The sequence below is a fragment of the Protomyctophum parallelum genome, assembly GCF_964188405.1.
Source record: "Protomyctophum parallelum genome assembly, chromosome: 4".
NCBI lineage: Eukaryota > Metazoa > Chordata > Actinopteri > Myctophiformes > Myctophidae > Protomyctophum > Protomyctophum parallelum.
The window spans coordinates 658,121-711,848 of NC_139700.1; the positions used below are offsets into that span (position 1 = coordinate 658,121).

Consider the following 53,728-nt stretch of genomic DNA (forward strand, 5'->3'; position numbering starts at 1 on the left):
TTCCCCATACGTTTGTGCTTCCCAAACAATCAACTGTTCCCAAAGGACGTTTTCATATTTTCAGTCCAGGTTTTATCCAGATATTTTACTTAAAACACGTTTTCTGCCAGAACTTTCAAATGGATATGAAACTAGAGCACAATATCTGACTCCAAGTCTTAGGAATTAATTACTGGGTGGGTACGAATGCAGTAGTACTGTACAAACGCAGTGCTACAAATTTAAATACCTACATGGTCAGTCTGCTAACCATGCGTGGATAGGACCAATCTATTGCTGTGTATTTGGAATACATGAAATGCATGCAAGACCATTCTAGGGCTATTACCAATATTGCAAAGGTGATTATTTGGAAAGCCAGACAATAATGCCAGACAATATTTTTGGCTGCTAGGAGCGTCACAGAAAAAGTGAAACCAAGAGTCACTTGTCCAACGCAAAAGTAAGATTTTAATGCAAAGGAATGGAAAGATGTATTACTTGTTACTTGTCTTAATTTCAAGCCATGGGTCAATGATATAACATTATGTTGTTATATAATAATATAGCAGCGGGTAGCAACTCCATGTGGGGATCCCCGGGGGGTCCCGGAAGTTCCAGACCCACAGGAATGCGCGAGCCGCCCGGCGTCCGAAACGGTAGAGAAATGAGAGAGTTACCATGTGGGGGTCCCCGGGGGACCCAGGAATGCGCCCAGGGGGCTGGGCCGATTGAAACGGTTGAGAAATGACAGAGTTACTGAGTGGGGTCCCTAGGGTACTGTACTGTCAGTGTCACACCCGAAAACATATACAGTTAATATGTGTGTGTGTGTGTGTGTGTGTGTGTGTGTGTTAGGCTGTTCGCAACAGTGACAAGCGCAATTTGCTCGGACAGACCCAGCCAGCCAGCCAGCCAGGGACAGACTCAGGAACCCACACAGCTCCTTAATAGAATGGTTGCACCACTCAAAAATGACATCAACCCTGCAGAATGCATCATCACATAGCCGAAGTGAGGCGTAGTTTACGGACAGCGCTGTTGTGTGCGGTGGTGATCCCCATCCTGCTTAGACGTGTGAAGACTGCCTTTCTGGCGCCGCCCCTGTGCAGCAGGCGGTTGATGTAGTACGCGAATGCCGAAAGACGGCTTTCCCTCCCTCGAAGGGCGATGGCGGCGGCCGCACACGCGTGGCTGTGCTGCCTCCCAGAGATGGTGCTCATCACGGAGAACATAAACGGCGCCATTTGCTCCAAGTCCTCCCTGAGGTCGTCCATGGAGAAATGCTTCAGGTCTTCCGGAGAGGTCTTCCACAGCATGAAACCATGAGTCGGATTGCAGAGATGCTGGCATTCCTTGTCGATAACCGCCGCCATCACCGGCCTGAGTGCCGCCATCAGACGCTCGTGGTGCGCCACCCGTTTGGCTGCCGTGGTGTAGTTGCCCTGTGCCAAGTTGTTGATCAATCCACTGATGTCGGAGTCACACCTGTACCTGACCTGCTTACTGGGGTACTTGATGTGCACCTGAAAGAATAGAATAAAATAAAGAGATCATGTTCAGCAGGATCTGGGACATATTAACCCATTCTGATCGGGCACCCATTTTGGTGTTGGCATCATGTTATGCTTTAGCTATTGAAAAATAGCAGATCTACAAGCTCATATCGCGCCACCGAGTGGCGCGATACGAGCTTGTAGGTCTGCTATTTTTGAAAAATCGAAGAGCGACTGACATTTCTAGAATCTGATCTCAGGTCAGAATGGGTTCATCAGACCAGTGTGTGTCCGGCGGAAACCTCGTATGAATCTGATCTCAGGTCAGAATGGGTTAAACCATTCAGGACGGGAACCCCTTTTGGTGTTTTAAGCATTATGTTATACTTTAGCTATTGGAAACTAGCAGATCTACAAGCTCATAGCGTGGTACAGAGTGCCACGCTACGAACTTGTAGATCTGCTATTTTTGGAAAATCTTGAAAATGTGGCGCTAATCTTTGAATATATACTCTTTCAGAGAGAACGTTTTGAACTCAAATCTTTGCTTTTGGGTTGGGGGTCCCCTGGATTTTCGGCTTATGATGCGAGGGTTCAAGTGGTTAAAGATGTGGCGCCGTATAGTGTGTGTGTGTGTGTAATACATAGTTAAGTTCAATAAAGTATAACTGAGCATTAAGCATTCGTTTTCAGTAACATTCTGTCATACCTCTGTTGCGCTGCTATGATCCGACATCTTTTTCAGTGGAATCAGTATTGGCATGTCGTCATCACGTTCCTTCCGCTTCTCTCCTCCTCTTCTCGCGCCTTCATCACCCGAGTCTTCTTCAAGTTCAAGTTCTATCTCAATGCTTGTTGCACCTTGTTGCATTAAAAAAAAACACACCCGTGTGAAATGAGGGGCACTCTTCTTGTCATCGTACATCAATTTATGTTAGCGGACATTTGACATTGCTACATACGGGTGGTCCCTTATTGGCCAAGCACTCCCACCAACATGTGATTGGTTTAAATTAGGACGGTTTAAATTAGGACAGGATTAAATTAGGACCGGTTTAAATTAAACATCAAAACATTAAACGCCATTGCCAATGAAGGGAAAATGTACGTCATATGTAGACGAGTAAATCGCTAACCAACCAGATAAATTCAGTCCATCTTACATGGTCATTGTGAAAAACAATCAAACATTGTTATAATATGTTGTCATTATTGCATCATAGCCTACATACATCATCATATCAATTGCAATACATACAAATATTTATATTTAGGGAGAGTTGTAAACAAGTCTTAGTGCTTTTTTTGGTTTTATCCTCTTAGCAGATTTTGTATTGACCTGTACTTACGTTGAACTGTACTCATTCTTCAAACTGTGAATACAATCAACCCCTTCAAGGACCCCCAAATTGACACTAATTAGCCCACGGACCCCCATTTGAAAAGATATGCCAAGGATCCTCATAAGAGTTTGATTGATTGATTGAAATATTTATTAACAGTTTGTAGAATTTACAGTACATTTTAAGCACAAACTCAATACAAAGACTGTTAACTGTGAGTGGACGACCCAATTAAGCATGCATTACACTTGTTTACAACAGGGTCCACATTGTTCAATTCATCAAAACATTTAGAGACATACAAACATTTAGACTCTAAATGTTTATGTCTATTTGTATGTCTCTAAATTTTAGAGACATACAAATAGACATTTCTATGTAGCTAAAGAACAGAACAGGAATTCATCATATAGGAAGCAAAAAAGGGAAAAGATACATTATACAGTGAGGGGAAATGGGGGGGGGGGGGGGCGGGGTGGGGGGGATTCAGATTTTACAGAGGCCAGTTTGAGTTTTTTAGAGAAGATTTTTATGGCTCTAGCAGTGATTTTCAACCATTTTAATTTCAAGGACCCCCACAGTTTGAAATGCATTAGTCTACGGACCCCCATTTAATGGCATTTCTATCTCTGGACCCCCAATTTATATTGTAAAATCAATGTTCATTTAACGTAACAATGTCCATTTGGTTACAAATGTAACCAAATGGACACTTTAACGGGTCCATTTGGTTACATTTGTACACTCTCAGTTACAGACCAATAGGGTTCATTTTGGTACCTAACTATCATTTAGCTGGGGACCCCCTGGAACTGCCTCAATGACTCCTGGGGGTCCCTGGACCCCACGTTTGGAACCACTGGTCTGTACGTACGTGTGGATAGTGTCGGTAATGGTAGAGCCGAGGCGGCCGATGCTGCTGGATCCGAACCACGGATAGATGCTGCTTCTGACGTAGCCGACGCTGCAGCTAGAGGTCTTTTTTCGTTCTCTACCCATTTTCGGAATACCAGCAATGCACCTTCTAACCTCCTTATTAAGTTGTCGCACTTAATGCAGGACCGAAAGGATTTGTCCCGAGACTTTGTCAAAGGCAAGCCTAAATCGCGAAGTCTCTCGAAGATATTCTTCTCCCCTGACGCAAGCCTCTTTAGCTGAAAGATTAATTTAGAGTGAGAAACTCTTCCCTGGGGTTCGCTTCTTAAAACAACAGCGCAAAAACGACAATAATCATTAACATCGACCATTTTTGTCTCTCTCTCTCTGTTGTTCTTTACGAGGAATACGGGCAGTATCGTCTGGCTATAGCAGGCTAGTGGTGGCCATGCGTGGTCCTGGTCCGGGGAGTGACTTTATGATATATTTGAGTGGAATGGAGCATAGATATATGGAATGGAGCATAGATATATGGAATGGAGTGCCAGACAAAGTTTTGTTTACAATTCACAGTGAGTGCCGGCGCATGTGTGTGACGTAGCGGGTTCTTCTTCTTATTATGTTGGTTTCCGGCAGGCTTGCAAACTAGACTAGTAGTGCAATGCTGCCCTCCACAGTTCGGGAATATAGCTCATTTATAATATCCGTATTTATGCATACAGTCCACCCGTGTTGATTGATTGATTGATTGATTGATTGATTGATTGATTGATTGATTGACAGTTTGCAGAATTACAGTACATTTCAAGTACAACTCAATACAAAAACGGTTAACTGTGAGCATTACACTTGTTTACAATAGGGCCCACCATTTTCAATTCATCAAAACATTTGGAGACGTACGAATATACACTTCTATGTAGCCAAAAACAGGAAATGATTTTACGGGGGCCAGTTTCAAATTGCAGCCGTCCGTAGGTGCCCTTTGAGAGCATTTTTGAGTCGAGGGATTTGCATGTCTTAATGACTGTTGGTAGGGCGTTCCACATTTTGGTGGCAAATACTGTAGGAGCGAAATTAATTTAGTCCCTTGTTTGTGCCGAATCTGGTTTGCACATGGTTTGTTGAACTCCCTCTGGTGTTGTGGATGTGGACTTTGTTGACATTATATAGTATTTAGACAGGTCTTACATGGGTATCTTGGTGGTGTAGTGAATCTTGTGGACCAGACCCATTGCAGGATGCTGTACTCTGTCGCCAACCCTAAGCCATTACATCCTGTCAAAATGGGCAGGGGTGAGGTGGGTTCGGGGAGTGAGGCCAAGTATAGTAGCCTGACCACTTTGTGTTGTGGTACCAAGAGGTGCATGCATAGTCGAAGAAACCTTTACGAGGGCTCCTGTTAGGGTCTTCAAGGTGTTCTTGTTGACCAGTGAGGAGAGCCTGTATAAGAATCTTGTTCTTTGTTGACTTTTTTGATTACGTTGGTAGCCATTTTATCACCGTAAAGATTTGCCTTTAGGATGGAACCTAGGTATAAGTAATTTCATCTTTTCGATCTGCCTTGCTGAGATTACATTTTGATCCAAATAGAATGGATTCAGTTTTTCCCTGGTGTAAAGATAGTTTGTTATCAGCGAGTTCAGAGCTGCAGGCCTGCAGGCTAAGTGTATCTGCCTGGGGGCCTTCACACGGAGGTCCTTGCCCAGAAAGGGGCGCTCTCGGCCGGCCAGGGGACCAAGGGGGAGGCCCCTGGTCCATGCCTGGCTAAGTGTCTTTGCCTGGGGCCTTTACACCCCCAGGGCGCAGCTCCCCCCCCCCCCCGCGGCGCTCTTCCCCGGGCAGGGGACTCAGGGGGAGTCCCCTGGTCCATGCCTGGGGCCTTGGTTCCAGAGGACAAGTTTCCCCTGAAAACAGCAGATCTAGAAGGCGGATCTGGGGGGGCCGCAGTAGCCCCCCGCGGCCACCAGGCGGCGCTCTTCCCTGGGCAGGGGGAGGCCCCTGGTCCATGTCTGGCCCTGGGGCCTTGGTCCCAGAGGACAAGTTTCCCCGAAAACAGCAGATCTATGAGGGTGGATCTGTGGGGGGTGGGGGCGCAGTTGCCCCTTGTGGCCACCAGGCGGCACTCTTGCCCAGGGGGAGGCCCCTGGTCCATGCCCGGAGCCGGATCCGAAGACGAAGTTTCCCGGGGCATAGATACGGTCCCGCAGTAATGGTCGGACTAACGGGAGGTCGAACCAATGTCATGAGCTGTCTTTTTCCAACAACAAAAAAATCCTGTTTGACCCAATTGTAGCCCATTCACTGAATTAAACTGTGCCACCACTCAGACTTATCAAAGATCTCCGACTCTGATCATCTGACTACGTGAAACTCGTTTTTAGCGGTGTAATCACGGTATAAATCACAATTGTTGTTTCAGATTAAAAAACTCGAAATTGCTGAAAATAGCCATTTATTAAAATAGAATCCCACAAAGAACAAGACTACAGATACACCAGTGACAAAAAAGCACAAGGTCAAATATGTACACTTCAAGACTACTGTATTTTACAGCATTCATCATACTGCTGATCATAACCACTGGTTCCATTCAGACAGACACAGACAATGCAACATTCATATCTATAATTATCTGGCAGCAGGATTAGAGCTGCTTGAACTAAGAGTAGGACAGACTGATGGGGCTGCAATAATAACCAAACTATCTACAAACATAACAAAAATAACAAAAAAATAACCACATGAACTATAGCATCCTTTTTCTGGGATGAACATTCGGCAAAAATAGATGATATATTCTGTAATAAAAAACAGTTACTTTTCAGGATTCAAATAAAAAAAGAAAAACGGCAAAAGCACCAGATAGACAAGCTCAAAATGTGTCACTTCACTCCGCATTTCGAGCTTGTAGATCTGCTACTTTTTATGCTTTTGTGTGACATGTTGGCCTATGGATGATGTTTTCAACCATTTCGATAAAGGGCCACTATTTATTGTAGTGTGTACATAGAGAAACATTAGGGGGCCTACTGTAAAGCCTGGGGGACTCTGGACAGTACAAGTAGTTAAAACCTTCACATAAGAATACTTTTCTTTTTTTATAATAATTAACATTTTCTGCATTTCAGCAACATTGCTGCATTTTACATTTACATGATATATATATATATTTTATTTTAAAGAAAATAAAAAAGAAAATGTCATTAGGTTAAACATAAAAAACCCCAAATATATTTACATTATTATACAAATCATACCAAACATAAAACATCATGAACATAAAAGTATGCAAAGTCCTGTGTACTTACATGTTCCTATAGTTCCTATAGTCTTCATTCTATAGCTTTAACCAGAGCCATAGACTAAGTTACGACAACTCTGTTCACTTCATGGGGCCAGGCTCTTCTACATAGACTAGAAGTTTATGGAATGCATTGGAGTCTATGGGCTCGCGCGAGTACATGAACCACTGTTTTCTTCCCCCCCAATGTCGTAACTCTGTCTTACTCTATGGCTCTGGCTTTAACCAGCTATAGTCATGATAAGAATCTGAACGCCAATAGCTTCAGGTGGAACCATTTTGAAAATAGAAACTGTAGCCTACTCATCACAGTTCAAGCTACAGTACATACATTTACTGACAAAACACTTAAGGCAAAATGTAGCTTCAAGTTTACAAAGAAACTGTAAACATATAGTAATGAACAACAACAACAACAAAAGCATGTGACCTTGTGAAACCTTTAGACATTCAAAGCTGAAATTGTTTATTATATGGGGTAGCTATGTAGCTATGCCACGAAAGGTATACTCTTCACCAGGCGACACTGAATTCAATTTGAGCTGTACATTTAAAGTACAGTAACTGCACTGAAAACAAGTTTTACATTTATGAAGGGGGTGACAGGTTTGCTCCCAGGTAAACATTATGTATTGAAAACAAATATATTGGCTTGGGGTGAAAGCATGCACATGCACACACACACACCGTGATCCTACAGTATGTGATAAGCATCAATGTCTGAATTTGGACTATCTCTCTGAAATGGACGGCCATAGATGAAGGGTTAGAGAGCCTGCAAAGCCTCCAAAGGTTTGATTCCAGGTTTCAGTAATGTGTCAAGGTGTCCCTGAGCAAGACACTTTACCCCTAACTGCCCCCCCCCCCCTCTCTGAGGCACAGCCCCCGTAGTGCCCACTGTTCCAGTAACCTATGGGTTAAATGCAGATAATGCATTTCACTGTATATACAAATATATAGTGACAAATACCACAAAGAGAGTGCAGATTATATTATGAATATAAACACATAAGCACAATGTTTACTTTTCTTTGCAGATTAAACTTGTAGATGATGTAGATTACACCTAAAAGTACAGCAGAGCGTAAAATAGAGAGACAGGATGGGTAGGGAGCGTGAAAACGTTAGAATATAATCATGGTTTGATAATCATGTCTCTCTCTCCCTCTCTCTCTCTCTCTGTCTGTCTCTCAGCACAGAGGTTCTCAAAGTGTGACCCGGGGACCTCTAGGAGTCTTTGAGGGAGTTCCAGGGCGGTCCGCAGCAATGCTATACTCAAAGTCCGCTGCCAATCACATTTCAGTGGACAACTGCTCTCGTGTTCACAACTTCTTTTTCCCTTTCCTCTTCCCTCCCTCTTTCTCCTCTTCCTCCTTGACGGGGGGCGTGTCCTCGTCGGAGGCGCTCATGCCGTGGCAACCGGACGCAGAGCGAATCACGGGAGGGCTGCGCGAAGCGGCTGAGGGGTGAGAGTCAGGTGCCGGGCTGGTGACTGGCGACGAGATGGAGGGCTGCAGGGATTGATTAGTCAATCACACAATCAATAAACATAAACACTACAAGATATATAAAAAGCTAAAAATCACACCGTGTGAAGTGAGGGGCGCCGCTCTTATCATTATACATCATCTCATGAACAACTGAATTAATGTGATGGGTTATAGCCGATTTGCTCGTCTACATATGACGTACATTTTCCCTTCATTGTCAATGGCATTTAATGTTCGTGTTGCCACACATTCACGTCATATTTGGTGGACATTCGGTGGACGTCTCAATATTTTCATTGCAAATGGCAAATATTGAGACGAGGGACAACATTTTCGTTATATTTGGCGGACATTTGACCTAATTTCTCCTTTCATTGTCAATGGCAAATATTGAGACGTGTGGGGACAAAAGCTGTATATAGGAGGGGATAGCGCCCCTCAAAAAACAAAAAATCACACCGTGTGAAGCGAGGGGCGCTCTTATCATCTTACATCATACATCATCACGCCAACCAATCACAATTTGCGTCATCACTTTTTCCGTCTTCACTTTTCTGCCCTCGGTTTTATCTTCAATGTATTTTGCTCAGCCAATCAAATCATCACTACGGGGTGATCCGCCAATCACAAGACAATGTTTGCGTTCACACAAACGCGGGAAGCTGGGCATAGGAGGGGCTAGCCGTCAGAGTTACAGAAACATAAGGTTCCATTTGGTTCCTAACTATCCTGTAGCTGGGGGACCCCCTGGAACTCCCTCAAGGACCCCTGGGGGTCCCCCGGACCCCAATTTGGGAACTACTGGCTTAAAGCAAACACTAAAAGTCCATAGAATTGGCTACCAGGCTGAAGTTCAAGTATAGTGCCTGAGAGACCTCCCTTTCTGTCTCCCCAGAACTTAAATGATGCCTACTCCAAACCTAGAAGCTTTTTGAGTGGTGCAACCACTCCAAGGAACAGCAATGTCCGTGTTCACCTATGTGACATTAATGAGCCAGTATAATGAGTACCAGTAGGGGGCGCTGTTGCCAGAAACAGAGAGAGAGAGATAGTATTAGTGCTGCACGTACTGTTGCCTGCTAATGAGAGATAGAGAGAGAGAGAGAGAGAGGGGGGGGGAGAGAGGGGAGTTGCACCACTCAGTTCACACGGGTGTGATTTCTTTTAACCCATTCTGACCTGAGATCAGATTCATACAAGGTTTCCACTGGACACACACTGGTCTGATGAACCCATTCTGACCTGAGATCAGATTCTAAAAAATGTCAGTCGTTCTTCGATTTTTCAAAAAATAGCAGACCTACAAGCTCGTATCGCGCCACTCGGTGGCGCGATATGAGCTTGTAGATCTGCTATTTTTCAATAGCTAAAGCATAACATGATGCCAACACCAAAATGGGTGCCCGGTCAGAATGGGTTAAGTGAATCCGTTTATTCCTTAGGTTGTACAGTGTGTAGACGTTTACCTGTAGTGAGATGCTGGACCTGCTGGTTCTCTCCCTGACTTTGGCCATGGCTCCTTTCAGTCCAGAGGACCTCTGGCTGAGCTCCAGGGCCGCTCGGAGCAGCCTGGGGGTCTCAGGCCGCGCAGGGAGCGCCTGGGCCTGCTCGGGGGGCTCGTCAGCCTCTGGTTTTGGCTCAGGTTTCTTTCCCTTGTTTAGCATCTTCCTGTAGAATCACGAAGGGCTTTATCTGTCACTTACATACACGTGCGTGCGTGCGTGCGTGCGTGCGTGCGTGCGTGCGTGCGTGAGTGCGTGCGTGCGTGCGTGAGTGCGTGCGTGCGTTTCTCACCTAGCCCTCTTGCGGAGCACTTTCTGGGACTCGGGGTAGTGCACCAGGATCTCATTCAGGTCTGTCTTGTCCAGGATGAAGAGGTTCGCGAAGCCATGAGCGATCACATTAGCTGTACGCCTGTTACCCCCGCCCACTGCCAGCAAACTGCCAATCACAGATGATCAACATTAACAACATGCGCAATGGTCAGCCCAGACCCGTAGAGAGAGTGGGGGTTCCAAATTGTACACTGTCAGCGTTATGGGGGTCTAGACTCGAGAGTGTGTAAAACCTGCTCACCTGATTTCTCCGAAGACAGAGCCCGCTCTGAGAGTGACAAACACTGTCTTCCCGTCCGGACCACCGACCACCTGGACCTCCCCCGCTTTGATGATGTACATCTCCCTACCCACCTCCCCCTGGAGAGAGAGAGAGAGAGAGAGATTTAATTGAGACAAACAGAAATACATAAACTGACAGGTTCAATCACCTACACTATTCTACAACTGGCAACACATACTGTACAGCGACACTACACAATGTAAGACATCATCTCTCATGTCTTTATTGAACTTCCATCCACATACAGTAGCAGTAAAAGCAGCCATTCATATACTGTATATTCGGCAGGCAAAATCCAACAGCACAGCACAGCATGTACACAGCTCATAGATGCACCATTGATCTAATCATGCACAATGATTATACAAAACATATAAGAGTGCCGAATAGCGAAAAATCTATATTTCCGCTATTCTTTCAAATAAACACAATGGGATTGTGGTCACAGTATCGATATAGAGGAATTCGGTCAAATATATCGTGATATTAGATTTTGTCTATATTGGCCAGCCCTAGTTAACCCATTCTGAACGGGCACCCATTTTGGTGTCAGCATCATGTTATGCTTTAGCTATTGAAAAATAGCAGATCTACAAGCTCATACGAGCTTGTAGGTCTGCTATTTTTGAAAAAAATCGAAGAACGACTGACATTTTTAGAATCTGATCTCAGGTCAGAATGGGTTCATCAGACCAGTGTGTGTCCGGCGGAAACCTTGTATGAATCTGATCTCAGGTCAGAATGGGTTAAAATACATAATGTTATCCTCACACTGGAAAATGTGCTGTAAATCAGTGGTTCCCAAACCGAACCCAAATTGACACGAATTAGCCCGCGGACTCCCATTTGAAAATATATGCCAGGGACCCCCATAAGAGAAGAGTTTTACGGCTCTAGCAGAGATTCTCCACCCGTGTCATTTGTACACTCTCAGAGTTACAGACCCATAAGGGTCCACTTGGTTCCAAACTATCATTTAGCTGGGGACCCCCTGGAACTCCCTCAAGGACCCCTGGGGGTCCCCGAACCCCACATTGGGAACCACTGATGTAAATCATTGTGTAATCACTACCTTTTTGCAGACATAGTCCCCTGGCAGGTAGACGACAGAGCGCAGGCTCTTCAGCATGTCAAAGATCATCTGTCTGTCACAGCCCTGGAGGTCAACCAAACACCACACGTATGAATGAAAAGGATCTACTGCAGTCAGAAGAACTGCCTTCTTAAGCATGTTTCATATCAGCATGATGTTTTCTTTAAAGATATTCTTTGGCTTTTCATGCCTTTATTGATAGGATGAAAGTAGGAAATGGGGTGAGAGATGCGCGTCTTGCTCAAGGTCAAGGACACTTTGGACACTAAGCCGGGGGTGGGCAACTTTGACGATGGAGTGGGCCACTATATTTTCACACTCACTCCAGAGGGCCACTACATTTTCACACTCACTCCAGAGGGCCACTACATTTTCACACTCACTCCAGAGGGCCACTATATTTTCACACTCACTCCAGAGGGCCACATTGCATATTGCATGAGCTCAGGAGGGTAACTACCTGTCAATGGGGAGTGTTGGCTGGGAGTAGGACTAAGGCCCTGGGCCTATACGTCCTCTCTGAGTGGGGTTGGCTGATGAATGAATATCAACATCCTAACCTTAATCCAGTTTAATAATGAACTAAATACAAATACATTGGACATAAATAGACCTACTATTAAGCTACTATTATCATTTAGCTACAAATGTAAACGGAAGTAATTAAAGCGGGTCATGTTTGCATGTTTGGAATGGTAACAGCTGAAATCAATAATGTATCAGTATTCCAAAATTAACCTGCGGGCCGCATTAAGTGAAGGTGGGGGCCTCCGGGCCGCCAGTTGCCAACTTGCCCATGTATGCGAATAAGCCAATTCAAATACCTGAAACAGAGGAACTTTGCTGACGATGGAGTAGTTGACGTCTATAGCGATGTCCAGACGCATCTTATCCGGTAGCTGAGTCAGCAACTCCTGCTCGTCTGGAGGACAGAGACAGACAGACAGACCATTTATTTATGTCCATGCACACAAAGGAGATGCATACAAAGACACAAATATTAAATATTAAATCATGGCATGTGTTTTCATGGTACAATAGTCAATAGGCATGTCACTAGGCCAGGGCCCTGAGGTCAGCTGACCAGCTGCTCCTGACTGTGCCCAACACCAATTACAGATCCAGAGGCGACCATGCTTTTTCAGTGGCCGGCCCCAACCACTAGAACTGTCTGCCCCATCTGTACAGATAAAGTCTGCCCACTCCTTAAGTAAGTAAGTAGCCATGCCGAGCCATGAGGCCCATAGGGCAGGAGCCTATCTCCTGTTTCTGTAGCGTGAGGCAGCTTGATGTACAAGTACACCCCCTGGACATGACGCTAGTATGTCGCAGGGACTTACCCCCAACCCACCCCTTGATGCTGAGTGTCAAGCAGGGAGGCATTGGGTCCCATTTTTAGAGTCTTTTGTATGGTTGTTTTTATGATCAACACTTCGGTTGACCTTTTGGTCTTTGTAAATGTGCTCTAGAAATAAAGTTTGATTTGATTTAATTAGCCCAGCTCTGAGATGGTATTTAGAAGTGGTTGGTATTTAATGACCTTGGTCATAAAGGCTTCCTCTCTAGGCTATGGTCAAAGGTGCAGGCCATCTCTAATACAGACACTTCATAAACCACAACAACATCCGGTGTATTAGCTGTCAAATATGTAAATATAATAATAATAATAATAATAGCTTGAATTTATATAGCGCCTTTCATGAACCCAAGGACGCTTTACAAAATGTACCGACAACAATCAAAAACTATATGCCATAAGCCTGAGAGAATACATGTATTTTCAAGGCAGCCTTATAAGAGTCCAGTGTTGGAGCATGGCGAATCTCTATTGGAAGAGATTTCCACAGGGTGGGGGCTGCCACACTGAACGCTCTGTCCCCAAAGGTTCTCCTGACTGCCTTGGGGACAGAGAGGAGGTCCAAGTTTGTGGACCGCATGTTCCGTGTCACGGGAGGTTTATGGAGGAGGCCTGAGAGGTACTGAGGAGCCAGGGCTTTTTGACATTTGTAGGTGAGAAGGAGGAGTTTATAATTGATACGGAACTTGACAGGAAGCCAGTGCAGTTGTTTGTGGGTGGGGGTGATGTGCTGCCAAGGCTTGGTGCAGGTTAGAACTCTGGCAGCTGAGTTTTGGACATACTGCAGCCTGTACTTTTTACAGATAAATATGTCTGGGTTATCACAGACACACACACACACACACACACACACACACACACACACACACACACACACACACACACACACACACACACTTGTCCATACCCAGCATGCCTTGCGACTGCCAGGTGTAGTTGTACCAGGTCTTGACGCGGTTCTGGACGTCTTTGGGGATGTTATAGGAGGCCATGTATTTGATGGTGTTGTCCACACAGGTGCGGTAGTAGGTCTGGGCTGACGTGGCCGCACCCACAACGTCACGCATCTGAAATCAACAGGCTAATAATTAGTAAAAACATCACGGTTGACGCGGGTCAAACTGACAGGTAGACCTGTATAACCCATTTTTCACCCCTGTGTCAATTATCGAATGTGATCCTGGGCTCTACACACCCTCCGCCAACCTAGTCCCCATATATGGGGGACATGGGGAGAGCAATGGACTTGAACACATGCTTCCTTCATGCCTGAGTGTCCAAGTCTCTCCTTTAGACCTGACAGGGGGGAGTTTCCAACATTACTGCATGTTTTTTGTGAGGGTACCTACCCCTAGGGGACACGGGGAGAACATGCAAACTCCACACAGAAAGGCCCTTTCGCCAACCCCACCTCGGGTATGGGCACTGATGACGCGGAGGAGGAAACACGCCGCCAGCACCCACAGTGTCCCGAGCGGGATTCGAACCCAGGACCTTCTAGCTGCGAGGCGACAGCACTACCAACTGTGCCACCGTGCCCCTTAGAAGTTGTCTTTCGAAATGATTCGGCAATGACCAGGACCTGACTGTGAGTAACACATTCGCATGGAATGGCAATACATTGATAATGTCAACCTCACCTGACCAATCATGATGGAGAAGGCAAATACTCCAACAAAGTAGTTGATGAGCTGAAAGACGATCTCAAACAGGGTGGTGGGGTCCGGCAGGCCTCCAATGGTGATCAGGGTCTTCACCGCAAAGTAGTAGCAGCGAATGTAGCTGCCGGTTACAGTACAGACAATGAGCACACCAGATACATAAATACAGTAATGAACTGCTTCTCAAGACTTCTCTAGGAGCAAAGATTTTAGTTAAAAATGTTCGCTTTAAAAATATAGCATATTTTTATAGTTTATTTTTCTAAGTTTAAGTTCAGTCAGGACAACTCAAGAATGGATGGAATATATATTTATTGAATACGAATGAGCAATATACGTTGAATTGGATCTGCTTTTAGGTACTGGGATCAGTCCCAACCATAGGTACTCCGAATCCCCCGTACCTAACAGCAGATCCAAAACGACAGATAGTAGCTGGGGTGGAGGAGGTTGAGCAGCAAAAGTTTAAGCAGGCAGCAGCGCAGCAGAATCAGTGTGTGCAGCAGCGAACAAGCAAGCAGATTGAGCAGTGCAAACTTCCAGTTTAAATAGCCGGTATGAAAATGGGATGAGTGTATGATTGGATGAAGTGAATCATGGGAACGTGATGCTGAGGCGGACCAATCAAAGGGCCAGCAGCAACTGCACTGAGTTTCCTGGCAGAATTTGCTCTGCGCCTGTCCGTGACAGGCGCTTATGCTCATTTTCGTGATTTTTCAATAACAATAACAGATCAATACAAGCTCATCTACAAACTCATCTAAAATAGCAGATCTACAATCTCATCTACAAACTCATCTAAAATAGCAGATCTACAAGCTCATCTACAAGCTAGATCTGGTATCTTTGAATAGCCAAAGTATAACCCATTCTGACCGGGCACCCATTTTGGTGCAGCATCATGCTATGCTTTAGCTATTTAAAAATAGCAGATCTACAAGCTCATATCGCGCCACCGAGTGGCGCGATACGAGCTTGTAGGTCTGCTATTTTTTGAAAAATCAAAGAGCGACTGACATTTTTAGAATCTGATCTCAGGTCAGAATGGGTTAATCAGACCAGTGTGTGTCCGGCGGAAACCTTGTATGAATCTGATCTCAGGTCAGAATGGGATAAAATACCGCACCGGAGCACACTCGCCTATTATTTTGCATTGCACAGTGCGCTCAGTGCGCTATTTCCGAACGCGGCCCAAAGGATGGGTGGACAGACCCGCCCCCTGCTATTCATTTCAATGGAAGTTGCTCAGTGGCGTTTTGAAGCACCCGGAAGAACGCTCTACTAACGCATTTTTTTCCGATTTGGTGCCCAAAAGTGCTCAATGTTAAAGCCAGGTGCACGGGGTTTCCTTGTGCTAGATGCACGGGCCCGCCTGCAGTCCCTGCTCTGAACAGTAGGTTTTAGTGCGTCAATGCTGCTCAGCCTTTCTGGGGGCTTGGGTCTACCCCCTGGTCAGCCTTTCTGGGGGCTTGGGTCTACCCCCTGGAAAAATATATCATTACTTTGTTTCACCAATTATTTGGGGCCCACTGTACAATACTCTCGCAGCCCCGACCCACATGGGTTGGGAATGGCAAGCTTAAAAGGACACTTCACCCCTTTTGAAATCAGAACTTATTTTAATGATGTTTGGGAGACAAGAAAAACATGATGTCACTGTACTGGGCTCACTTCCTTCCTGGACTATAATTCCCATAGTCTCGCGTATAGCCAGACAAGCTATTCCACAATCTCCGAATGCTATATAGAGTCTGGAACTACAACTCCCAAAATCTGAGTAAGGAAGCTGCCATTTCTGTTCACCAAAATATATTTTTAAATATTTTTTAGAGCTTATTTTTTCATTTCCATTTCTGCTTTGCAGAAAGCTATATATGCTTAGATGTTCTTTATTTATATTAGGATAAATTTGACTGTAAAGACAAAAGGCGAAACGGAAGTGGGGAGGAGGCTCCACTTCCAGAAATTGCGACTGTCTGGCAACAGTCTGGCAATGGGAGACCATAATTCCCATAATGCTTTGGTGCACTGCTCTTCCTTGTGGATAGGGGAGGGCTGTCTTACCGAGACAACATAGTCCAAGGACTGTCTAAAGAGGACGGGACGCGGAGACCGTAAGGGCGCCGCCATGTTGCTCACATGGTGCTCCATGGAAGGAAAGAAACATGCGCAATGGGCTTTATGCAGCCATCACTTCCTCGTTCAGCTTGGTTCAGCTTCCTTGGTCTCAACTGCGCATGTTCCTTTCCTTCCATGGAGCACCATGTGAGCAACATGGCGGCGCCCTTACGGTCTTCGCTTCTTGTCCTCTTTAGACAGTCCTTGACATAGTCCAGGAAGTAAGTGAGCCCAGACATGACATCATGGACACTTTGAAATACTAAAATATCTAAAAAAAAACACATATTACCCACATAAAGACCCCCAGGAAAGTGTTCTAAATCTTCTAAACGACATTAAAATATATATTTTTAGAAAAAAGGGTGAAGTGTCCCTTGAAATGACTGTGTGTGTGTTCTACCAACCTGTTGCCCTTCCCATCATAGACCCACTTGGTAGAGCCCAGTCCTTCATAGGCGGAGCCCCAGTAAAACAGACAGGCATTAATATGGAGACAATACAGAAGGTAGGTGGTGGTGCGGATCACTCTGGGGGAAGAGGAATGGGATATACACACAGTACAGTAGGACAGTGGCTCTTAAAAGGAACCCCATAACTCTGGGAGGATACAAATGGAGCCATTTGGTTCTGTTTGTACACTCAGAGTTACAGACCTGTAAAGGGTCCGAACCCTGCAGGTCCGTGGACGACACTTTGAGAACCATTTACACAGTATGGGACAGTTGTTGGAGCCTCTGTTCAGACTCGCAGCCTAAATCACATTTTCAATCCAGATTGATGTTATGCACTCCGGAGGCTGATTCCAAATCTGATTAGCAAAAATCTGCTTTCGTGTTTATTTGTTTTTTTTGCTGTTCAGAATGCACAAAAACAATGTGAATGGCCACAAATCAGATTAGGTCAAAACAGGGCTTTAGTCTGCAGCACAGCCTACTTATTGTGGAACAGCAGTTTGGCTAAAGCTTATGAGAACAAACTCCAACAAGAAGGATGTGCATCATAAAAGGATAACATGGTGCTCATGCTAGTATACAGGAAGCTAGTATGACAAGCAGCATCTCACCTATAGACGTAGGCTTTGGTCAGGATGGCTTCTAGGCGCTCATTGAACTCAAAGAAGGAATTGATCTGAAGACGCATTAATGACAGCAGAGATAAACATTTGTCTAAGAGCTATAGCAAATTATAGTTGATATTGTCGTAAAAGCAGATTGTTGCTGATAACTAGCAAGAATCCTCCATCAACCTATCACATCTCATCATACTCTTCTCTAACAACATTGCCAAATGTCAGGGGACAGTACTAGTGGCTCACCTTTAGCAGTCTTGGGAAACGAAGAAGAGGATTGATGCCAGTTTTGAAGTAGAATAACTCCAATGGAACCAGGCTGGCCACATCCATCTGAAACCCAGATCCATCAGATCCATTAGACCAACCAGACAGACAGACGGACAAGACAGACAGACAGACAGACAGACAGACAGACAGACAGACAGACAGACAGACAGACAGACAGACAGACAGACAGACAGACAGACAGACAGACAGACAGACAGACAGACAGACAGACAGACAGACAGACAGACAGACAGACAGACAGACAGACAGACAGACTGACTGACTGACTGACTGACTGACTGACTGACTAGACTAGACTAATTTCCTTTACCTTAAAACGTGTCGTTTTCATGTAATTCTTTCTCATGTCCTTTTTGTCACACTGTAACAAAAACAAAACATTGTGTTAAAATCAGCTGTGTGGGGAAAAGGCCCACTGGAATCTTATACAATACTTCTTTAAGCCTACTTTTAAAAGATGACATTGTAGCAGATCTCAGGTCAAGTTCATTCCATTGCAATGCCACTTCAATAATATTTTCTGATTGTATAAAGTCAGGCATTTCTGAGCTTGTAGAACGGCTATGTTCGAATAAACATAGTCTAAAACAGCGTTAATAATCATAATAAAAATCGAAATCTGCAAAGTAAGCTACAAAATCTGTTGAATAATTGTAGTGGAAAAGTACAAGATTTGCCTCTGATATGTAAAGGAGTAGAAGTATATAGAATATTGAAAAAAGGAAATAGTCGAGTAAAGTGAAATCACCCCAGAATTGTACTGTAGTTCTTGAGTAAAATGTACTCCGGTTACCTTCCACCATTGGTGGCCATGCATGCACTCACCACGATGTCTCCGCCTCGTACAAACTGCAGGCGCGGTTGGAAGACGGTGATGTCCAGGATGTAGACCAGGTCACAGAGGTAGTCGGTCAGCAGCCAATAGTAGATGTTGTCTGGGGTCTGGTAGGGGAAGGCCCAGCGCACCGGGATGAACCACACGTTCCAGTTCCACGCCAGAGTCACCAGCAGCAGCCACAGCACATAGCTTAGATCTGCAAGGGACAGAAATACAGCCTTATCTGATCTGCAAGGGACAGAAATACAGCCTTATCTGATCCGCAAGGGACAGAAATACAGCCTTATCTGATCCGCAAGGGACAGAAATACAGCCTTATCTGATCTGCAAGGGACAGAAATACAGCCTTATCTGATCTGCAAGGGACAGAAATACAGCCTTATCTGATCCGCAAGGGACAGAAATACAGCCTTATCTGATCCGCAAGGGACAGAAATACAGCCTTATCTGATCTGCAAGGGACAGAAATACAGCCTTATCTGATCCGCAAGGGACAGAAATACAGCCTTATCTGATCCGCAAGGGACAGAAATACAGCCTTATCTGATCCGCAAGGGACAGAAATACAGCCTTATCTGATCTGCAAGGGACAGAAATACAGCCAACAGCACATAGCTTAGATCTGTAAGGGACAGAGATGCAGCCATATTATCTGATCTGTAAGGGACAGAAATGCAGCCTTATTATCTGATCTGTAAGGGACAGAAATGCAGCCATATTATCTGATCTGCAAGGGACAGAAATAAAGCCTTATTATCTGATCTGCAAGGGACAGAAATAAAGCCTTATAATCTGATCTGCAAGGGACAGAAATACAGCCAACAGCACATACTGTAGCTTAGATCTGTAAGGGACAGAAATACAGCCAACAGCACATAGCTTAGATCTGCAGGGAGATACTGTACATGGAGGGATGTATGAGAAAACATACGTTTTTTCCGCATTTCTGGATATGCGAAATGATGAGCCCAGAAAACATGCATATCATGGTGGAAACCTATGTCCTGTACTTTTCAGGAAATGGTCAAATGAACAGATCCCATGCGGTGATTTTTTTTGCCAAGCGTGTTAATGAATCAATAGCGCGTTAATGATTAAAACATGCCTACATTGTAAATTGTAATGTTAGAAAACCCACAGACAGACTCAATCACTTAAACTTTCCCTTTTACATTTTTCTTTTTTAGATTCAACATACAGTAGCTGTTGGTTTGCCCCAAATGGTTCTCTGGCAATGGAGGTGAAAGATAGGAATGGAAAGATAGGAATGGAGATGGGGAGAGAAAGAGAGATGCCAGCAAAGGATGGACGAACGGATGGATGGCAGATGTCTAGGATAACTCCTCAAAGCACAGTAGATTTGTCCTCTGCCACAAAACAGAAAAGTCTTCATTTGATTTGATTGGCAAATCTGCTGCTGAGTCAGTCAAATAAAGGCAAGCTATACAGGAAAGTCAACCGGGACAGGAAACAGGGTATGCCACCTTATGGACAACTTAAAGGGACACTTCACCCTTTTTGCAAAAACATATATGTTAATGACGTTTAGAAGCTTTAGAACACTTTCCTGGGGGTCTTTATGTGTGTAATATGTGGTTTTAGATATTTTAGATTGTAGCAGTGAGCCTGTTGTCTCTGATGTCATGGACACTGGGCTCACTTCCTTCCTGGACTACATGTTGTCTCAGTAAGACAGCTCTCCCCCTATCCACAAGGAGGAGCAGTGCACCAAAGAATTATGGGAATTGTAGTCCAGGAAGGTAGTGAGACCAGTGTCCATGACATCAGAGACAACAGGCTCACTGCTACAATCTAAAATAACTAAAACCACATATTACACACATAAATACCCCCAGGAAAGTGATCTAAAGCTTCTAAACGTCATTAACATATATTTCTTTGCAAAAAGGGTGAAGTGTCCCTTTAAGCAAAGAGATTATTACAATACATTTCCGCATGGTTTGGATAAACAACGTTCCACTCTGCGGTGTTAATAGACTATCAGGCTTTAAACGGGAGCATGCAGGCAGGCAGGGCTCTCACTGGTAAAAGGGTCGATGCTGGCAGGGAAGCGGTAGTGCATAAGGGCTCGTATGCACCGAGGAGGTTTCACCTTGCGGGAGCACCGAGACTGCTCCTCCTCATCCTCCTCCTCATCCGGTACCCCTCCTCTTCCTCCTCTCGACGCACCTGCCTGGGCCTCCTTGTGGTCCCCGGGACCAGGGGGCGGTGCCTGAGGAGGAGCTGAAGGTCACAGAAAAGGTGAGAGGTCAAAACAGGGCAATGGTCGGTCACCGAATACAAGGCCCAATCTAGTGTGTCCACTTTGGAAGAAGTACTTTTTACTTAGGTAGAAGTAGCAGTGGCGCAATATACGGTACAACTACTCTATTGTGAGCATTGTGAGCTTGTAAATCGGCTACTTTTCAATAGCAAAAGTATACTGAAAAATGAAAAACTCCCGCACACATTCAGTCGAAAAATATTATTAAGGGAACAGCAACGTTTTCGGTCTTATTCGACCTTCATCAGGCTATCTTTAACCCATTCTGACCTGAGATCAGATTCTAAAAATGTCTATTACATCCTGACAGTTTCATTATTAACCCATTCTGACCTGAGATCAGATTCTAAAAATGTCTATTACATCCTGACAGTTTCATTATTAACCCATTCTGACCTGAGATCAGATTCTAAAAGTGTCTTCGATTTTTCAAAAATAGCAGACCTACAAGCTCGTATCGCGCCACTCTGTGGCGCGATATGAGCTTGTAGATCTGCTATTTTTCAATAGCTAAAGCATGACATGATGCTGACACCAAAATGGGTGCCCGTTCAGAATGGGTTAACTCTGCGTGTACAAATGGAACCAAATGGACACTTACGATGGGTCCTTCTGGTTACATTCGTACACTCTCAGAGTTACAGTACCGACCTGTTATAATGGTTATTCAGGTCTAGCTCTTTGTGAATTTCTGGTAACATTGTTGTCCACTTATTTTGTACGTTTTGTATGTCAGAAATGTCCACCACAAGCCCGGCATGGTGATGACCACTCCTGACAATAATGTGTCCAGTGTCGGCCTTATATATGTTTCAATCGTTTCAATTGAAACGGGCCTCGAGTCTCCAGGGGCCTCCCTGAAAAAAAGAAATAGTAGTAGTAGTAATAAGTATAAGTGTGTTGTTTGGTTGTAATTGTTCCCACTTCCCAGTGTGTGCACTCACTGCACTAGCAGCGCTGACAGTTGCGATTGCATCATTGTGTATAGCCAATGCTGCCTTCCAGTTATACCTTAAAGTAAAAAAATAATTTATCAAGCAAGCTGCTTTTGTGTATTTTCTACTTGGCTGTGTATGCTGTTCATGCTTTGAAGTCCGATAATACACACTGACAATTTTTTTTAAATTATGAATGATTAAAATTATGACGTCATGAACGGGGCCTCCCGATCCTTAACCCATTCTGACCTGAGATCAGATTCATACGAGGTTTCCGCCGGACACACACTGGTCCTGATGAACCCATTCTGACCTGAGATCAGATTCTAAAAATATCAGTCGTTCTTCGATTTTTCAAAAAATAGCAGACCTACAAGCTCGTATCGCGCCACTCGGTGGCGCGATACGAGCTTGTAGATCTGCTATTTTTCAATAGCTAAAGCATAACATGATGCCGACACCAAAATGGGTGCCCGGTCAGAATGGGTTAAGGCCGCCCCTGAATGTGTCACTCACAGGCCCGGCATGGTGATGACCACTCCTGACAATGTGTCACTCACAGGCCCCGGCATGGTGATGACCACTCCTGACAATGTGTCACTCACAGGCCCGGCATGGTGATGACCACTCCTGACAATGTGTCACTCACAGGCCCGGCATGGTGATGACCACTCCTGACAATGTGTCACTCACAGGCCCCGGCATGGTGATGACCACTCCTGACAATGTGTCACTCACAGGCGTCGACGCTGTCGTCCTCATCGGAGCTGTCCAGCTCTATGAGCTTCTCCTTGGCTTTCTCCGTTCGCTCCTTGAACATCTTGACCAGCTCCTGAAGACGCTCGTTGACCACTGCACTGGTCTGACTGGCCGAAGACGCTGGGCGCTCTTTCAAACTGGGGAAACACAAGGCAGGAACCATGGTCAACAGTGTTGTTTTAGTAGGAATAAACACATAGACGCACGCAGCAGGAAGGAAGCAGACTGAAAAGATGGAGGAGCCAACCCGAGTTGCTGTTTAACAAAAAAGGTAGGTTGTGCCCCCACTTTTTTTTTACCAAATGCCTATGACACTCGATGGCTGTCTGATAAGTACACGGTACATACAGGGTCAGGAAAAAAATCCAACATACTGCATGCGTGCGTGCGTACGTGCATGTGTGGGTGTCATGCAAGTGCGTACATAAGTCTGTGTGTGTGCGCATTTGTGCATGCATATGTGTGCATGAGTGTGCAAACTGTGTGTGTGTGTGTGTGTGTGTGTGTGTGTGTGCACTCACATGTCATCTGTGCTGTGAAGGCTGGTCTGGCTGGGCCATGCTCTGACAGGGCCACGCCCTCCTCCTTCATCATCATCATCCTCACTTTGAGAGTGACCACGCCTCCAGCTGCCACCATCACATACGCAACAACGACGATAATGATTATTAAAAAGATTGTCTTGCAAAATTTCCATTTTGTTACGTCGTCGCCGTTGGGCGAAAACCTAAGTATGCCCAAAAATAAACTTCTCAGGAAATGGAAATTTGCTTTCCAATGTATCCAAAGTAGTTACTATTTAGTCACAAGCTCTTGTTAATACTTTTCATCTGTAAAACCCACAGCAACTTATTTCTGTGAAAGATGTTTTTTACGTGAGATGCAGACGAATAAAAGACGTTGACTTGAGATCATGAGCGTGCATTGAAATTGAAATTGATTATTTATGATGACACATGCAACACATTCTGCACAATGCATGGATTCAGGCACGTGCACACATAGACCTCAAAGGGAGCTTCAGTCCCTATCCTTTTACCCGTCTGTAAAACAACTGCCCTCTCCAGACCATGAATGCAGCATTTACTATGTTGAAAGAAATGCAAATGCAAGGCAGCATTCAGGAGAATCGCTTTTTTTCCGAAGTCTCTTGAACTTGAACGCAGCATTTTGTGTTTAACTAATTTGCTTCGAAATCTATGTGGTACACCGCATCTCCACTAGCTAAAGAGTGCTGGGTTTCCCCCCGAAAATAGCTGATCTAAAGCTCTCAACGCGTCGCAACGTGACGCGTTGTGAGCTTGTAGATCTGCTATTTTTGCTATTTCTTTGCCCAAAAGGTATTTCAGACCCTGCCTCTCTAACACTCTCTGCACGTCCCTGCATGGATTCATGAACCCAAACCACACCAAAGGGCGGAGACGGGATTTTAGCGTTGGTCCCAGCCGTGTGATAATGTCCTGTTGCACGTCGACCCAAGTGATTCAACTGATTCAATTCAATGGCCCAAACCATTGGTGCCCAACCTTTTTATACTGAATACCACCTAAGACAATATTTGTCTCTATACCACCATAATAAATAACCTTTATTGTTTGTTTATTTAGTTAACCCATTCTAGGCGGGCACCCATTTTGGTGTCGGCATCATGTTATGCTTTAGCTATTGAAAAATAGCAGATCTACAAGCTCATATCGCGCCACCGAGTGGCGCGATACGAGCTTGTAGGTCTGCTATTTTTTGAAAAATCGAAGAACGACTGACATTTTTTAGAATCTGATCTCAGGTCAGAATGGGTTCATCAGACCAGTGTGTGTCCGGCGGAAACCTCGTATGAATCTGATCTCAGGTCAGAATGGGTTAAAATACAGGAGTGTATACCTGCCCTTTTTGTGAGTGGTGGGTTGGGCCAGAGGTTGGGAACCAGTCTGGCCCAACCCACACCAAAGGGTCGCCATGCAACTCCTCGCAAACCATTTGCTTGCAAGGAGTTGCATGGCGACCCATTGGTGTGGTTTGGGCTTATACGCAGTCTGCCATTATTCACTGAGGTCATGCATATAGATCCATGGATTTATGGAGTGATTGATCACTGCTTGATTTGAGGGACGGATGAATAGAAACAGGATCAATATTTATTGGTTGGGAATCTTGGGATAGCTTACATCCTCATCCGAATAGACCTATGATTCCTTCCATAGAGCGTGAGTTTGGGTTGTGAGATTGTTTGTACGAAAAAGAGCGAGAGAGAGAGAGAGAGAGGGGGGGGGGGGGTAATTGAGACAAACATAAATACAGGTTCACCTACACTATTTTACAACAGGTAACACAATGACAATACACTTGTAAGGTCAACTCTCATGTTTTAATTGAACTTCACTATAAACATTATAGTGACATCCACATGAAAAAGGGGGCGTTCATAAGCCGGGCAAAAGCCAACAACAGCACATCACTGCACAGTGCACACAGCTCATAGATGCAACGCGCCATGCAGCACAGCACAGCACAGCACAGCACACACAGCAAGTACACACAGCACAGCACAGCACAACACAGCACAGTACAGTACAGTACAGTACAGTACAGTACAGTACAGTACAGTACAGTACAGTACAGTACAGTACAGTACAGCACAGCACAGCACAGCACAGCACAGCACAGCACACACACAGCAAGTACACACACAGCACAGCACAGCACAGCACAGCACAGCACAGTACAGTACAGTACAGTACAGTACAGTACAGTACACACAGCAAGTACACACACACACACACAGCACAGCACAACACAACACAGCACAACACAACACAACACAACACAACACAACACAACACAGATGCTATATTCATTTCATTTTTACATTTTGTGACATTTTGTTCAGTTTGACCCACCAGTTTGTTTTGGAGATATGACTTATAGAGCATATGTCTTGCAAAAAACAGCGAGTTGAGAAAACAGGCTTGAAAAGGTTCACTTCTGTGGACTCTAACATTACACCTAGCTACATGTTTGAGCACGTGTTACATATTTACATGTCGATTTCAGCTCTGATATTTCAAAAAGAGTCACATATCAAAAAGAGTCACATTTGTGAATTCTTACAGCATACATAAAAGGAAAATAAATATGTGTTTTCTGCAGAAACTCTTACTCTTACTCTTACAAAATAAAAAAAACGATTCTAATTCACAAAATTGTGAAAGTCAACTTTTCTGCAGGAGACAGGCAAAAATATGGATAAAATGATATTAGGAAAACTGAAACCAGGACACAACACAGCATGCACAGCACAACACAGGCTGCAGAGAAACAAGACTGACAGTAGAGGGCAGCAGATGAACACAAGAAAATGAAGACTCTAGGTGGTCCTTTTTAAGGCAGGGGTCGGGCAACCTTTTTGACATGAAATGCCATGTTTAACATTTATTTCTATTGATAGTGTGCCATATCAACAATAAGTTTAATTATGACACTGATTTTGATTGCCCATGGGCTATACAGCACATATGGATAATGGAAATTCTTGGCCGATACTGATGTTTAAAATAACAATTCAGCCGATAGCCGATTGTTGTTGTTTTTATTCCCCCCTTTTGCCAGAGGAACACATACGTCTTCAATACAAGAAATACATGTTCTGAATCTACAGCTTGGTAGACTACAGATAACCAACACACCAACATAGCCAATGCAAATTGTATGCATCAACAACAGATAAACATCGGCTACTTACTGCCATCGGTTAATGTCAGTTTAATTTGCCGATACCGATAACAGCAATATCGGCTGATAGCGATTATGTGGCCGATACATCGGTGCATCCCTAGACTTAACCTATCTCCTAGGCCTCACTCACAACTTTCGATCTAGCATACAACATTGATGCATGCTAGATTTAAGCAAGATGTAAGTGTCATGGCCGCCCCCAATGCATTTCCAATGGAAGTCACATGGTTTGATACAACATTTTGGACTGCAAGCTGTTTGTATGGCTTTCGGCTGTGTTTCGACTGCCCCCCTCCTCCCCCTCATACAACACAAATGTTGTGTCGAACCATGTGACTCCCATTGGAAATGCATTGGGGCAAGTATCACACCCTTTGTATACAACAAGCATAGGTCAGTCTGTTGCGAAGGTGTGAGTGAGGCCTGAGTGAGGCCGAAGAGTGAATCATAGAGGTGTGTAAACCCATTCTGACCTGAGATCAGATTCATACGAGGTTTCCACTGGACACACCCTGGTCTGATTAACCCATTCTGACCTGAGATCAGATTCTAAAAAATGTCAGTCGTTCTTCGATTTTTCAAAAATAGCAGACCTACAAGCTCGTAGCGCACCACTCGGTGGCGCGCTATGAGCTTGTAGATCTGCTATTTTTCAATAGCTAAAGCATAACATGATGCCAACACCAAAATGGGTGCCCGGTCAGAATGGGTTAATGATGTGAAGCCATACGGAACAGCACATTGCAGACAACTTACATCCATCCATTATTACTGCATATGATTGGATTCAATGCCGTAATGAGGTTGTACGGTTTTCAAGGTTTGCAATGTTTAGTTGTAATTTGTTTTGTTTTATTGTTTACATTGTACAATAATGATTGTGACATGCATCTGTGTCGGGAGCCCCTCGAAAACGAGATGGTACATCTCAAGGGGTCTTTTTTTCCTAATAAAGAATCATCACCGCAAAACATGTATGTCATCCATACACGCACGCACGTCTTAATCTTTACATGTTGTTTTACTGCAGACGTCACGCATGCCGGGAGGGGAGGGGGGGGGGGGGGGGGGGGGAGCAGATGGAACACGAAGTATGAATACTTCATTCAATGACAATCAAAAGAAAACAGATGTTACCCAATGTTGACGCGGGGCTTAATAGATGGCATTTTAACCAATCTGCATGGTAAGAGTGTGCAAATATAACATATATAAATATAGCATATATCATCCTAGAAAATGCACAAGATCTCTGTCCGTCGGTCCGTCCCTCCTCACCTGTGGTGTCCTCCTGGCGGGGGCCCGGGGACGCTCAGGGTGTTGGGGGTGGGCTCCTGGGGGATCCGGACGTGTTCCTCTGAGCCGTTCCTGTGGTTGGAGTCCACGTCCTCTACGTTGACGGCCGGGCTCTCTGGAACGACCAGAGTTCAGACAAGACATGTTTACTGTTCCAACACCTGTTCAGATGTCCAGTACAGTGTTGATTTGGACACCGCATTTTGATTTTAGTTTTAGTCATATAATTGTCTCTTCAATAGTTTTCATTTTTGTTTTAGTCACATTTTAGTCACCTGTAACGTTTTTAGTGTTTAGTCGAGTAAATATCAGGAGATTTTAGTTGACTAAATCTACAGTGAAATTGTCAATATATTTTGTCTCCGTTTTAGTCATCTCATAGCTTAGTCTTCATTTAGTGTCCATTTAGTTTTCGTCAGTGAAAAAAGGTAATTGACGAACATTTTTTGTCATAGTATATTAGTCGACAAAATCTCAGTAACTCTGAGAGTGTACACATGGAACCATAACCATTTGGTACCAGTAGATCACAAAGGGTGTGCAGGTGTGACCCTAGAAATATGTAAATATTTTTGGCATCTGCCACTTGATTGATGGGGTGACTTGATTGATTGACATCAAAAAGGGCCTGTCAGCTCAAACCCACAATACAATATTTTGAGTGTTGCGCACAAACCGCAGTAGCATTACAAAAAAGATCTACAAATGTAATTTTCCCCGTCTATTCCCCGTTCCAGTTTGTCTAATATATCAATGACAGCGCCCGCTATTCCAAAGCCCCCTCTGGTAATTCTTTAAAGGTATATTCAGTGATTTCACTTAATTCAAATATCACTTATTTTTTTGTTTTGTTGTGATAATCCTCTCTACTATAGAGTGTGCTGACCATATAAGGAGTTCCTCCCTGTCCCCAGTTAACCCCTGGGGGTCAAAAAACCTTAGGTTTCGTTTTTGACTCTCTATCCTGATTGGACGAAAGGCTGGGTCCCACAGCCAAAAACGAAACCTAAGGTTTTTTGAGTGAAATCACTGAATATACCTTTAAGCTATTTTCAGCAACGAGATACGTTTTTTTGGTGGGTAGTTCTTGTTGAGCTGGTCATTTCAAAAGTAGCTCTCAAGTCAAAAAAGTGTAACGCGGAAACCTGTGGCCTGTAGAGTTATGTTACCATAGGTGTGCGTCGCTGTTCGATGACCCTACGTGACCCTACAGTGGTCCTAATGGGCAAAATAGGTGTCGTCGGCAAAAACAACATACTTCAGAATGCTTGAAACTTTGCATATGTCATTAATATACAATATAAATAGTTTAGGACCTAAAATAGTGCCCTGCGGTACCCCACAGGTGATGGGTGAGCTGCTTGACTTATATTCGCCCATCTGAACATACTGTTGTCTGTTTGTCATGTAGCTTTTAATCCAATTAAACCCTACCCCTCTAATCCCATATCGTTCCAGTTTATGTAATAATATTTCATGAGTTATTGTGTCGAATGCCTTTTTTAAGTCTATAAAAATACCTAGTGCATATTTATTATTGTCAATTGATGAAGTCAATTCTTCGGTTAATATATATTATTATATATATATGTACCTTTGATGTTATTTTTATTTTTGTCAAATAGTTTATTAAAATATTCTTTCTTCTTCTCTCCTAATAATATCCACTAATTTATTTTTTATATATTTTATATTTAGTTTCATTGTCAATGGTTCTATGTTTCATAAAGTCTCTATATAGTTTATTCTTTTTTTTTTTACAGGCATTGGCCAGTCCCCTTGTCATCCATGGCTTGTCAGCAGTATTATTATTATTTTTAGTAGAGTAATGGACAGTTTTTATCATATAATAATAGGAATATTTCTAGGAACTTATCATATGCTATATCAACCTCTTCCGCCTCCAATTTTTTTTTTCCAGTCTTGAGATGTTAAGTCTCTCTTGAATGCATTAACCCATTCTGAACGGGCACCCATTTTGGTGTTGGCATCATGTCGTGCTTTAGCTATTTAAAAATAGCAGATCTACAAGCTCATATCGCGCCACCGAGTGGCGCGATACGAGCTTGTAGGTCTGCTATTTTTGAAAAATCGAAGAACGACTGACATTTTTTAGAATCTGATCTCAGGTCAGAATGGGTTAATCAGACCAGTGTGTGTCCGGCGGAAACCTCGTATGAATCTGATCTCAGATCAGAATGGGTTAAGAGCTTCCTCTGTCCTCACTCTCCTGTATGACGTTGTTGTATGATCGTTTTTAACAATACAATCATAGATCGCAAAGACCGGCAGATGGTCACTGATGTCATTTATAAGTATGCCGCTCACTATATTATTCTCCATATTGTTAGTAAATATATTGTCAATTAGGGTTGCCGATACTTTTGAAAAATCGTGAAAATGTGGCGCACATATATATTCTTTCAGAGTGAACGTTTTTAACTGAAATATTAGCTCCTGGGGGGGGGGGGGGGGGGTCCATGGAACAACATATTTTCAGATGGGGGTCGGTGGCCAATTATACATATAATACCAGAGTCCTTGAAATGAAACGCGTTGAGAACCACTGACATAGAAACATAGGGACTTTTGTAGAATCTGTTCTCAGGTGTAAAAGGGGTTAAAGTACAAGCGCAAGCTGCTCTTAATCCAACTAATTGGATGTTGCGCAACTAGTTCACCTGCAGGCGGGGATGAGATGTCTGGGTCATCCTCGATGTAGAAGGCGGGGTTGAGGTGGCCAGACTGCAGGGCGGCGGGGGGGCTGGTGATGGGCGGCAGGCGGGGGTAGGAGGGCACGTTGGGAAGCTCCAGCATGCTGCCGCCCAGAGAGGGCGGCGAAGGGGAGCGCGAGCGCCGCCGGTGGTGAGGGTGGGGGGGAGGCAGGGGGGAGTGTCGCACTAGCCGGTTGAGTTCTACATCCTGCTGGCTGCCGCTGTGGTTGAGTTTTTGTTTTTGTTGCTGTTGCTGTTGTTGTTGTTGTTTTTGTTTCTTAGGCATCTTGGGGCTTGAGGCTGTTCAGGCGGGTCTGGATGTTGAGGTAGACCCGGTTCGTTTGGCTGGGAATCTGCGAGAGCTTCTGGGGGATGGCAGACAGGCTCTGGGGGATGGCGGTGAGATGGCTCAGGGGCAGATCGGAAAACAGAGAGGGCACCGAGATGCCCAGGAACTGCCTTCGTACGGCAGGGGAGGCCGACGCGGAAAGGCCAGAGTCGCTGGGAGCCGCTCCTTCGGAAGGAGGGGTGGATGAGGGGGAAGGGGATGGGCCACTGGGAGCAGCTCCGGCGGAAGGAGGGGTGGAGGAAGGGGAAGGGGATGGGGGCGGGCCACTGGGAGCAGCTGGAGGGGAGCTGGAGGAGAAAAGGCCAGTGAGCGTGGAGGCGATGCTAAGCGGGACCTGGGTGAGTCTGATGTTGGAGAGCTCCGTGCGGAGCTCGGGCGGCAGGGAGGGAAAGCGCTTGGTGACGTCAGAGAGCTGGACGGGCATGGAAGGAGGAGTTCCGTTTCCGATTCCGTTCTCCTTGAAGAAGGCGCTTATGTTGCCGAGGCAATCGGAGGCGTGCGGGATGCGCATCAGGTAGCTCTTAAGCACATCGCAGCTGGAGGTGGGGGCTATACGGGGAAGACAGGCCAACAGAATGAGGCTGCTGAAGGATGGCTGGGAACAGAAAGTCAGTCAGGCAGTCGGACGGACGGACGGTCGGACGGACATACAGACAGACAGACAGATAGCAGATCTACAAGCTCGTAGCGCGCCACCGAGTGGCGCGCTACGAGCTTGTAGGTCTGCTATTTAAAAGAAATCACACACAGACAGGCAGGCAGGCAGGCAGGCAGGCAGGCAGGCAGACAGACAGACTACGAGCTTGTAGGTCTGCTATTGAAAAATCATAAGATTGTGGCGCAAATCTTTAAATATATATTCTTTCAAAGTGAATGTTTTTTAACTCAGGTCTAAATGGGTTAATGCTTTTGCGTGAAGCCATAGCATGATCACGGAGGGAGTTCATTTACAAAAGAACATGACTATTTATTTGTATTTTTATTCTTTTGATGGTAAACATGCTGACCGCCAGTCTTTTTGACCCGAAGACAACGCATGCAAAGGTTTAAAGAGCAACTGTTTGTGGGGCCGATATGGTTCCCGTTTCGCATTTGAGTAAATGGTGCGCTGTGACTGGCCAGTCGCTGTGATTGACAGCCTACACCTAAACCTAACCCTAACCTTAACCTCAGTAAAACTATACCTAAACCTAACCCTAACCCTAACCTCAGTAAAACTATACCTAAACCTAACCCTAACCTTAACCTCAGTAAAACTATACCTAAACCTAACCTTAACCTCAGTAAAACTATACCTAAACCTAACCCTAACCTCAGTAAAACTATACCTAAACCTAACCCTAACCCTAACCTCAGTAAAACTATACCTAAACCTAACCCTAACCCTAACCTCAGTAAAACTATACCTAAACCTAACCCTAACCTTAACCTCAGTAAAACTATACCTAACCCTAACCTTAACCTCAGTAAAACTATACCTAAACCTAACCCTAACCCTAACCCTAACCCTAAACTATACCTAAACCTAAACCTAACCCTAACCTCAGTAAAACTATACCTAAACCTAACCCTAACCCTAACCTCAGTAAAACTATACCTAAACCTAACCCTAACCTCAGTAAAACTATACCTAAACCTAACCCCAACCTCAGTAAAACTATACCTAAACCTAACCCTAACCTCAGTAAAACTATACCTAAACCTAACCCTAACCTTAACCTCAGTAAAACTATACCTAAACCTAACCTCAGTCAAACTAACGCAGTGGCTGGGGGGCGTTTCCAAGAACCCGAATGCGAAACGGATACCATATTAGCGTTTGTGGGACGTACGGTTGATGTAGTGTTGCTCCTCGTGGGACAGCAGGCTGGTCAGGTGGGCCCCGTGGACACGACACTCCCTCTCGGCCGCGTCCCAGCTCTTCCTGGTGGGGAAGTAGCGTAGCAGTGACCCTGGAACTTGTGCCAGCCGTAGTCGCATGTCTCCGTGTCTGGTGAGAGGGAGAGAGGAGGACACGTGGCTCATGAGTTTACCTTCTTCGATGTGTTATCCTGCATGGACTTAAGTTATTTAAACAAAGGAAAGGAAAGGAAAGGAAAATTAGTGATAGTTTGGAACCAAATGGACCCTCACGGGTTAATGTACACATGAACACATGGATATGGGTCCATCTGCACTCTTAACCCATTCTGAACGGGAACCCCTTTTGGTGTTGGCATCATGTCATGCTTTAGCTATTGAAAAATAGTAGATCTACAAGCTCATAGCGCGCCACCGAGTGGCGCGCTATGAGCTTGTATTAACCCAGGATTAACCCATTCTGAACGGGAACCCCTTTTGGTGTTGGCATCATGTCATGCTTTAGCTATTGAAAAATAGTAGATCTACAAGCTCATAGCGCGCCACCGAGTGGCGCGCTATGAGCTTGTATTAACCCAGGATTAACCCATTCTGAACGGGAACCCCTTTTGGTGTTGGCATCATGTCATGCTTTAGCTATTGAAAAATAGTAGATCTACAAGCTCATAGCGCGCCACCGAGTGGCGCGCTATGAGCTTGTATTAACCCAGGATTAACCCATTCTGAACGGGAACCCCTTTTGGTGTTGGCATCATGTCATGCTTTAGCTATTGAAAAATAGTAGATCTACAAGCTCATAGCGCGCCACCGAGTGGCGCGCTATGAGCTTGTATTAACCCAGGATTAACCCATTCTGAACGGGAACCCCTTTTGGTGTTGGCATCATGTCATGCTTTAGCTATTGAAAAATAGCAGATCTACAAGCTCATATCGCGCCACCGAGTGGCGCGATACGAGCTTGTAGGTCTGCTATTTTTTGAAAAATCAAAGACACTCTTAGAATCTGATCTCAGGTCAGAATGGGTTAATAATGAAACTGTCAGGATGTAATAGACATTTTTAGAATCTGATCTCATTTCAGAATGGGTTAATAATGAAACTGTCAGGATGTAATAGACATTTTTAGAATCTGATCTCATGTCAGAATGGGTTAATAATGAAACTGTCAGGATGTAATAGACATTTTTAGAATCTGATCTCAGGTCAGAATGGGTTAACCCATTCTGAACGGGCACCCATTTTGATGTTGGCATCATGTCGTGCTTTAGCTATTGAAAACGCACCCATTTTGGTGTTGGCATCATGTTATGCTTTAGCTATTGAAAACGCACCCATTTTGGTGTCAGCATCATGTCGTGCTTTAGCTATTGAAAACGCACCCATTTTGGTGTTGGCATCATGTCGTGCTTTAGCTATTGAAAACGCACCCATTTTGGTGTTGGCATCATGTTATGCTTTAGCTATTGAAAACGCACCCATTTTGGTGTTGGCATCATGTCGTGCTTTAGCTATTGAAAACGCACCCATTTTGGTGTTGGCATCATGTTATGCTTTAGCTATTGAAAACGCACCCATTTTGGTGTCAGCATCATGTCGTGCTTTAGCTATTGAAAACGCACCCATTTTGGTGTTGGCATCATGTTATGCTTTAGCTATTGAAAACGCACCCATTTTGGTGTCAGCATCATGTTATGCTTTAGCTATTGAAAACGCACCCATTTTGGTGTTGGCATCATGTTATGCTTTAGCTATTGAAAAATAGCAGATCTACAAGCTCATATCGCGCCACCGAGTGGCGCGATACGAGCTTGTAGGTCTGCTATTTTTGTATTGTATGTATTGGTTCTTTTACATTAAAAGTACCTAGCAGTTTTAATCTTTTAAATATAAACTTGGGTTCCCTTATTAACTAATAAATGCTCAAGCTGTTTTTTAAAACCACACTATCATGAAATGACCTTTTTATGCAGTTTTAACCCAAAGCATATAGTAATAAGCCTTTTTTAAACTTCAGTTTTACCTTAGTGCTTACTTGTAACCAAATGGACCCTCTATTCTAAACAGAAAAAGGCAATCAAATGAAGTCACACAAGTCAGTACTTGGAAAAATAGTTCTCAGTTAGTTAATTCTGTGCAATGACTGTGCAAAAATAGTAAATAGACAACAACATACAAAACGTAAACAAATAAAGTGCTCTGTAACACTATAGGTTCAAAACCTTAATAGAACATACCCCTCTTCTTTCAGGAATACCAGTAAATAAAGAAATACCTTCTCAAAGATATATTAATGAAATGGAAAAACCCTTTAAATTACCCTGAGTCACTTAAGGACACCCCCAAAGTTCCCCAAAAAACCTTTAAGTTGCAGGCCTGGTAGTAGTTGCTTGTGTGCGTTGTGGCCTCAAACCAACAATGGCTCCTTGGCTCCTCGGTGATCCAAAAATAAAAGATGATGTTTCTGTAGGTCCAAACTCAGTCCCTCACAGCTGTAGATACAGCAGCATAGCAAGTGTCTCCTCTCATCCCACGTTGAGTGAAGCTCTGGTTGCTCCAACTGGAATGTCCTCTTTGTGTCTTCCAGTGGAAAACAACAGACTAACACATCAACAGACCAACTGTGTGGAAGTTAAACTAAGTCTAGAAAACGTCTGTCCACGTGCAATGAGCAGGCACTAACCTCACTGAGCTAGCGTTAGCATTAGCATGTCAACACAAAGCAGACAGTCAGTGTCACTGAATTCCCTGGAGACATTCAGTTGCTTCTCCAAACATGGTGATTGTCCTCTCCGATTGTTGTGTAAACTCTCTGCATGCAGGTTTGTGCACTGCAAACGTATAATATAAAACACAGTTTATCTGAATTACTGCTTTGCTCACTCACCCTCCTCTGAAGCAACAACATCATCCTCTTGGCTCTGGTGTTTCACTTCCTGCCGTCCGTCAGCAACACACTCCCTAACCCCAGGTCCCATACAGAATGTTAACCCCATGAGTGCTGCTATAGAAATATCAGATACACCTTTCTTTTAAAACAAAACAAAACAAACTCCTAAATAATTAGTTATGAAGTTACAAAAACGTTTTTAAACAGAAAACATGAAACCAAAAAATATTATATACCCAACCGGGTTACACAGACACAGAGAGGGGGGGGCTAGAGAAAGCAATATGAGATATTTTATAATAATAATTGTAGGTGGCGACGAACTTATTAAGCCACCGAGAGGCTAAAAGCGGGGAAATGTACTGCCAGACGCGCTGCATGCCAAGGACTCACTTCTCCAGTGTACTCCGTTTTTATTCATTTATTAAAGTTATATTAAAACATCGTAACAAAGTGCGTTGTGCAGAATCTTATACAGATAGCAGCATGGCGTTTGCGTTTGTAAAGCGGTCAGCAAAGTTGGACTTCCCCGTCGTTCACCCCCTCTCCTTCCATTCATGAAATGACACCAGTGAACAGCGGACTTTACTACCTGTCTGACACCACCCAACACCACGTGACCATAGTAACCATAGCAACCCATCAAGCTGTCTAACCTGTCCCCAACAATAATAATAATAATAATAATAATAATACATTTTATTTATAACGCACTTTACATTTGAAACAAATCTCAAAGTGCTAGAGGCAGAAAATGACCTTGTGATTAGCAGACAGCCAAAAGTAAAACATAAAACATAAATTTGTTTTGGCCATCCAATTATTTACCATGCACACCATCAAATATGAATATACGGTTTTCTGAAAAGTCTTGTTTTCAAATAATTGCAATGCATACAATTGAATAAAGAATAGCCTACTATATGCGCATGCGTCTGTCTGTCTGTCTGTCTGTCTGTCTGTCTGTCTGTCTGTCTGTCTGTCTGTCTGTCTGTCTGTCTGTCTGTCTGTCTGTCTGTCTGTCTGTCTGTCTGTCTGTCTGTCTGTGTGTGTGTGTGTGTGTGTGTGTGTGTGTGTGTGTGTGTGTGTGTGTGTGTGTGTGTGTGTGTGTGTGTGTGTGTGTTTTTTCAAAAATAGCAGACCTACAAGCTCGTAGCGCGCCACTCGCACTATGAGCTTGTAGATCTGCTAATTTTTTTAAAAGGTACCTCTCTAGACTCACTTTCTTACGCTGAATCCGAATATATCAACGACGAGACTGTCTGACGTTGGGAAAGTGTTGAAAAAGGGCGCCAAAGTTTGTAAAAATGTCACCAATGCATCCAAAAACAAGATATTTCCTGTGATTTTTTCTAATCAAGGGGCATGTATTCCCACTTACTTTTTTGCCCCGATTCCAACGGTGGTGGTCTCATCTCTCTAGGACGTCAGGAAGTGGGTGTAAATGGCTACTTCCTGTCCCGACCCCCCAGAAATGTTGTGGAAGAAACCAAGACCATTTTCGGACTCAGCACGACGAGCTGAACGCGCTGATATGTGTTTCCCCGCACACGGACTTACGGTTATCTTAATTGACTAGTTAATTGGTTAGTTTTCAACGCGCGATAGCTCGAGAACGATAAGTCCGTCAGCCAAGTAATTGACATGGGCGTGTTCAGTTTTTCGAGATCTACGCTCTGATATGTCCGCCATTGTCGTGCGACACCCGTAGCAAAAGTTTTCCAACTATCATCTGTAAAGCGGAAGCCTTATAGACATGATAAAGCTCACAGTGTATTGAATGGTGAAATGCTAAACCTACATTTAAGAACCACACATCCGTGCGCGGGGAGACACATATCATTGTGTTCGTCTAATCGATAGCTACGCGTGGATGCAGATAACTTCCATTTTCGACATTTGTGGGAGGAGCTATCGCACGTCAAAGTGTAACCCTAAGCTCCTAAACGACGCGACCGTGTGTGGCGAACCACATATCAGATTGTTCGTCCTGACAAGCTATATAACATACTAAAAGATGGGCCCGTAATATATAAGGGTTTTTGACTTATAAGCGTTAAAGTGGTTAGACAAATAACAAAACATTTTTTTTCAACGGGACCAAATCCATTAGATCCAGCTGGAAAAAGTGAGTCGGAAAAAGTGGTGTTTGAAAAATTATTTAATTAATTGAGCTTTTGGGGCTAAAAAAACGTGTCTCTTTTGATTTGGCGGAGAGTTGGCAATGTCGTAGGGCTACGAAACCCATTCCATTGGATTCGGCATGCTTCAAACATTCAGAAACAGTCTTGTTTGTAGAGACAGGATTTTATCTGAATATTTTATAGATTTTTAAAAGCACAAGGCCCGAAACGAAGCCTTTCAAAGGTCAACCCTTGACCCTAGACCCTAGGAGTGTCTTTGAGCAACGGGAGCAGGTTCCCCACACTCACTTTTTTGCCCCGATTGCAACGGTGGTGGTCCCGTCTCTCTAGGACGTCAGGAAGTGGGTGTAATAGCTTACTTCCTGTCCCCAGCCCCCCTCCCCCTTCCCTGCCTGGCCCCTCCTCTTCCCCCTGCCTGGCCCCTCCCCCTTCCTGGCCCCTCCCCCTCCCCCCGCCTGGCCCCTCCCCCTTCCCTGCCTGGCCCCTCCCCCATGTGTGCGTGCGTGCGTGCGTGCGTGCCTGGCCCCTCCCCCTTCCCTGCCTGGCCCCTCCCCCCCCGCCTGGCCCCTCCCCCTTGCCTGGCCCCTCCCCCTTCCCTGCCTGGCCCCTCCCCCTTGCCTGGCCCCTCCCCCTTCCCTGCCTGTGCGTGCGTGCGTGCGTGCCTGGCCCCTCCCCCTTCCCTGCCTGGCCCCTCCCCCCCCCCGCCTGGCCCCTCCCCCTTCCCTGCCTGGCCCCTCCCCCTTGCCTGGCCCCTCCCCCTTCCCTGCCTGGCCCCTCCCTCTTGCCTGGCCCCTCCCTCTTGCCTGGCCCCTCCCCCTTCCCTGCCTGTGCGTGCGTGCGTGCGTGCGTGCGTGCGTGCGTGCCTGGCCCCTCCCCCTTCCCTGCCTGGCCCCTCCCCCCACCCCGCCTGGCCCCTCCCCATTCCCTGCCTGGCCCCTCCCCATTGCCTGGCCCCTCCCCCTTCCCTGCCTGTGCGTGCGTGCGTGCGTGCCTGGCCCCTCCCCCTTTGCCTGGCCCCTCCCCCTGCGTGCGTGCTTGGCCCCTCCCCCTTCCCTGCCTGCCCCCCCGCCCCTGGTCCCTCCCCCTTCCCTGCCTGGCCCCTCCCCCTTCCCTGCCTGGCCCCTCCCCCTTGCCTGGCCCCTCCCCCTTCCCTGCCTGGCCCCTCCCCCTTGCCTGGCCCCTCCCCCTTCCCTGCCTGTGCGTGCGTGCGTGCGTGCGTGCCTGGCCCCTCCCCCTTCCCTGCCTGGCCCCTCCCCCCCACCCCGCCTGGCCCCTCCCCCTTCCCTGCCTGGCCCCTCCCCATTGCCTGGCCCCTCCCCCTTCCCTGCCTGTGCGTGCGTGCGTGCGTGCCTGGCCCCTCCCCCTTGCCTGGCCCCTCCCCCTGCGTGCGTGCTTGGCCCCTCCCCCTTCCCTGCCTGCCCCCCCGCCCCCTGGTCCCTCCCCCCTTCCCTGCCTGGCCCCTCCCCCTTCCCTGCCTGGCCCCTCCCCCTTGCCTGCCCCCCTCCCCCTTCCCTGCCTGGCCCCTCCCCCCTTCCCTGCCTGGCCCCTCCCCCTTGCCTGCCCCCTCCCCCTTCCCTGCCTGCCCCTCCCCCTTCCCTGCCTGCCCCCTCCCCCTTGCCTGGCCCCTCCCCTTCCCTGCCTGGCCCCTCCCCCTTCCCTGCCTGTGCGTGCATGCGTGCGTGCGTGCGTGCGTGTGTGCGTGCCTGGCCCCTCCCCCTTCCCTGCCTGGCCCCTCCCCCCCCCGCCTGGCCCCTCCCCCTTGCCTGGCCCCTCCCCCTTCCCTGCCTGGCCCCTCCCCCCCCCGCCTGGCCCCTCCCCCTTGCCTGGCCCCTCCCCCCCCCCTTGCCTGGCCCCTCCCCCTTCCCTGCCTGTGCGTGCGTGCGTGCGTGCCTGGCCCCTCCCCCTTCCCTGCCTGGCCCCTCCCCCCCCCCCGCCTGGCCCCTCCCCCTTCCCTGCCTGGCCCCTCCCCCTTGCCTGGCCCCTCCCCCTTCCCTGCCTGGCCCCTCCCCCTTCTCTGCCTGGCCCCTCCCCCTGCGTGCGTGCTTGGCCCCTCCCCCTTCCCTGCCTGCCCCTCCCCCTTCCCTGCCTGGCCCCTCCCCCTTGCCTGGCCCCTCCCCCTTCCCTGCCTGGCCCCTCCCCTTCCCTTCCCTGCCTGACCCCTCCCCCCCCCTTGCCTGGCCCCTCCCCCTTCCCTGCCTGTGCGTGCGTGCGTGCGTGCCTGGCCCCTCCCCCTTCCCTGCCTGGCCCCTCCCCCCCCCCGCCTGGCCCCTCCCCCTTCCCTGCCTGGCCCCTCCCCCTTCCCTGCCTGTGCGTGCGTGCGTGCGTGCGTGCGTGCGTGCGTGCCTGGCCCCTCCCCCTTCCCTGCCTGGCCCCTCCCCCCACCCCGCCTGGCCCCTCCCCCTTCCCTGCCTGGCCCCTCCCCATTGCCTGGCCCCTCCCCCTTCCCTGCCTGTGCGTGCGTGCGTGCGTGCGTGCCTGGCCCCTCCCCCCCGCCTGGCCCCTCCCCCTTCCCTGCCTGGCCCCTCCCCCTTGCCTGGCCCCTCCCCCTTCCCTGCCTGGCCCCTCCCCCTTGCCTGGCCCCTCCCCCTTCCCTGCCTGTGCGTGCGTGCGTGCGTGCGTGCGTGCGTGCGTGCGTGCGTGCCTGGCCCCTCCCCCCCCCGCCTGGCCCCTCCCCCTTGCCTGGCCCCTCCCCCTTCCCTGCCTGTGCGTGCGTGCGTGCGTGCGTGCCTGGCCCCTCCCCCTTCCCTGCCTGGCCCCTCCCCCCCCCCGCCTGGCCCCTCCCCCTTCCCTGCCTGGCCCCTCCCCCTTGCCTGGCCCCTCCCCCTTCCCTGCCTGGCCCCTCCCTCTTGCCTGGCCCCTCCCTCTTGCCTGGCCCCTCCCCCTTCCCTGCCTGTGCGTGCGTGCGTGCGTGCGTGCGTGCGTGCCTGGCCCCTCCCCCTTCCCTGCCTGGCCCCTCCCCCCACCCCGCCTGGCCCCTCCCCATTCCCTGCCTGGCCCCTCCCCATTGCCTGGCCCCTCCCCCTTCCCTGCCTGTGCGTGCGTGCGTGCGTGCCTGGCCCCTCCCCCTTGCCTGGCCCCTCCCCCTGCGTGCGTGCTTGGCCCCTCCCCCTTCCCTGCCTGCCCCCCGCCCCCTGGTCCCTCCCCCTTCCCTGCCTGGCCCCTCCCCCTTCCCTGCCTGGCCCCTCCCCCTTGCCTGGCCCCTCCCCCTTCCCTGCCTGGCCCCTCCCCCTTGCCTGGCCCCTCCCCCTTCCCTGCCTGTGCGTGCGTGCGTGCGTGCGTGCCTGGCCCCTCCCCCTTCCCTGCCTGGCCCCTCCCCCCCACCCCGCCTGGCCCCTCCCCCTTCCCTGCCTGGCCCCTCCCCATTGCCTGGCCCCTCCCCCTTCCCTGCCTGTGCGTGCGTGCGTGCGTGCGTGCCTGGCCCCTCCCCCTTGCCTGGCCCCTCCCCCTGCGTGCGTGCTTGGCCCCTCCCCCTTCCCTGCCTGCCCCCCGCCCCCTGGTCCCTCCCCCTTCCCTGCCTGGCCCCTCCCCCTTCCCTGCCTGGCCCCTCCCCCTTGCCTGCCCCCTCCCCCTTCCCTGCCTGGCCCCTCCCCCTTCCCTGCCTGGCCCCTCCCCCTTGCCTGCCCCCTCCCCCTTCCCTGCCTGCCCCTCCCCCTTCCCTGCCTGCCCCCTCCCCCTTGCCTGGCCCCTCCCCCTTCCCTGCCTGGCCCCTCCCCCTTCCCTGCCTGTGCGTGCATGCGTGCGTGCGTGCGTGCGTGTGTGCGTGCCTGGCCCCTCCCCCTTCCCTGCCTGGCCCCTCCCCCCCCCGCCTGGCCCCTCCCCCTTGCCTGGCCCCTCCCCCCTTCCCTGCCTGGCCCCTCCCCCCCCCCGCCTGGCCCCTCCCCCTTGCCTGGCCCCTCCCCCCCCCTTGCCTGGCCCCTCCCCCTTCCCTGCCTGTGCGTGCGTGCGTGCGTGCCTGGCCCCTCCCCCTTCCCTGCCTGGCCCCTCCCCCCCCCCCGCCTGGCCCCTCCCCCTTCCCTGCCTGGCCCCTCCCCCTTGCCTGGCCCCTCCCCCTTCCCTGCCTGGCCCCTCCCCCTTCTCTGCCTGGCCCCTCCCCCTGCGTGCGTGCTTGGCCCCTCCCCCTTCCCTGCCTGCCCCTCCCCCTTCCCTGCCTGGCCCCTCCCCCTTGCCTGGCCCCTCCCCCTTCCCTGCCTGGCCCCTCCCCTTCCCTTCCCTGCCTGACCCCTCCCCCCCCCCTTGCCTGGCCCCTCCCCCTTCCCTGCCTGTGCGTGCGTGCGTGCGTGCCTGGCCCCTCCCCCTTCCCTGCCTGGCCCCTCCCCCCCCCCGCCTGGCCCCTCCCCCTTCCCTGCCTGGCCCCTCCCCCTTCCCTGCCTGTGCGTGCGTGCGTGCGTGCGTGCGTGCGTGCGTGCGTGCCTGGCCCCTCCCCCTTCCCTGCCTGGCCCCTCCCCCCACCCCGCCTGGCCCCTCCCCCTTCCCTGCCTGGCCCCTCCCCATTGCCTGGCCCCTCCCCCTTCCCTGCCTGTGCGTGCGTGCGTGCGTGCGTGCCTGGCCCCTCCCCCCCGCCTGGCCCCTCCCCCTTCCCTGCCTGGCCCCTCCCCCTTGCCTGGCCCCTCCCCCTTCCCTGCCTGGCCCCTCCCCCTTGCCTGGCCCCTCCCCCTTCCCTGCCTGTGCGTGCGTGCGTGCGAGACAGGCAAAGCAATGCTTGAAAATTGGCTTACTAGTTTAAACTTATTGACCCCATAAACCCAGAAAGGAGGGGGAGTAAGTCTAACATAATTAATTTGTCGCATTACTTCCAACCAGACCAACACCAGACCGAACTGCTGGAAAAGGGGCTTTCATTTGTTCCAACTCTGGACATCTACAAACAACAAACCAACAGATTAAAGAAAGACCTTTCCCAGTATCACCGCAGACTGAAACTAGCCACACACTTTGGAATGGACCAGACAGGAGAAATAATACAGCCATTTCGACCAGGTTCAAACTGGGAACCGGCTGATACGGTACTCCCAAACAGCCTTAAACAACTAATCAAGGATGACCTAAATACGGTAAGACACATTCCAGGGCACATTAAAGAAAAAGATAACCTCACATTAGCACAAACCAGGGCACTTAGAGAACTAATTAACAACAAACAGATCGTAATCAAACCAGCAGACAAAGGCTCCTGCATAGTAATTATGGACAGACACCAATACCTGTTAGAAGGTGAGAGACAGCTTAACAATCGGGATCATTATAGGCCATTAGACCAACCAATTTACCTAGAGACAGCGAAAAAAGCCCAAGCCATTGTTAACAAACTGAGGGAAAAAAGACACATAAATGCCAAGCAACATAAATATTTAATAGGACAGGACAGCCCTCGAGCTAGGATATTTTATCTTTTACCAAAAATACACAAGAGCCCGGATTCATGGACAATACCATATGAAGTTCCACCCGGTAGACCAATTGTGTCGGACTGTGGCAGTGAGACTTATCAGACAGCAGAGTTTATTGAATACTTCCTAAACCCACTGTCGATAAAACACCCCAGTTTTATAAAAGACACTTACGATTTTGTGGACAAAATTAAAACTATTATAGTAGGAAAAGAGGCCTTGTTGTTTTCGATAGATATAGACAGCCTCTACACAAACATTGAGACAGAAGCAGGCCTACTGGCAATTAAAGAAGTATTTAATAAGTACCCAGACACAAATCGACCAGAAGAGGAATTACTCCAATTACTAGACTTAAATCTAACCCAGAATGATTTTTCCTTTAACAACAAATGTTATCTACAAATCAAAGGGACGGCCATGGGAAAGCGATTTGCACCATCTTATGCAAACATTTACATGAGCATATGGGAACAGACAGCACTAGAAAAATGCAGACTTAAACCAACACATTATTATAGATTTCTGGATGATATTTTTGGAATATGGGAACATAGCAAGGAAGATTTCCAGGAATTTATTGATGTTCTTAATAGCCATCACAGATCCATAACGATAAAATTTGTGACACACACTGAAAGGATTGACTTTCTTGATGTAACAATCTTCAAGGGCCCAAACTTTAACACAAATGGGAAACTAGACTTAAAAGTATTCTTTAAAGAAACAGACACCCACGCCCTATTACACAAAACGTCATTCCACCCGACACACTGTTACACAGGGATAGTCAAATCACAACTACTAAGATTCCATAGGATTTGCACGCAAAGAAGTGATTTCAAAATAGCTTGTAAAACACTATTTAAAGCACTTAGACCAAGGGGATACACTAGGACATTCCTCCGGAAAGCTCAAAGTACTTTTTTAGAAATAAGAGTACGAGATCCAGGCCCTAAATTGGCCCTGATAACCAGTTATTCAACACAGAGCACACTAGCCAACAACAGAATAAAAAGGAACTTTGAGAACCGAACGGATGATCTTCTAAAAGATTATAAAATTATATCAGCCTACAGAAAAAACAAAAACCTTAAAGATTATCTAGTACACAGCAAACTAAAAGAAATCAACGCACCAGCACGCGAGGGACCAGAATACTTCAAACCCAAACAATTAGTCAAAAATAGAACTACAAAACGCGTTTTAGAGATTAAACAACGATTAACAAGCAGAACGAGCAACTGCATTTACTTAATCACATGTAACAAATGTGGTTTACAATATGTCGGAGAAACAGGGAAAACAATAGGTACAAGGCTGGGACAACACAGATACAATATTAACAATGGAAGAAAGACAACCACAAGATTTGTGCAACATTTTATGGCTCATGGCATTGAAGCTTTAACATGCACTGGACTGCAACACAATCCCAACTGGACAGTGGGACAAAGACGTTTTAATGAAAAACAGTGGATTAAGAACCTCAACACGGATTTCCCTGGAGGCTTAAACATACCTAAAATCAGATCTTGAACACAACAAAACCTAAACGCAGGATTAAACTGGAGAAATCTAAAAATGATTGGATCAGACTTCCTTCAAATACATGGCGAATACATTTATTCCTTGCACTGTACCTACACATGATGCGACCTGCGGTCGCATCATGGGTAGGCACAGTGCACTGAAGTCTTTCAAATCCCTCCCCCTTCCCTGCCTGTGCGTGCGTGCGTGCGTGCGTGCGTGCGTGCGTGCGTGCGTGCGTGCCTGGCCCCTCCCCCCCCCGCCTGGCCCCTCCCCCTTGCCTGGCCCCTCCCCCTTCCCTGCCTGTGCGTGCGTGCGTGCGTGCGTGCCTGGCCCCTCCCCCTTCCCTGCTTGGCCCCTCCCCCTTCCCTGCCTGCCCCTCCCCCTTCCCTGCCTGGCCCCTCCCCCTTGCCTGGCCCCTCCCCCTTCCCTGCCTGGCCCCTCCCCTTCCCTTCCCTGCCTGACCCCTCCCCCCCCCCCGCCTGGCCCCTCCCCCTTCCCTGCGTGCGTGCTTGGCCCCTCCCCATTCCCTGCCTGCCCCCCGCCCCCTGGTCCCTCCCCCTTCCCTGCCTGGCCCCTCCCCCTTCCCTGCCTGCCCCTCCCCCTTCCCTGCCTGGCCCCTCCCCCTTGCCTGCCCCCTCCCCCTTCCCTGCCTGGCCCCTCCCCCTTCTCTGCCTGGCCCCTCCCCCTGCGTGCGTGCTTGGCCCCTCCCCCTTCCCTGCCTGCCCCTCCCCCTTCCCTGCCTGGCCCCTCCCCCTTGCCTGGCCCCTCCCCCTTCCCTGCCTGGCCCCTCCCCTTCCCTTCCCTGCCTGACCCCTCCCCCCCCCCCCGCCTGGCCCCTCCCCCTTCCCTGCCTGGCCCCTCCCCCTTGCCTGGCCCCTCCCCCTTCCCTGCCTGGCCCCTCCCCCTTGCCTGGCCCCTCCCCCTTCCCTGCCTGTGCGTGCGTGCGTGCGTGCGTGCCTGGCCCCTCCCCCTTCCCTGCCTGGCCCCTCTCCCCCCCGCCTGGCCCCTCCCCCTTCCCTGCCTGGCCCCTCCCCCTTGCCTGGCCCCTCCCCCTTCCCTGCCTGGCCCCTCCCCCTTCCCTGCCTGTGCGTGCGTGCGTGCGTGCGTGTGTGCGTGCCTGGCCCCTCCCCCTGCCCTGCCTGGCCCCTCCCCCCCCCGCCTGGCCCCTCCCCCTTGCCTGGCCCCTCCCCCTTCCCTGCCTGTGCGTGCGTGCGTGCGTGCGTGCCTGGCCCCTCCCCCTTCCCTGCTTGGCCCCTCCCCCTTCCCTGCCTGCCCCTTCCCCTTCCCTGCCTGGCCCCTCCCCCTTGCCTGGCCCCTCCCCCTTCCCTGCCTGGCCCCTCCCCCTTCCCTGCCTGTGCGTGCATGCGTGCGTGCGTGCGTGCGTGTGTGCGTGCCTGGCCCCTCCCCCTTCCCTGCCTGGCCCCGCCTTCCCTGCCTGGCCCCTCCCCTTCCCTTCCCTGCCTGACCCCTCCCCCCCCCCGCCTGGCCCCTCCCCCTTCCCTGCCTGGCCCCTCCCCCTTGCCTGGCCCCTCCCCCTTCCCTGCCTGGCCCCTCCCCCTTGCCTGGCCCCTCCCCCTTCCCTGCCTGTGCGTGCGTGCGTGCGTGCGTGCGTGCCTGGCCCCTCCCCCTTCCCTGCCTGGCCCCTCTCCCCCCCGCCTGGCCCCTCCCCCTTCCCTGCCTGGCCCCTCCCCCTTGCCTGGCCCCTCCCCCTTCCCTGCCTGGCCCCTCCCCCTTCCCTGCCTGTGCGTGCGTGCGTGCGTGCGTGTGTGCGTGCCTGGCCCCTCCCCCTGCCCTGCCTGGCCCCTCCCCCCCCCGCCTGGCCCCTCCCCCTTGCCTGGCCCCTCCCCCTTCCCTGCCTGTGCGTGCGTGCGTGCGTGCCTGGCCCCTCCCCCTTCCCTGCTTGGCCCCTCCCCCTTCCCTGCCTGCCCCTCCCCCTTCCCTGCCTGGCCCCTCCCCCTTGCCTGGCCCCTCCCCCTTCCCTGCCTGTGCGTGCGTGCGTGCGTGCGTGCGTGCCTGGCCCCTCCCCCTTCCCTGCCTGGCCCCTCTCCCCCCCGCCTGGCCCCTCCCCCTTCCCTGCCTGGCCCCTCCCCCTTGCCTGGCCCCTCCCCCTTCCCTGCCTGGCCCCTCCCCCTTCCCTGCCTGTGCGTGCGTGCGTGCGTGCGTGTGTGCGTGCCTGGCCCCTCCCCCTGCCCTGCCTGGCCCCTCCCCCCCCCGCCTGGCCCCTCCCCCTTGCCTGGCCCCTCCCCCTTCCCTGCCTGTGCGTGCGTGCGTGCGTGCGTGCCTGGCCCCTCCCCCTTCCCTGCTTGGCCCCTCCCCCTTCCCTGCCTGCCCCTCCCCCTTCCCTGCCTGGCCCCTCCCCCTTGCCTGGCCCCTCCCCCTTCCCTGCCTGGCCCCTCCCCCTTCCCTGCCTGTGCGTGCATGCGTGCGTGCGTGCGTGCGTGTGTGCGTGCCTGGCCCCTCCCCCTTCCCTGCCTGGCCCCTCCCCCCCCCGCCTGGCCCCTCCCCCTTCCCTGCCTGTGCGTGCGTGCGTGCGTGCGTGCCTGGCCCCTCCCCCTTCCCTGCCTGGCCCCTCCCCCCCCCGCCTGGCCCCTCCCCCTTCCCTGCCTGGCCCCTCCCCCTTGCCTGGCCCCTCCCCCTTCCCTGCCTGGCCCCTCCCCCTTGCCTGGCCCCTCCCCCTTCCCTGCCTGTGCGTGCGTGCGTGCGTGCGTGCGTGCGTGCGTGCGTGCGTGCGTGCGTGCGTGCCTGGCCCCTTCCCTGCCTGGCCCCTCCCCCCACCCCGCCTGGCCCCTCCCCCTTCCCTGCCTGGCCCCTCCCCATTGCCTGGCCCCTCCCCCTTCCCTGCCTGTGCGTGCGTGCGTGCGTGCGTGCCTGGCCCCTCCCCCTTGCCTGGCCCCTCCCCCTGCGTGCGTGCTTGGCCCCTCCCCCTTCCCTGCCTGCCCCCCGCCCCCTGGTCCCTCCCCCTTCCCTGCCTGGCCCCTCCCCCTTCCCTGCCTGCCCCTCCCCCTTCCCTGCCTGGCCCCTCCCCCTTGCCTGCCCCCTCCCCCTTCCCTGCCTGGCCCCTCCCCCTTCTCTGCCTGGCCCCTCCCCCTGCGTGCGTGCTTGGCCCCTCCCCCTTCCCTGCCTGCCCCTCCCCCTTCCCTGCCTGGCCCCTCCCCCTTGCCTGGCCCCTCCCCCTTCCCTGCCTGGCCCCTCCCCTTCCCTTCCCTGCCTGACCCCTAGGCTGGAGGAGCCCTGGATGAGGAACAGACCCAGAGAGAGATCTCCCCATCAACCACAGGGAATTCCATACAATCAACGGCCGGACTACAGACCACAGATCCGCCGGAGACAGAAACCTTGGCTGAACAACAGACGGCAGGACCAGCAGTCAGGACATCAGCCAAGAGCCGGAGAGAGACCACACCACCAGACCCGGACGGGTCCAGTAAGATATAACACACACATCGACACACACACACACCACACAGAAAGAGGTGACTTCTTAAAAGCCATCAGGACCATGAACAAATTGATCATAAGTACACATCATCTGCAGAATGTAAATTCTTCGAGCAGACCACCAGCAAGTATAGCAAGGAAAACCCTTGAACTCATTAATTTGATCAAACCAGCTCAACCAACGGATAAAACCACCCTATTACTTGAAGGGATATCCAGACACTGGTGCCATACAACAATCTTAGCCCTAGAGGAACACTACACTACACTGATAAACACAACCAAACAAGAATTAACAGATAACCTAACAGAGGACGAAGAAAAGAAAGCCTTTACCATAGCAATCAGATGGTCTAGAAAAAACTTAGGGAAAAGGTTAAAACAATTAGAGATAAACAAAGCCCAACTTATAATCACACAGCTTAGAACAACTAGAACTGCCATGTCTACCCCATCCCCCCCCACTGTTGTCCCTCTGAATGTCCCCAATTCACACCCTCCGATTCCTATTGCACAGGTTCCCACTCCCCCCCCTTCTACCCCGGTCCCCAATTCACCCCCTACCTCCCCCATTCCTGCTATGCATATCTCCACTCCCCCTGCCCCATCTGCTGGTAGAGCACCCCATTGTTCTCCATTACCACACCCCTGTGTATCCTCTGCCCCCCTCTCCCCACCTTCCCTGACCCCCACCCCCTCCTCCCTTTGTGCTTTCCCCAAAGTATTTATCACCAGGGCCCCACCGCCAACCCTAATTCAAGTCCAACCTAGAAGAGATCTTTCGGAAGTAGACTTCCCTCGCCTAACCTCACCAATACAGATAAGTACACCGCAGAGGCAAACACGGAGCCAAAAAGACAAGGCCAAGGGAGCCATTCCAGATGACACGCCACAGCCCCAGAGGACGGCCCGCAGCAGGACGGGACCAGGAGAGGAGAGGACCCCACATGACCAGACCCAGGACACAGAAGCAACCCCTACCTGGACCACGACAGACCCAGGAGAGAACCGAAGACAGGAAACAGACGAACCAGAGATCATGGAGCCAAGGACCCCAGGAGAAGTTTACAGACACATCTCCACACAAAAGAAAAACCAGCGTTGGAGATTACACCCGGAGAAAAGCATCGTCGTCATAGGAGACTCAAACCTGAGCAATATCCCATCTCTCCTCCCATCTCTCAGACGACAGGATCTACAAGTGGATGGCTACCCAGGAATGAAATTCCAACACACGAAGGTCTTACTGGAGAGAATACCAAGAAACACCACAGTAGCACACTGTATCCTATCCGTTGGGATAAACGAGAGAAGCCAAAATAATCAAAAAACAACACAGAGGGCCTTGAGAGAGACCATCGTAGCAGCACAGAACGCATTTCCAACCGCAAGTATCCATATACCTTTAATCAACTACTCAAACAACCTCCCACACAGGGAGAAAGACAACTTAAGAGAATTAAATCGCAATATCACAAATAAAAATAGTTTCCTCCCAAAATTGGATGAAAGGGATTTTAAAGTGGGTCCTGATAACATACATTGGAAAAAAGAGACAGGCAAAGCAATGCTTGAAAATTGGCTTACTAGTTTAAACTTATTGACCCCATAAACCCAGAAAGGAGGGGGAGTAAGTCTAACATAATTAATTTGTCGCATTACTTCCAACCAGACCAACACCAGACCGAACTGCTGGAAAAGGGGCTTTCATTTGTTCCAACTCTGGACATCTACAAACAACAAACCAACAGATTAAAGAAAGACCTTTCCCAATATCACCGCAGACTGAAACTAGCCACACACTTTGGAATGGACCAGACAGGAGAAATAATACAGCCATTTCGACCAGGTTCAAACTGGGAACCGGCTGATACGGTACTCCCAAACAGCCTTAAACAACTAATCAAGGATGACCTAAATACGGTAAGACACATTCCAGGGCACATTAAAGAAAAAGATAACCTCACATTAGCACAAACCAGGGCACTTAGAGAACTAATTAACAACAAACAGATCGTAATCAAACCAGCAGACAAAGGCTCCTGCATAGTAATTATGGACAGACACCAATACCTGTTAGAAGGTGAGAGACAGCTTAACAATCAGGATCATTATAGGCCATTAGACCAACCAATTTACCTAGAGACAGCGAAAAAAGCCCAAGCCATTGTTAACAAACTGAGGGAAAAAAGACACATAAATGCCAAGCAACATAAATATCTAATAGGACAGGACAGCCCTCGAGCTAGGATATTTTATCTTTTACCAAAAATACACAAAAACCCGGATTCATGGACAATACCATATGAAGTTCCACCCGGTAGACCAATTGTGTCGGACTGTGGCAGTGAGACTTATCAGACAGCAGAGTTTATTGAATACTTCCTAAACCCACTGTCGATAAAACACCCCAGTTTTATAAAAGACACTTACGATTTTGTGGACAAAATTAAAGCTATTATAGTAGGAAAAGAGGCCTTATTGTTTTCGATAGATATAGACAGCCTCTACACAAACATTGAGACAGAAGCAGGCCTACTGGCAGTTAAAGAAGTATTTAATAAGTACCCAGACACAAATCGACCAGAAGAGGAATTACTCCAATTACTAGACTTAAATCTAACCCAGAATGATTTTTCCTTTAACAACAAATGTTATCTACAAATCAAAGGGACGGCCATGGGAAAGCGATTTGCACCATCTTATGCAAACATTTACATGAGCATATGGGAACAGACAGCACTAGAAAAATGCAGACTTAAACCAACACATTATTATAGATTTCTGGATGATATTTTTGGAATATGGGAACATAGCAAGGAAGATTTCCAGGAATTTATTGATGTTCTTAATAGCCATCACAGATCCATAACGATAAAATTTGTGACACACACTGAAAGGATTGACTTTCTTGATGTAACAATCTTCAAGGGCCCAAACTTTAACACAAATGGGAAACTAGACTTAAAAGTATTCTTTAAAGAAACAGACACCCACGCCCTATTACACAAAACGTCATTCCACCCGACACACTGTTACACAGGGATAGTCAAATCACAACTACTAAGATTCCATAGGATTTGCACGCAAAGAAGTGATTTCAAAATAGCTTGTAAAACACTATTTAAAGCACTTAGACCAAGGGGATACACTAGGACATTCCTCCGGAAAGCTCAAAGTACTTTTTTAGAAATAAGAGTACGAGATCCAGGCCCTAAATTGGCCCTGATAACCAGTTATTCAACACAGAGCACACTAGCCAACAACAGAATAAAAAGGAACTTTGAGAACCGAACGGATGATCTTCTAAAAGATTATAAAATTATATCAGCCTACAGAAAAAACAAAAACCTTAAAGATTATCTAGTACACAGCAAACTAAAAGAAATCAACGCACCAGCACGCGAGGGACCAGAATACTTCAAACCCAAACAATTAGTCAAAAATAGAACTACAAAACGCGTTTTAGAGATTAAACAACGATTAACAAGCAGAACGAGCAACTGCATTTACTTAATCACATGTAACAAATGTGGTTTACAATATGTCGGAGAAACAGGGAAAACAATAAGTACAAGGCTGGGACAACACAGATACAATATTAACAATGGAAGAAAGACAACCACAAGATTTGTGCAACATTTTATGGCTCATGGCATTGAAGCTTTAACATGCACTGGACTGCAACACAATCCCAACTGGACAGTGGGACAAAGACGTTTTAATGAAAAACAGTGGATTAAGAACCTCAACACGGATTTCCCTGGAGGCTTAAACATACCTAAAATCAGATCTTGAACACAACAAAACCTAAACGCAGGATTAAACTGGAGAAATCTAAAAATGATTGGATCAGACTTCCTTCAAATACATGGCGAATGCATTTATTCCTTGCACTGTACCTACACATGATGCGACCTGCGGTCGCATCATGGGTAGGCACAGTGCACTGAAGTCTTTTAAATCCCTCCCCCTTCCCTGCCTGGCCCCTCCCCCTTGCCTGGCCCCTCCCCCTTCCCTGCCTGTGCGTGCGTGCGTGCGTGCGTGCGTGCCTGGCCCCTCCCCCTTCCCTGCCTGGCCCCTCTCCCCCCCCGCCTGGCCCCTCCCCCTTCCCTGCCTGGCCCCTCCCCCTTGCCTGGCCCCTCCCCCTTCCCTGCCTGGCCCCTCCCCCTTCCCTGCCTGTGCGTGCGTGCGTGCGTGCGTGCGTGCGTGCCTGGCCCCTCCCCCTTCCCTGCCTGGCCCCTCCCCCCCCCGCCTGGCCCCTCCCCCTTGCCTGGCCCCTCCCCCTTCCCTGCCTGTGCGTGCGTGCGTGCGTGCGTGCCTGGCCCCTCCCCCTTCCCTGCCTGGCCCCTCCCCCCCCCGCCTGGCCCCTCCCCCTTCCCTGCCTGGCCCCTCCCCCTTGCCTGGCCCCTCCCCCTTCCCTGCCTGGCCCCTCCCCCTTGCCTGGCCCCTCCCCCTTCCCTGCCTGTGCGTGCGTGCGTGCGTGCGTGCCTGGCCCCTCCCCCTTCCCTGCCTGGCCCCTCCCCCCACCCCGCCTTGCCCCTCCCCCTTCCCTGCCTGGCCCCTCCCCATTGCCTGGCCCCTCCCCCTTCCCTGCCTGTGCGTGCGTGCGTGCGTGCCTGCCTGGCCCCTCCCCCTTTCCTGCCTGGCCCCTCCCCCTCCCCCTGCCTGGCCCCTCCCCCTGCCTGGCCCCTCCTCCTGCCTGGCCCCTCCCCTTCCTACTCTCCCCCTGCCTGGCCCCTCCCCTTGCCTGGCCCCTCCCCCTGCCTGGCCCCTCCCCCTCCCCCTGCCTGGCCCCTCCCCCTTGCCTGGCCCCTCCCCCTCCCCTGCCTGGCCCCTCCCCCTCCCCTGCCTGCCCCCCCCCGCCTGGCCCCTCCCCCTTCCCTGCCTGGCCCCTCCCCCTTGCCTGGCCCCTCCCCCTTCCCTGCCTGTGCGTGCTTGCGTGCGTGCGTGCCTGGCCCCTCCCCCTTCCCTGCCTGGCCCCTCCCCCCCCCCGCCTGGCCCCTCCCCCTTGCCTGGCCCCTCCCCCTTCCCTGCCTGGCCCCTCCCCCTTGCCTGGCCCCTCCCCCTTCCCTGCCTGTGCGTGCGTGCGTGCGTGCGTGCGTGCCTGGCCCCTCCCCCTTCCCTGCCTGGCCCCTCCCCCCCCCCGCCTGGCCCCTCCCCCTTCCCTGCCTGGCCCCTCCCCCTTGCCTGGCCCCTCCCCCTTCCCTGCCTGGCCCCTCCCCCTTGCCTGGCCCCTCCCCCTTCCCTGCCTGTGCGTGCTTGCGTGCGTGCGTGCGTGCCTGGCCCCTCCCCCTTCCCTGCCTGGCCCCTCCCCCCCCCGCCTGGCCCCTCCCCCTTGCCTGGCCCCTCCCCCTTCCCTGCCTGTGCG

General features: G+C 49.3%; 4 protein-coding genes across 4 annotated transcripts; all 4 read right to left on the reverse strand.

Annotated features, from left to right (window-relative positions):
* Positions 1–863: 863 nt before the first annotated feature.
* Positions 864–4,190, reverse strand: LOC310857741 (uncharacterized protein). The gene is made up of 3 exons (XM_083763599.1): positions 3,693–4,190; positions 2,185–2,336; positions 864–1,505 (listed from the first exon to the last, which is right to left on the reverse strand). The coding sequence occupies exons 1-3, from the start codon at positions 4,063–4,065 to the stop codon at positions 981–983; spliced, it is 1,050 nt and encodes a 349-aa protein (XP_083619725.1). The 5' UTR covers positions 4,066–4,190; the 3' UTR covers positions 864–980.
* A 3,851-nt stretch (positions 4,191–8,041) lies between these two features.
* LOC310858017 (cyclic nucleotide-gated channel beta-1-like) lies at positions 8,042–27,918 on the reverse strand (the record flags this gene model as incomplete). The annotated part of the gene is made up of 18 exons (XM_083764064.1): positions 8,042–8,509; positions 9,955–10,156; positions 10,283–10,429; positions 10,565–10,683; positions 11,679–11,762; positions 12,524–12,621; positions 13,964–14,123; positions 14,697–14,838; positions 17,243–17,365; positions 17,902–17,966; positions 18,154–18,240; positions 18,509–18,559; positions 19,024–19,232; positions 21,080–21,193; positions 21,227–21,280; positions 22,997–23,154; positions 23,539–23,646; positions 27,887–27,918. 18 exons carry the CDS (start codon positions 27,916–27,918, stop codon positions 8,321–8,323), a joined length of 2,142 nt encoding a protein of 713 aa, XP_083620190.1. The 3' UTR covers positions 8,042–8,320.
* Positions 27,919–27,962: 44 nt separating this feature from the next.
* On the reverse strand, positions 27,963–31,261 carry LOC310857743 (uncharacterized protein). The gene is made up of 2 exons (XM_083763601.1): positions 30,727–31,261; positions 27,963–28,160 (listed from the first exon to the last, which is right to left on the reverse strand). The coding sequence occupies exons 1-2, from the start codon at positions 31,043–31,045 to the stop codon at positions 28,024–28,026; spliced, it is 456 nt and encodes a 151-aa protein (XP_083619727.1). The 5' UTR covers positions 31,046–31,261; the 3' UTR covers positions 27,963–28,023.
* LOC310858018 (uncharacterized protein) lies at positions 31,064–33,255 on the reverse strand (the record flags this gene model as incomplete). The annotated part of the gene is made up of 3 exons (XM_083764065.1): positions 32,941–33,255; positions 31,141–31,657; positions 31,064–31,073 (listed from the first exon to the last, which is right to left on the reverse strand). Exons 1-3 carry the CDS (start codon positions 33,131–33,133, stop codon positions 31,064–31,066), a joined length of 720 nt encoding a protein of 239 aa, XP_083620191.1. The 5' UTR covers positions 33,134–33,255.
* Between the last annotated feature and the right edge of the window lie 20,473 nt (positions 33,256–53,728).

Excerpts from the sequence above, each read along its gene's own strand:
- LOC310857741 (XM_083763599.1), bottom strand. The coding sequence starts at position 4,065 with ATGGTCGATGTTAATGATTATTGTCGTTTTTGCGCTGTTGTTTTAAGA. Across the intron at positions 2,337-3,692 it reads ATTACCGACACTATCCACAC|GTGCAACAAGCATTGAGATA; the intron begins GTACGTACAGAC and ends TAATGCAACAAG. Across the intron at positions 1,506-2,184 it reads ATCATAGCAGCGCAACAGAG|GTGCACATCAAGTACCCCAG; the intron begins GTATGACAGAAT and ends CTATTCTTTCAG.
- LOC310857743 (XM_083763601.1), bottom strand. The coding sequence starts at position 31,045 with ATGCCTAAGAAACAAAAACAACAACAACAACAGCAACAGCAACAAAAA. Across the intron at positions 28,161-30,726 it reads CATCTCATCCCCGCCTGCAG|AGAGCCCGGCCGTCAACGTA; the intron begins GTGAACTAGTTG and ends TGGTCGTTCCAG.